The sequence below is a fragment of the Triticum urartu genome, chromosome 2A (genome assembly GCF_056163025.1).
Source record: "Triticum urartu cultivar PI428250 chromosome 2A, HENAU_Tu73, whole genome shotgun sequence".
Lineage (NCBI taxonomy): Eukaryota > Viridiplantae > Streptophyta > Magnoliopsida > Poales > Poaceae > Triticum > Triticum urartu.
The window spans coordinates 638,175,297-638,247,385 of NC_141874.1; positions in this window are offsets into that span (position 1 = coordinate 638,175,297).

Sequence of the window (72,089 nt, forward strand, 5' to 3'; positions counted from 1 at the left end):
CCTTGGTCGAAGTTACCATGACATTTATACATAAGTTATCGGGTTCCGGTGCACAAATTACCATGACATTTGCACAGAAGTTACCGTGGTATGTTTCAACCCAAAAAGTCCCTCATGTAAAGTTGCCATGATAATTACAACGAGGCTACATGGCAAAGTATACAACCCCTTGGTATATGGAAGACTACACCTTACTATATGGAAGACTACAAGACAACTTGAGGAATCCAAAAAAACACAAGACCAAAAATATTTTTTTGGCTCGTATAAAAGTGAAGAAAAGATTAACTGTCATATTTCTACTTATCGGACAACAATCAAGACAGGGTGAGTTGGCCAGTACACCCTTGCTACATCGTAGGGGTTGTTGGTTCGAGTCCCCCTTTAGACGATTACTTTTTCTTGAAAATTTCACATAAAAGGATGATATGCATAACATCGAATATGTGATGTGCATGGTCATAGACACCACAAGCAAAGGTTTTCGAACTCATTTATTCCATACCATAGCTCTTCTTCACTGCCACTAAATTGCTCAGAGAAAAATAAGTACTATCATTGGCACTCAATGAGTGAATCAAAAGGATGCGCAGACAATTGAATGGTAGAAGATAATGCCTTGAAATTAGTTTCATGGACAAAGCACGAAAACTGCCAAAAAATAAGTGTTTTAATTGTGGTGACGTCACTCTATAGGTCAAGTATGATGATTATCATTTGCTCTACTAAAAGACTTGTAGTGGTGTGGTGGTTGCTTGTGATAGGTATTTGCCAGGAGACTCGAGTTCGAACCCTGGCTGTGGTAATTTATTTTTTCGCCTACGATGAAGACTTGAGTTTGAACCCTGGCTATGGTAATTTATTTTTTCGCCTACGATGGCAGTTAACGAAAAAAATGGGAATCAGGAACGATCAGGACTAGGAGCGATCCGGTCGTTCGGATCATTCGCAATCTTCCGAACATTCGGAAGATACATTTACCGTTTTTTATAGATGAAAACTCCGTGAGCACCAAACGCTCAAGCCGAGATTTAAACCCTGGTGGGCTGGCTGCGAACTCCCTCGCCTTACCAACTAAGCTACGCCCAGTTCTCGAAGAAAGCCCTTTTTGTATGGGCATTCTTTGTAATCAAATTTCGTAGGAATGTATCCCATGTAAAATCATATAGTATATCTCGACATGGCTGTTTCACACTATTGAAGTTGTTGTTTTACTAGTTTGGTTCATTAATATCTATCCGGTCTAGTAAGTACGAGGATTCTCTACCATGAACATGCATTTATTACATTTTAAATGGGTTTTAAATCACATTGTATTTAATTGTGATATGCACAACTTTTCAAGTTAAGTTTTATTTTTTGCTTATGATGAAATTTATCACATGGTTTAAATCGTAAGGACTGTATTGGTATTATGTTGGAATATTAGGCAAATTCATGATTAATTTCAGTAAATAATTCATAACTAGAACAGAAAATAGAATGTAATAGTCTAGCATACTAGATGAACAGAAGAACATGCATAGCAGCATCACACATGTAGCTGTTCGGGAACGTAGTAATTTCAAAATTTTCCTACGCACATGCAAGATCATGGTGATGCATAGCAATGAGAGGGGAGAGTGTTGTCTACGTACCCTCGTAGACCGGCAATGGAAGCATTGACACAACGTAGAGGAAGTAGTCGTACGTTTTTCCGGTCCGATCGATCCAAGTACTGAACGTACGGCACCTCCGAGTTCTGCACACGTTCAACTCGGTGACGTCCCTCGAGCTCCGATCCAGCCGAGTGTTGAGGGAGAGTTTCGTCAGCATGACGGCGTGATAACGGTGATGATGTTCTACCGACGCAGGGCTTCGCCTAAACACCGCTACGATATGACCGAGGTGGAATATGGTGGAAGGGGGCACCGCATACCGATTTCACCCGAAGCGATTCCGATATCCAAATATAGGCTTCCAATATATCAATCTTTATGTCTCGACCATTTTGAGACACCTCGTCATGTACATGATCACATTCGGGACTCCGAACAACCTTTGGTACATCAAAACACAAAAACCCTAATTACGATTGTCACCGAACTTTAAGCGTGCGGACCCTACGGGTTCGAGAACTATGTAGACATGACCGAGACACGTCTCTGGTCAATAACCAATAGCGGAACCTGGATGCTCATATTGGCTCCTACATATTCTGCGAAGATCTTTATCGGTCAAACCGCATAACAACATACGTTGTTCCCTTTGTCATCGGTATGTTACTTGCCCGAGATTCGATCGTCGGTATTCCAATACCTAGTTCAATCTCGTTATCGGCAAGTCTCTTTACTCGTTCCGTAATACATCATCCCGCAACTAACTTATTAGTTGCAATGCTTGCAAGGCTTGAGTGATGTGTATTACCGAGAGGCCCAGAGATACCTCTCCGACAATCGGAGTGACAAATCCTAATCTCGAAATACGCCAACCCAACATCTACCTTTGGAGACACCTGTAGAGCTCCTTTATAATCACCCATTTACGTTGTGACGTTTGGTAGCACACAAAGTGTTTCTCCGGCAAACGGGAGTTGCATAATCTCATATTCATAGGAACATGTATAAGTCATGAAGAAAGCAATAGCAACATACTAAACGATCGGGTGCTAAGCTAATGGAATGGGTCATGTCAATCAGATCATTCAACTAATGATGTGATCTCGTTAATCAAATAACAACTCATGTCTATGGTTAGGAAACATAACCATCTTTGATCAACGAGCTAGTCAAGTAGAGGCATACTAGTGACACTCTGTTTGTCTACGTATTCACACATGTATTATGTTTCCGGTTAATACAATTCTAGCATGAATAATAAACATTTATCATGATATAAGGAAATAAATAATAACTTTATTATTGTCTCTAGGGCATATTTCCTTCAGTCTCCCACTTGCACTAGAGTCAATAATCTAGATTACACAGTAATGATTCTAACACCCATGGAGCCTTGGTGCTGGCCATGTTTTGCTCGTGGAAGAGGCTTAGTCAGCGGGTCTGCAACATTCAGATCCGTATGTATCTTGCAAGTTTCTATGTCTCCCACTTGGACTAAATCCCGAATGGAATTGAAGCGTCTCTTGATGTGCTTGGTTCTCTTGTGAAATCTGGATTCCTTCGCCAAGGCAATTGCACCAGTGTTGTCACAAAAGATTTTCATTGGACCCGATGCACCAGGTATGTCACCTAGATCGGATATGAACTCCTTCATCCAGACTCCTTCATTTGTTGCTTCCGAAGCAGCTATGTACTCCACTTCACATGTAGATCCCGCCACGATGCTTTGTTTAGAACTGCACCAACTGACAACTCCACCGTTCAGTACAAACACGTATCCGGTTTGCGATTTAGAATCATCCGGATCAGTGTCAAAGCTTGCATCAACGTAACCATTTACGATGAGCTCTTTGTCACCTCCATATACAAGAAACATATCCTTAGTCCTTTTCTGGTACTTCAGGATGTTCTTGACCGCTGTCCAGTGATCCAATCATGGATTACTTTGGTACCTCCCTGCTAGACTTATAGCAAGGCACACATCAGGTCTGGTACACAGCATTGCATACATGATAGAGCCTATGGCTGCAGCATAGGGAACATATTTCATATTCTCTCTATCTTCTGCGGTGGTCGGACATTGAGTCTTACTCAACTTCACACCTTGTAACACAGGCAAGAACCCTTTCTTTGCTTGATCCATTTTGAACTTCTTCAAAACTTTGTCAAGGTATGTGCTTTGTGAAAGTCCAATTAAGCGTCTTCATCTATCTCTATAAATCTTAATGCCCAATATGTAAGCAGCTTCACCGAGGTCTTTCATTGAAAAACTCTTATTCAAGTATCCCTTTATGCTATCCAGAAATTCTATATCATTTCCAATTAGTAATATGTCATCCACATATAATATCAGAAATGCTACAGAGCTCCCACTCACTTTCTTGTAAATACAGACTTCTCCAAAAGTCTGTACAAAACCAAATGCTTTGATCACACTATCAAAGCATTTATTCCAACTCCGAGAGGCTTGCACCAGTTCATAAATGGATCGCTGGAGCTTGCACACTTTGTTAGCTCCCTTTGGATCGACAAAACCTTCTGGTTGCATCATATACAACTCTTCATCTAGAAATCCATTCAGGAATGCAGTTTTGACATCCATCTACCAAATTTCTGTTGGGTTTCGTAGTAATTTCAAAAAATTTCCTACGCACACTCAAGATCATGGTGATGCACAGCAACGAGAGGGGAGAGTGTTGTCTACGTACCCACGCAGACCGACTGCGGAAGCATTGACGCAACGTAGAGGAAGTAGTCATACGTCTTCCCGATCCGACCGATCCAAGCACCGTTACTCCGGCACCTCCGAGTTCTTAGCACACGTACAACTCGATGACGATCCCCTGGCTCCGATCCAGCAAAGCTTCGGGGATGAGTTCCGTCAGCACGACGGGCGTGGTGACGATGATGATGTTCTACTGACGCAGGGCTTCGCCTAAGCACTATAACGGTATGACCGAGGTGGAATATGGTGGTAGGGGGCACCGCACACGGCTAAGGAACGATCACGTGGATCAACTTCTGTGTCTAGAGGTGCCCCACTGTCCCCGTATATAAAGGATCCAAGGGGGGGTGCGGCCGGCCCTATGGTGGCGCGCAGGAGGAGTCCTACTCCGACCGAGAGTAGGACTCCCCCCCCCAATCCTTGTCCAACTAGGAGAGGTGGAGGGAGAATAGGAAAGAGGGGGCGCCGCCCCTCCCTCCTTGTCCAATTCGGACTAGGGGGAGAGGGGGCACGCGGCCTGCCCTGGCAGCCCCTTCCTCTTCTCCACATTAGGCCCATGAGGCCCATTAACCCCCCGGGGGGTTCCGATAACCCCCGGGTGCTCCGGTTTTATCCGATACTTCTCCGGAACCCTTCCGGTGTCCGAATATAGTCATCCAATATATCAATCTTTATGTCTCGACCATTTCGAGACTCCTCGTCATGTCCATGATCACATCCGGGACTCCGAACTAACTTCGGTACATCAAAATGCATAAACTCATAATAAATGTCATCGTAACGTTAAGCGTGCGGACCCTACGGTTCGAGAATAATGTAGACATGACTGAGACACATATCCGGTCAATAACCAATAGCGGGACCTGGATGCCCATATTGGCTCCTACATATTCTACGAAGATCTTTATCGGTCAGACCGCATAACAACATACGTTGTTCCCTTTGTCATCGGTATGTTACTTGCCCGAGATTCGATCGTCGGTATCCAATACCTAGTTCAATCTCGTTACCGGCAAGTCTGTTTACTCGTTCCGTAATACATCATCTCGCAACTATCTCATTAGTTGCAATGCTTGCAAGGCTTATGTGATGTGCATTACCGAGAGGGCCCAGAGATACCTCTCCGACAATCGGAGTGACAAATCCTAATCTCGAAATACGCCAACCCAACATCTACCTTTGGAGACACCTGTAGAGCTCCTTTATAATCACCCATTTACGTTGTGACGTTTGGTAGCACACAAAGTGTTTCTCCGGCAAACGGGAGTTGCATAATCTCATATTCATAGGAACATGTATAAGTCATGAAGAAAGCAATAGCAACATACTAAACGATCGGGTGCTAAGCTAATGGAATGGGTCATGTCAATCAGATCATTCAACTAATGATGTGATCTCGTTAATCAAATAACAACTCTTTTGTTCATGGTTAGGAAACATAACCATCTTTGATTAACGAGCTAGTCAAGTAGAGGCATACTAGTGACACTCTGTTTGTCTATGTATTCACACATGTATTATGTTTCCGGTTAATACAATTCTAGCATGAATAATAAAAATTTATCATGATATAAGGAAATAAATAATAACTTTATTATTGCCTCTAGGGCATATTTCCTTCAGTCTCCCACTTGCACTAGAGTCAATAATCTAGATTACATAGTAATGATTCTAACACCCATGGAGCCTTGGTGCTGATCATGTTTTGCTCGTGGAAGAGGCTTAGTCAACGGGTCTGCAACATTCAGATCCGTATGTATCTTGCAAATCTCTATGTCTTCCACCTGGACTAGATCCCGGATGGAATTGAAGCGTCTCTTGATGTGCTTGGTTCTCTTGTGAAATCTGGATTCCTTTGCCAAGGCAATTGCACCAGTATTGTCACAAAAGATTTTCATTGGACCCGATGCACTAGGTATGACACCTAGATCGGATATGAACTCCTTCATCCAGACTCCTTCATTTGCTGCTTCCGAAGCAGCTATGTACTCCGCTTCACATGTAGATCCCGCTACGACGCTTTGTTTAGAACTGCACCAACTGACAGCTCCACCGTTTAATGTAAACACGTATCCGGTTTGTGATTTAAAATCGTCCGGATCAGTGTCAAAGCTTGCATCAACGTAACCGTTTACGATGAGCTCTTTGTCACCTCCATATACGAGAAACATATCCTTCGTCCTTTTCAGGTACTTCAGGATGTTCTTGACCGCTGTCCAGTGATCCACTCCTGGATTACTTTGGTACCTCCCTGCTAAACTTATAGCAAGGCACACATCAGGTCTGGTACACAACATCGCATACATGATAGAGCCTATGGCTGAAGCATAGGGAACATCTTTCATTTTCTCTCTATCTTCTGCAGTGGTCGGGCATTGAGTCTGACTCAACTTCACACCTTGTAACACAGGCAAGAACCCTTTCTTTGCTTGATCCATTTTGAACTTCTTCAAAATCTTGTCAAGGTATGTGCTTTGTGAAAGTCCAATTAAGCGTCTTGATCTATCTCTATAGATCTTTATGCCTAATATGTAAGCAGCTTCACCGAGGTCTTTCATTGAAAAACTCTTATTCAAGTATCCCTTTATGCTATCCAGAAATTCTATATCATTTCCAATTAGTAATATGTCATCCACATATAATATCAGAAATGCTACAGAGCTCCCACTCACTTTCTTGTAAATACAGGCTTCTCCGAAAGTCTGTATAAAACCAAATGCTTTGATCACACTATCAAAGCGTTTATTCCAACTCCGAGAGGCTTGCACCAGTCCATAAATGGATCGCTGCAGCTTGCACACTTTGTTAGCTCCCTTCGGATCGACAAAACCTTCCGGTTGCATCATATACAACTCTTCTTCCAGAAATACATTCAGGAATGCAGTTTTGACATCCATCTGCCAAATTTCATAATCATAAAATGCGGCAATTGCTAACATGATTCGGACAGACTTAAGCATCGCTACGGGTGAGAAGGTCTCATCGTAGTCAACCCCTTGAACTTGTCGAAAACCTTTTGCGACAAGTCGAGCTTTGTAGACAGTAACATTACCATCAGCGTCAGTCTTCTTCTTGAAGATCCATTTATTCTCAATTGCTTGCCGATCAACGGGCAAGTCAACCAAAGTCCATAGTTTGTTTTCATACATGGATCCCATCTCAGATTTCATGGCTTCAAGCCATTTTGCGGAATCTGGGCTCACCATCGCTTCTTCATAGTTCGTAGGTTCATCATGATCTAGTAGCATGACTTCCAGAACAGGATTACCGTACCACTCTGGCGTGGATCTCACTCTGGTTGATCTACGAGGTTCAGTAGTATCTTGATCTGAAGTTTCATGATCATCATCATTAGCTTCCTCACTAACTGGTGTAGGTGTCACTGAAACAGTTTTCTGTGGTGCACTACTTTCCAATAAGGGAGCAGGTACAGTTACCTCGTCAAGTTCTACTTTCCTCCCACTCACTTCTTTCGAGAGAAACTCCTTCTCTAGAAAGTTTCCGAATTTAGCAACAAAAGTCTTGCCTTCGGATCTGTGATAGAAGGTGTATCCAATAGTTTCCTTTGGATATCCTATGAAGACACATTTCTCCGATTTGGGTTCGAGCTTATCAGGTTGAAGCTTTTTCACATAAGCATCGCAGCCCCAAACTTTCAGAAACGACAACTTTGGTTTCTTGCCAAACCACAGTTCATAAGGCGTCGTCTCAACGGATTTTGATGGTGCCCTATTTAACGTGAATGCGGCTGTCTCTAGAGCGTATCCCCAAAACGATAGCGGTAAATCAGTAAGAGACATCATAGATCGCACCATATCTAGTAAAGTACGATTACGACGTTCGGACACACCATTACGCTGTGGTGTTCTGGGTGGCGTGAGTTGCGAAACTATTCCACCATTTTTCAAATGTACACCAAACTCGTAACTCAAATATTCTCCTCCACGATCAGATCGTAGAAACTTTATTTTCTTGTTACGATGATTTTCAACTTCACTCTGAAATTCTTTGAACTTTTCAAATGTTTCAGACTTATGTTTCATTAAGTAGATATACCCATATCTGCTTAAGTCATCTGTGAAGGTGAGAAAATAACGATATCCGCCACGAGCCTCAACATTCATCGGACCACATACATCTATATGTATGATTTCCAATAAATCTGTTGCTCTCTTCATAGTACCGGAGAACGGTGTTTTAGTCATCTTGCCCATGAGGCACGGTTCGCAAGTACTAAGTGATTCATAATCAAGTGGTTCCAAAAGTCCATCAGTATGGAGTTTCTTCATGCGCTTTACACCGATATGACCTAAACGGCAGTGCCACAAATAAGTTGCACTATCATTATCAACTCTGCATCTTTTGGCTTCTACATTATGAATATGTGTATCACTACTATCGAGATTCAACAAGAATAGACCACTCTTCAAGGGTGCATGACCATAAAAGATATTACTCATATAAATAGAACAACCATTATTCTCCGATTTAAATGAATAACCATCTCGCATTAAACAAGATCCAGATATAATGTTCATGCTCAACGCCGGCACCAAATAACAATTATTTAGGTCTAATATTAATCCCGAAGGTAGATGTAGAGGTAGCGTGCCGATCGCGATCACATCGACTTTGGAACCGTTTCCCACGCGCATCGTCACCTCGTCCTTAGCCAATCTTCGCTTAATCTGTAGTCCCTGTTTCGAGTTGCAAATATTAGCAACAGAACCAGTATCAAATACCCAGGTGCTACTGCGAGCATTAGTAAGGTACACATCAATAACATGTATATCACATATACCTTTGTTCACCTTGCCATCCTTCTTATCCGCCAAATACTTGGGGCAGTTCTGCTTCCAGTGACCAGTCTGCTTGCAGTAGAAGCACTCAGTCTCAGGCTTAGGTCCAGACTTGGGTTTCTTCTCCTGAGCAGCAACTTGTTTGCCGTTCTTCTTGAAGTTCCCCTTCTTCTTCCCTTTGCCCTTTTTCTTGAAACTAGTGGTCTTGTTGACCATCAACACTTGATGCTCCTTTTTGATTTCTACCTCCGCAGCTTTCAGCATTGCGAAGAGCTCAGGAATAGTCTTATTCATCCCTTGCATATTATAGTTCATCACAAAGCTCTTGTAGCTTGGTGGCAGTGATTGGAGAATTCTGTCAATGATGCAATCATCTGGAAGATTAACTCCCAATTGAATCAAGTGATTATTATACCCAGACATTTTGAGTATATGCTCACTGATAGAACTGTTCTCCTCCATCTTGCAGCTATAGAACTTATTGGAGACTTCATATCTCTCAATCCGGGCATTTGCTTGAAATATTAACTTCAACTCCTGGAACATCTCATATGATCCATGACGTTCAAAACATCGATGAAGTCCCGATTCTAAGCCGTAAAGCATGGCACACTGAACTATTGAGTAGTCATCAGCTTTGCTCTGCCAGACGTTCATAACATCTGGTGTTGCTCCAGCAGCGGGCCTGGCACCCAGCGGTGCTTCCAGGACATAATTCTTCTGTGCAGCAATGAGGATAATCCTCAAGTTACGGACCCAGTCCGTGTAATTGCTACCATCATCTTTCAACTTTGCTTTCTCAAGGAACACATTAAAATTCAACGGAACAATAGCACGAGCCATCTATCTACAATCAACATAAACAAGCAAGATACTATTAGGGACTAAGTTCATGATAAATTTAAGTTCAATTAATCATATTACTTAAGAACTCCCACTTAGATAGACATCCCTCTAATCTTCTAAGCGATCACGTGATCCAAATCAACTAAACCATGTCCGATCATCACGTGAGATGGAGTAGTTTCATTGGTGAACATCATTATGTTGATCATATCTACTATATGATTCACGCTCGACCTTTCGGTCTCCGTGTTCCGAGGCCATATCTGTATATGCTTGGCTCGTCAAGTATAACCTGAGTATTCCGCGTGTGCAACTGTTTTGCACCCGTTGTATTTGAATGTAGAACCTATCACACCCGATCATCACATGGTGTCTCAGCACGAAGAACTTTTGTAACGGTGCATACTCAGGGAGAACACTTCTTGATAATTTAGTGAGAGATCATCTTATAATGCTACCGTCAATCAAAGCAAGATAAGATGCATAAAAGATAAGCATCACATGCAATCAATATAAGTGATATGATATGGCCATCATCATCTTGTGCCTGTGATCTCCATCTCCGAAGCACTGTCATGATCACCATCGTCACCGGCGCGACACCTTGATCTCCATCGTAGCATCGTTGTCGTCTCGCCAATCTTATGCTTCTACGACTATCGCTACCGCTTAGTGATAAAGTAAAGCATTACATCGCGATTGCATTGCATACAATAAAGAGACAACCATATGGCTCCTGCCAGTTGCCGATAACTCGGTTACAAAACATGATCATCTCATACAATAAAATTTAGCATCATGTCTTGACCATATCACATCACAACATGCCCTGCAAAAACAAGTTAGACGTCCTCTACTTTGTTGTTGCAAGTTTTACGTGGCTGCTACGGGCTTAAGCAAGAACCAATCTCACCTACGCATCAAAACCACAACGATAGTTTGTCAAGTAGACTCCGTTTTAACCTTCGCAAGGACCGGGCATAGCCACACTCGGTTCAACTAAAGTTGGAGAGACTGTCGCCCGCAAGCCACCTATGTGCAAAGCACGTCGGGAGAATCGGTCTCGCGTAAGCGTACGCGTAATGTCGGTCCGGGTCGCCTCGTCCAACAATACCGCCGAACCAAAGTATGACATGCTGGTAGGCAGTATGACTTATATCGCCCACAACTCACTTGTGTTCTACTCGTGCATATAACATCAACATAAAAACCTAGGCTCGGATGCCACTGTTGGGTTTCGTAGTAATTTCAAAAAAATTCCTACGCACACTCAAGATCATGGTGATGCACAGCAACGAGAGGGAAGAGTGTTATCTACGTACCCACGCAGACCAACCGCGAAAGCGTTGACGCAACGTAGAGGAAGTAGTCGTACGTCTTCCCGATCCGACCGATCCAAGCACCGTTACTCCGGCACCTCCGAGTTCTTAGCACACGTACAGCTCGATGACGATCCCCTGGCTCCGATCCAGCAAAGCTTCGGGGATGACTTCCGTCAGCACGACGGCATGGTGACGATGATGATGTTCTACTGACGCAGGGCTTCGCCTAAGCACTGCAACGGTATGACCGAGGTGGAATATGGTGGCAGGGGGCACCGCACACGGCTAAGGAACGATCACGTGGATCAACTTCTGTGTCTAGAGGTGCCCCCCTGTCCTCGTATATAAAGGATCCAAGGGGGGGTGTGGTCGGCCCTATGGTGGCGCGTAGGAGGAGTCCTACTCCTACCGGGAGTAGGACTCCCCCCCCCAATCCTTTTCCAACTAGGAGAGGTGGAGGGAGAATAGGAAGGGGGGGCGCCGCCCCTCCCTCCTTGTCCAATTCGGACTAGGGGGAGAGGGGGCGCGCGGCCTGCCCTGGCAGCCCCTTCCTCTTCTCCACATTAGGCCCATGAGGCCCATTAACCCCCCGGGGGGTTCCGGTAACCCCTCGGTGCTCCGGTTTTATCCGATACTTCTCCGGAACCCTTCCGGTGTCCAAATATAGTCATCCAATATATCAATCTTTATGTCTCGACCATTTCGAGACTCCTCGTCATGTCCATGATCACATCCGGGACTCCGAACTAACTTCGGTACATCAAAATGCATAAACTCATAATAATTGTCATCGTAACGTTAAGCGTGCGGACCCTACGGTTCGAGAACAATGTAGACATGACTGAGACACATCTCCGGTCAATAACCAATAGCGGGACCTGGATGCCCATATTGGCTCCTACATATTCTACGAAGATCTTTATCGGTCAGACCGCATATCAACATACGTTGTTCCCTTTGTCATCGGTATGTTACTTGCCCGAGATTCGATCGTCGGTATCCGATACCTAGTTCAGTCTCGTTACCGGCAAGTCTGTTTACTCGTTCCGTAATACATCATCTCACAACTATCTCATTAGTTGCAATGCTTGCAAGGCTTATGTGATGTGCATTACCGAGAGGGCCCAGAGATACCTCTCCGACAATCGGAGTGACAAATCCTAATCTCGAAATACGCCAACCCAACATCTACCTTTGGAGACACCTGTAGAGCTCCTTTATAATCACCCATTTATGTTGTGACGTTTGGTAGCACACAAAGTGTTCCTCCGGCAAACGGGAGTTGCATAATCTCATAGTCATAGGAACATGTATAAGTCATGAAGAAAGCAATAGCAACATACTAAACGATCGGGTGCTAAGCTAATGGAATGGGTCATGTCAATCAGATCATTCAACTAATGATGTGATCTCGTTAATCAAATAACAACTCTTTTGTCATGGTTAGGAAACATAACCATCTTTGATTAACGAGCTAGTCAAGTAGAGGCATACTAGTGACACTCTGTTTGTCTATGTATTCACACATGTATTATGTTTCCGGTTAATACAATTCTAGCATGAATAATAAACATTTATCATGATATAAGGAAATAAATAATAACTTTATTATTGCCTCTAGGGCATATTTCCTTCAATTTCATAATCACAAAATGCGGCAATCACTAACATGATTCAAACAGACTTAAGCATCGCTACGGGTGAGAAGGTCTCATCGTAGTCAATCCCTTGAACTTGTCGAAAACCTTTCGCAACAAGTCGAGCTTTGTAGACAGTAACATTACCGTCAGCGTCAGTCTTCTTCTTGAAGATCCATTTATTCTCAATTGCTTGCCGATCAACGGGCAAGTCAACCAAAGTCCACACTTTGTTCTCATACACGGATCCCATCTCAGATTTCATGGCTTCTAGCCATTTTGCGGAATCTGGGCTCACCATCGCATCTTCATAGTTCGTAGGTTCATCATGATCTAGTAGCATGACTTCCAGAATAGGATTACCGTACCACTCTGGTGCGGATCCTACTCTGGTTGGTCTACGAGGTTCGGTAGTAACTTGATCTGAAGTTTCATGATCATTATCATTAGCTTCCTCACTAATTGGTATAGGTGTCACAGAAATCGGTTTATGTGATGTGCTACTTTCCTATAAGGGAGCAGGTACAGTTACCTCATCAAGTTCTACTTTCCTCCCACTCACTTCTTTCGAGAGAAACTCCTTCTCTAGAAAGGATCCATTCTTAGCAACGAATGTCTTGCCTTCGGATCTGTGATAGAAGGTGTACCCAACAGTCTCCTTTGGGTATCCTATGAAGACAAATTTCTCCGATTTGGGTTCGAGCTTATCAGGTTGAATATTTTTCACATAAGCATCGCAGCCCCAAACTTTTAGAAACGACAACTTTGGTTTCTTGCCAAACCACAGTTCATAAGGCGTCGTTTCAACGGATTTCGATGGTGTCCTATTTAACGTGAATGCAGCCGTCTCTAAAGCATAACGCCAAAACGATAGCGGTAAATCAGTAAGAGACATCATAGATCGCACCATATCTAATAAAGTACGATTACGACGTTTGGACACACCATTACGCTGTGGTGTTCCGGGTGGCGTGAGTTGCGAAACTATTCCGCATTGTTTCAAATGTACACCAAACTCGTAACTCAAATATTCTCCTCCACGATCAGATCGTACAAACTTTATTTTCTTGTTACGATGATTTCAACTTCACTTTGAAATTCTTTGAACTTTTCAAATATTTCAGACTTATGCTTCATTATGTAGATATACCCATATCTGCTTAAATCATCTGTGAAGGTGAAAAAATAACGATATCCGCCACGAGCCTCAACATTCATCGGACCACATACATCTGTATGTATGATTTCCAATAAATCTGTTGCTCTCTCCATAGTACTGGAGAACGGCGTTTTAGTCATCTTGCCCATGAGGCACGGTTCGCAAGTACCAAGTGATTCATAATCAAGTGATTCCAAAAGTCCATCAGTATGGAGTTTCTTCATGCGCTTTACACCGATATGACCTAAACGGCAGTGCCACAAATAAGTTGCAATATCATTATCAACTCTGCATCTTTTGGCTTCAACATTATGAATATGTGTATCACTACTATCGAGATTCATCAAAAATAGACCACTCTTCACGGGTGCATGACCATAAAAGATATTACTCATATAAATAGAACAACCATTATTCTCTGATTTAAATGAATAACCGTCTCGCATCAAACAAGATCCAGATATAATGTTCATGCTCAACGCTGGCACCAAATAACAATTATTTAGGTCTAATACTAATCTCGAAGGTAGATGTAGAGGTAGCGTGCCGACCGCGATCACATCGACTTTGGAACCATTTCCCACGTGCATCGTCACCTCGTCCTTCGCCAGTGTTCGCTTAATCCGTAGTCCCTGTTTCGAGTTGCAAATATTAGCAACAGAACCAGTATCAAATACCCAGGTGCTACTGCGAGCTCTAGTAAGGTACACATCAATAACATGTATATCACATATACCTTTGTTCACCTTGCCATCCTTCTTATCCGCCAAATACTTGGGCAGTTCCGCTTCCAGCGTCCAGTCTGCTTGCAGTAGAAGCACTCAGTTTTAGGCTTAGGTCCAGATTTGGGTTTCTTCTCCTGAGCAGCAACTTGCTTGTTGTTCTTCTTGAAGTTCCCCTTCTTCTTCCCTTTGCCCTTTTTCTTGAAACTGGCGGTCTTGTTAACCATCAACACTTGATGCTCCTTCTTGATTTCTACCTCCGCAGCCTTTAGCATTGCGAAGAGCTCAGGAATCGTCTTATCCATCCCTTGCATGTTATAGTTCATCACGAAGCTCCTGTAGCTTGGTGGCAGTGATTGAAGAACTCTGTCAATGACACTATCAACAGGAAGATTAACTCCCAGTTGACTCAAGTGATTATGATACCCAGACATTTTGAGTATATGTTCACTAACAGAACTATTCTCCTCCATCTTGCAGCTATGGAACTTATTGGAGACTTCATATCTCTCAATCCGGGCATTTGCTTGAAATATTAACTTCAACTCCTGTAACATCTCATATGCTCCATGACGTTCAAAACATCATTGAAGTCCCGATTCTAAGCCGTAAAGCATGGCACACTGAACTATCGAGTAGTCATCAGCTTTTCTCTGCCAGACGTTCATAACATCTGGTGTTGCTCCAGCAGCAGGCCTGGCACCTAGCGGTGCTTCCAGAACGTAATTCTTCTGTGCAGCAATGAGGATAATCCTCAAGTTACAGACCCAGTCCGTGTAATTGCTACCATCATCTTTCAACTTTGCTTTCTCAAGGAACGCATTAAAATTCAACGGAACAACGCCATGAGCCATCTATCAACAATCAAACATAGAAAAGCAAGATACTATCAGGTACTAAGTTCATGATAAATTTAAGTTTAATTAATCATATTACTTAAGAACTCCCACTTAGAAAGACATCCCTCTAATCTTCTAAGTGATCACGTGATCCAAATCTACTAAACCATAATCGATCATCACGTGAAATGGAGTAGCTTTCAATGGTGAACATCAATATGTTGATCATATCTACTATATGATTCACGCTCGACCTTTCGGTCTCAGTGTTCCGAGGCCATATCTGCATATGCTAGGCTCGTCAAGTTTAACCTGAGTATTTTGCGTGTGCAAAACTGGCTTGCACGCGTTGTAGATGGATGTAGAGCTTATCACACCCGATCATCACGTGGTGTCTGGGCACGACAAACTTTGGCAACGGTGCATACTCAGGGAGAACACTTTTATCTTGAAATTTAGTGAGAGATCATCTTATAATGCTACCGTCAATCAAAGCAAGATAAGATGCATAAAAGATAAACATCACATGCAATCAATATAAGTGATATGATATGGCCATCATCATCTTGTACTTGTGATCTCCATCTCCGAAATACCGTCATGTTCACCATCGTCACCAGCGCGACACCTTGATCTCCATCGTAGCATCGTTGTCGTCTCGCCAATCTTATGCTTCCACGACTATCGCTACCGCTTAGTGATAATTAAAGCATTACAGCGCGATTGCATTGCATACAATAAAGCGATAACCATATGGCTCCTGCCAGTTGCCGATAACTCGGTTACAAAACATGATCATCTCATACAATAAAATTTAGCATCATGTCTTGACCATATCACATCAAAACATGCCCTGCAAAAACAAGTTAGACATCATCTACTTTGTTGTTGCAAGTTTTACGTGGCTGCTACGGGCTTTAGCAAGAACCGTTCTTACCTACGCATCAAAACCACAACTATAGTTTGTCAAGTTGGTGCTGTTTTAACCTTCGCAAGGACCGGGCGTAACCACACTCGATTCAACTAAAGTTGGAGAAACTGACACCCGCCAGTCACCTGTGTGCAAAGCACGTTGGTAGAACCAGTCTCGCGTAAGCGTACGCGTAATGTCGGTCCGGGCCGCTTCATCCAACAATACCGCCGAACCAAAGTATGACATGCTGGTAAGCAGTATGAATTATATCGCCCACAACTCACTTGTGTTCTACTCGTGCATATAACATCAACGCATAAAACCTGGCTCGGATGCCACTGTTGGGGAACGTAGTAATTTCAAAATTTTCCTACGCACACGCAAGATCATGGTGATGCATAGCAACGAGAGGGCAAAGTGTTGTCTACGTACCCTCGTAGACCGGCAACGGAAGCGTTGACACAACGTAGAGGAAGTAGCCGTACGTCTTCCCGATCCGACCGATCCAAGTACTGAACGTACGGCACCTCCGAGTTCTGCACACGTTCAACTCAGTGACATCCCTCGAGCTCCGATCCAGCCAAGTGTTGAGGGAGAGTTTCGTCAGCACGACGGCGTGATGACGGTGATGATGTTCTATCGACGCAGGGCTTCGCCTAAGCACCGCTACGATTTGACCGAGGTGGAATATGGTGGAAGGGGGCACCGCACACGGCTAAGGAACGATCATGAAGATCAACTTGTGTGTCATGGGGTGCCCCCTTGCCCCCGTATATAAAGGAGGGAGGGGGAGGTGCGGCCGGCCCCTAGGGGTGCGCCTGGAGGAGTCCTACTCTGTAACACCCTCGATGCGACTATAGATCCCACGTGTCGAGGCACGACTTAGAGACATAATCGCATTGAAAGCATATGTCGCAAGTGAGGTAATCTTCACACAACCCATGTAATACATAAGGGAAAGAGATACATAGTTGGCTTACAATCGCCACTTCACACAATTACATGAATAAAACATTGTTGGGGAACGTAGTAATTTCAAAATTTTCCTACGCACACGCAAGATCATGATGATGCATAGCAACGAGAGGGGAGAGTGTTGTCTATGTACCCTCGTAGACCGTTCGCAGAAGCGTTATATCAACGCAGTTGATGTAGTCGTACGTCTTCACGTTCGACCGATCCAAGTACCGAAAGCACGGCACCTCCGAGTTCTGCACACGTTCGGCTCGGTGACGTCCTCGCCTTCTCGATCCAGCAAGAGGGGCGAAGTAGTAGATGAGTTCCGGTAGCACGACGGCGTGGTGACGGTGTTGGTGAAGAACAATCTCCGTAGGGCTTCGCCTAAGCACTACAAAAATATGACGGAGGATAAACTAGAGGGAACGGGGTTGCCGGCACACCGCTTGGTGTTTCTTGATGTGTCTTTGGTGCTAGCCCTTCCCCTCTATTTATATGTTGAGCCCTGGGGTTGAAACTTGGAGTAAAAGCCTCCACAAAGTCGGTTTCACCCGAAAGGCAAGAGTCCTTCTCGGACTCCAGGGCCAGACGCCAGGGTTCCCGGCGTCTGGACCCAGACGCCAGGGACCCTGGCGTCTGGCCCCTGGACTCCGCAAAACTTCCTTTTGCGCTTTCCAAAAACCTTGTGGGCTTTCCCCTTTGGCCCAAATAAAGTGTTCTCGTACCCAAACATTTCGGGAAACATCCGGAACCCCTTCCGGTGATTTCCGGAACCCTTCCGGTGACCAAACACTATTATCCCATATATCAAACATTACCTCCGGACCATTCCGGAGTTCCTCGTCATGTCCGTGATCTCATCCCGGACTCCGAACAACATTCGGTCACCAACATACATAACTCACATAGTACTATATCGTCAACGAACGTTTAAGCGTGCGGACCCTACGGGTTCGAGAACTATGTAGACATGACCGAGACACCTCTCTGGTCAATAACCAATAGCGAGACCTGGATGCCCATATTGGCTCCTACATATTCTATGAAGATCTTTATCGGTCAGACCGCATAACAACATACGTTGTTCCCTTTGTCATCGGTATGTTACTTGCCCGAGATTCGATCGTCAGTATCTCAATACCTAGTTCAATCTCGTTACCGGCAAGTCTCTTTACTCATTCCGTAATACATCATCTCACAACTAACTCATTAGTTGCAATGCTTGCAAGGCTTATGTGATGTGCATTACCGAGAGGGCCCAGAGATACCTCTCCGACAATCGGAGTGACAAATCCTAATCTCGAAATACGCCAACCCAACATGTACCTTTGGAGACACCTGTAGAGCTCCTTTATAATCTCCCAGTTACGTTGTGACGTTTGGTAGCACACAAAGTTTTTCCTCCGACAAACGGGAGTTGCATAATCTCATAGTCATAGGAACATGTATAAGTCATGAAGAAAGCAATAGCAACATACTAAACGATCGAGTGCTAAGCTAACGGAATGGATCAAGTCAATCACATCATTCTCCTAATGATGTGATCCCGTTAATCAAATAACAACTCTTTGTCTATGGTTAGGAAACATAACCATCCTTGATTAACGAGCTAGTCAAGTAGAGGCATACTAGTGACACTCTGTTTGTCTATGTATTCACACATGTATTATGTTTCCGGTTAATACAATTCTAGCATGAATAATAAACATTTATCATGAAATAAGGAAATAAATAATAACTTTATTATTGCCTCTAGGGCATATTTCCTTCTGTCTCCCACTTGCACTAGAGTCAATAATCTAGTTCACATCGCCATGTGATCTAACATCAATAGTTCACATCTTTATGTGGTTAACACCCATAGTTCACATCGATATGTGACCAACACCCAAAGGTAGAGTCAGTAATCTAGTTCACATTGCTATGTGATTAACACCCAAAGAGTACTAAGGTGTGATCATGTTTTGCCTGTGAGAGAAGTTTAGTCAACGGGTCTACCATATTCAGATCCGTAAGTATTTTGCAATTTTCTATGCTCTGCACGGAGCTATTTTAGCTAATTGCTCCCACTTTCAATATGTATCCAGATGAAGACTAAGAGTCATCCAGATCAGTGCCAAAACTTGTATCGATGTAACCCTTTTACAACGAACCTTTTGTCACCTCCATAATCGAGAAACATATCCTTATTCCACTAGGATAATTTTGACCACTGTCCAGTGATCTACTCCTAGATCACTATTGTACTCCCTTGCCAAAATTAGTGTAGGGTATACAATAGGTCTGGTACACAGCATGGCATACTTTATAGAACCTATGGCCAAGGCATAGGGAATGACTTTTATTCTCATTCTATTTTCTGCCGTGGTCGCGCTTTGAGTCTTACTTAATTTCACACCTTGTAACACAAGCAAGAATTCTTTCTTTGACTGTTCCATTTTGAACTACTTCAAAATCTTGTCAAGGTATGTACTCATTGAAAAAAAACTTATCAAGCGTCTTGATCTATCTCTATAGATCTTGATGCTCAATATGTAAGCAGTTTCACCGAGGTTTTCTTTGAAAAAATCCTTTCAAACACTCCTTTATGCTTTGCAGAATAATTCTACATTATTTCCGATCAACAATATGCCATACACATATACTTATCAGAAATGCTGTAGTGCTCCCACTCACTTTCTTGTAAATACAGGCTTCACCGCAAGTCTGTATAAAACTATATGCTTTGATCAACTTATCAAAGCGTATATTCCAACTCCGAGATGCTTGCACCAGTCCATAGATGGATCGCTGGAGCTTGCATATTTTGTTAGCACCTTTAGGATTGAAAAAACCTTCTGGTTGCATCATATACAACTCTTCTTTAAATCCATTAAGGAATGTAGTTTTATTTATCCATTTGCCAGATTTCATAAAAATGCGGCAATTGCTAACATGATTTGGACAGACTTAAGCATTGCTACGAGTGAGAAAAATTTCATCGTAGTCAACACCTTGAACTTTGTCAAAAACCTTTTTCAACAAGTCTAGCTTTGTAGATAGTAACACTACTATCAGCGTCCGTCTTCCTCTTGAAGATCCAGTTATTTTCTATGGCTTGCCGATCATCAGGCAAGTCAACCAAAGTCTACACTTTGTTCTCATACATGGATCCCATCTCAGATTTCATGGCCTCAAACCATTTTGCGGAATCTGGGCTCATCATCGCTTCCTCATAGTTTGCAAGTTCGTCATGGTCTAGTAACATGACTTCCAGAACAGGATTACCGTACCACTCTGGTGCGGATCTCACCCTGGTTTACCTACGAGATTCGGTAGTAACTTGATCTGAAGTTACATGATCATCATCATTAGCTTCCTCACTAATTGGTATAGTAGTCACAAGAACAAATTTCTGTGATGAACTACTTTCCAATAAGGGAGAAGGTACAATTACCTTATCAAGTTTTCTACTTTCCTCCCACTCACTTCTTTCGAGAGAAACTCCTTCTCTAGAAAGGATCCATTCTTAGCAACGAATGTCTTGCCTTCGGATCTGTGATAGAAGGTGTACCCAACAATCTCCTTTGGGTATCCTATGAAGACATATTTCTCCGATTTGGGTTTGAGCTTATCAGGATGAAACTTTTTCACATAAGCATCACAACCCAAAACTTTAAGAAACGACAACTTTGGTTTCTTGCCAAACCATAATTCAGATTGTGTCGTCTCAACGGATTTAGATGGTGCCCTTTTTAACGTGAATGCAGCTGTCTCTAATGCATAACCCTAAAATGATAGTGGTAGATCGGTAAGAGACATCATAGATTGCACTATATCCAATAAAGTACGGTTATGACGATCGGACACACCATTATGCTGTGGGGTGCCAGGTGGCATGAGTTTGTGAAACTATTCCACAATGTTTTAATTGAAGACCAAACTCGTAACTCAAATATTTGTCTCCGCGATCAGATCGTAGAAACCTTATTTTCTTGTCACGATGATTTTCCACTACACCCTGAAATTATTTGAACTTTTCAAATGTTTCAGACTTATGTTTCATCAAGTAGATATACTCATATCTGCTCAAATCATCTGTGAAGGTCAGAAAATAACGATACCCGCCGTGAGCCTCAACACTCATTGGACTGTATACATCAGTATGTATTATTTCCAATCAAGTTTGTTGCTCGCTCCATTGTTTCGGAGAACGGAGTCTTAGTCATCTTGCCCATGAGGCATGGTTCGCAAGCATCAAGTGATTCATAATCAAGTGATTCCAAAATCCCATCAGCATGGAGTTTCTTCATGCGCTTTACACCAATATGACCTAAACGGCAGTGCCACAGATAAGTTGCACTATCATTATTAACTTTGCATCTTTTGGTTTCAATATTATGAATATGTGTGTCACTACGATCAAGATCCAACGAACCATTTTCATTGGGTGTGTAACCATATAAGGTTTTATTCATGTAAACAGAACAACAATTTATTCTCTTACTTAAATGAATAATCGTATTGCAATAAACATGATCAAATCATATTCATGCTCAACGCAAACACCAAATAACACTTATTTAGGTTCAACACTAATCCCGAAAGTATAGGGAGTGTGCGATGATGATCATATCAATCTTGGAACTACTTCCAACACACATCGTCACCTCACCCTTTACTAGTTTCTGTTTATTCTGCAACTCCCGTTTTGAGTTACTACTCTTAGCAACTGAACCAGTATCAAATGCCGAGGGGTTGCTATAAACACTAGTAAAGTACACATCAATAACACGTATATCCAATATACCTTTGTTTACCTTGCCATCCTTCTTATCCGCCAAATACTTGGGGCAGTTCCACTTCCAGTGACCAGTCCCTTTGCAGTAGAAGCACTTAGTCTCAGGCTTAGGATCAGACTTGGGCTTCTTCACTTGAGCAGCAACTTGCTTGCCATTCTTCTTGAAGTTCCCCTTCTTCCCTTTGCCCTTTTCTTGAAACTAGTGGTCTTGTCAACCATCAACACTTGATGTTTTTCTTGATTTCTACCTTCGTTGATTTCAGCATCACGAAGAGCTTGGGAGTTGTTTCCGTTATCCCTTGCATATTATAGTTCATCACGAAGTTCTACTAATTTGGTGATGGTGACTAGAGAATTCTGTTAATCGCTATCTGATCTCGAAGATTAACTCCCACTTGATTCAAGCGATTGTAGTACCCAGACAATCTGAGCACATGCTCACTAGTTGAGTGATTCTCCTCCATCTTTTAGCTATAGAACTTGTTGGAGACTTCATATCTCTCAATTCGGGTATTTGCTTGAAATATTAACTTCAACTCCTGGAACATCTCATATGTTCCATGACGTTCAAAACATCTTTGAAGTCCTGATTCTAAGCCATTAAGCATGGTGCACTAAACTATCAAGTAGTCATCATATTGAGCTAGCCAAACGTTCATAACGTCTGCACCTGCTCCTGCAATAGGTCTGTCACCTAGCGGTGCATCAAGGACATAATTCTTCTGTGCAGCAATGAGGATAAACCTCAGATCACAGATCCAATCCGCATCATTGCTACTAACATCTTTCAACACAATTTTCTCTAGGAACATATCAAAATAAACACAGGGAAGCAACAACGCAAGCTATTGATCTACAACATAATTTGCAAAATACTACCAGGACTAAGTTCATGATAAATTTAAGTTCAATTAATCATATTACTTAAGAACTCCCACATATATAGACATCCCTCTACTCCTCTAAATGATCACGTGATCCAAATCAACTAAACCATGTCCGATCATCACGTGAGATGGAGTAGTTTTCAATGGTGAACATCGCTATGTTGATCATATCTACTATATGATTCACGCTCGACCTTTCGGTCTCAGTGTTCCGAGGCCATATCTGCATATGCTAGGCTCGTCAAGTTTAACCTGAGTATTCTGCGTGTGCAAAACTGGCTTGCACCCGTTGTAGATGGACGTAGAGCTTATCACACCCAATCATCACGTGGTGTCTGGGCACGACGAACTTTGGCAACGGTGCATACTCAGGGAGAACACTTTTATCTTGAAATTTAGTGAGAGATCATCTTATAATGCTACCGTCAATCAAAGCAAGATAAGATGCATAAAAGATAAACATCACATGCAATCAATATAAGTGATATGATATGGCCATCATCATCTTGTGCTTGTGATCTCCATCTCCGAAGCACCGTCATGATCACCATCGTCACCGGCGCGACACCTTGATCTCCATCGTAGCATCGTTGTCGTCTCACCAATCTTATGCTTCTACGACTATCGCTACCGCTTAGTGATAAAGTAAAGCACTACAGGGCGATTGCATTGCATACAATAAAGCGACAACCATATGGCTCCTGCCAGTTGCCGATAACTTGGTTACAAAACATGATCATCTCATACAATAAAATTTAGCATCATGCCTTGACCATATCACATCACAACATGCCCTGCAAAAACAAGTTAGACGTCCTCTACTTTGTTTGTTGCAAGTTTTACGTGGCTGCTATGGGCTTAAGCAAGAACTAATCTTACCTACGCATCAAAACCACAACGATAGTTTGTCAAGTTGGTGCTGTTTTAACCTTCGCAAGGACCGGGCGTAGCCACACTCGGTTCAACTAAAGTTGGAGAAACTGACACCCACCAGCCACCTGCGTGCAAAGCACGGCGGTAGAACCAGTCTCGCGTAAGCGTACGCGTAATGTTGGTCCGGGCCGCTTCATCCAACAATACCGCCGAACCAAAGTATGACATGCTGGTAAGCAGTATGACTTATATCGCCCACAACTCACTTGTGTTCTACTCGTGCATATAAAATCAACATATAAAACCTAGGCTCGGATGCCACTATTGGGGAACGTAGTAATTTCAAAAATTTCCTATGCACACGCAAGATCATGATGATGCATAGCAACAAGAGGGGAGAGTGTTGTCTGCGTACCCTCGTAGACCGTTCGCGGAAGCGTTATATCAACGCAGTTGATGTAGTCGTACGTCTTCACGTCCGACCGATCCAAGTACCGAAAGTACGGCACCTCCGAGTTCTGCACACATTCGGCTCGGTGACGTCCTCGCCTTCTCGATCCAGCAAGAGGGGCGAAGTAGTAGATGAGTTCCGGCAGCACGACGGCGTGGTGACGGTGTTGGTGAAGAACAATCTCCGCAGGGCTTCGCCTAAGCACTACGAAAATATGACGGAGGATAAACTAGAGGGAACGGGGTTCCCGGCACACGGCTTGGTGTTTCTTGATGTGTCTTTGGTGCTAGCCCTTCCCCTCTATTTATATGTTGAGCCCTGGGGTTGAAACTTGGAGTAAAAGCCTCCACAAAGTCGGTTTCACCCGAAAGGCAAGAGTCCTTCTCGGACTCCAGGGCCAGACGCCAGGGTTCCCGGTGTCTGGACCCAGACGCCAGGGACCCTGGCGTCTAGCCCCTGGACTCCGCAAAACTTCCGTTTGCGCTTTCCAAAAACCTTGTGGGCTTTCCCCTTTGGCCCAAATAAAGTGGTCTCATACCCAAACATTTCGGGAAACATCCGGAACCCCTTCCGGTGATTTCCGGAACCCTTCCGGTGACCAAACACTATTATCCCATATATCAAACTTTACCTCCGGACCATTCCGGAGTTCCTCGTCATGTCTGTGATCTCATCCTGGACTCCGAACAACATTCGGTCACCAACATACATAACTCACATAGTACTATATCGTCAACGAACGTTTAAGCGTGAGGACCCTACGGGTTCGAGAACTATGTAGACATGACCGAGACATCTCTCTGGTCAATAACCAATAGAGGGACCTGGATGCCCATATTGGCTCCTACATATTCTACGAAGATCTTTATCGGTCAGACCGCATAACAACATATGTTGTTCCCTTTGTCATCGGTATGTTACTTGGCCGAGATTCGATCGTCGGTATCTCAATACCTAGTTCAATCTCGTTACTGGCAAGTCTCTTTACTCGTTCCGTAATACATCATCTCGCAACTAACTCATTAGTTGCAATGCTTGCAAGGCTTATGTGATGTGCATTACCGAGAGGGCCCAGAGATACCTCTGCGACAATCGGAGTGACAAATCCTAATCTCGAAATACGCCAACCCAACATGTACCTTTGGAGACACCTGTAGAGCTCCTTTATAATCACCCAGTTATGTTGTGACGTTTGGTAGCACACAAAGTGTTCCTCCGGCAAACGGGAGTTGCATAATCTCATAGTCATAGGAACATGTATAAGTCATGAAGAAAGAAATAGCAACATACTAAATGATCGAGTGCTAAGCTAACGGAATGGGTCAAGTCAATCACATCATTCTCCTAATGATGTGATCCCGTTAATCAAATAACAACTCTTTGTCCATGGTTAGGAAACATAACCATCCTTGATTAACGAGCTAGTCAAGTAGAGGCATACTAGTGACACTCTATTTGTCTATGTATTCACACATGTATTATGTTTCCGGTTAATACAATTCTAGCATGAATAATAAACATTTATCATGAAATAAGGAAATAAATAATAACTTTATTACTGCCTCTAGGGAATATTTCCTTCAGTCTCCCACTTGCACTAGAGTCAATAATCTAGTTCACATCGCCATGTGATCTAACATCAATAGTTCACATCTTTATGTGGTTAACACCCATAGTTCACATCGATATGTGACCAACACCCAAAGGTAGAGTCAGTAATCTAGTTCACATTGCTATGTGATTAACACCCAAAGAGTACTAAGGTGTGATCATGTTTTGCCTGTGAGAGAAGTTTAGTCAACGGGTCTACCATATTCAGTGTGAGAGGAGCACTGGCCCGGGGGTTTAAAATAATGATGACCCTTGGGCGCGCGACCCCCAAGGGAAAAGAAAAGGCTGGGTGGCGAATGGTAAAACCAATGTTGGGCATTGCTGGAGAAGTTTTACTCAAGGCGAACTGTCAAGGGGTTCCCATAATAGCCCAACCGCGTAAGGAACGCAAAATCCGGGAACATAACACCGATATGACGGAAACTAGGGCGGCAAGAGTGGAACAAAACACCAGGCATAAGGCCGAGCCTTCCACCCTTTACCAAGTATATAGATGCATTAATTAAATAAGAGATATTGTGATATCCCAGCATATCCATGTTCCAACATGGAACAAACTTCAACTTCACCTGCAACTAACAACGCTATAAGAGGGGCTCAGCAAAAGCGGTAACTTAGCCAAACAATGGTTTGCTAGGAAGGAGGGTTAGAGGCTTGGCATGGCAATATGGGAGGCATGATATAACAAGTGGTAGGTAGCGTGACATAGCGATAGAACGAACAACTAGCAAGCAAAGATAGAAGTGATTTCGAGGGTATGGTCATCTTTCCTGAGATCCCGCAAGGAAGAAGAACGAGTCCATGAAGAAGACAAGCGGACGTAGTCGAACAAATCCTCACAACTCCGGAACGAAACTGAAGCTAACGAGAAAAGCAACCCGGAAAGAAGCAAGCAACATAGTAAACAACCATCACATAAACATGGCATGATGCACAACCAAGTATGATGCATGTCCGATTTAAAGAGGCATGACATGGCAATATGCACAAACAATACTACAAATCAAGTGGAGCTCAATATACAACGAGTTGCATATTGACGAAACACCACATTCAAACATTTGGTTCACTCTCGTTTATGTACCCAACAATATTAAATGTTGTTAAACATGGCAAGAGGTGAAGCATAATAAAACTCCCTATCTAGGCAAGTTTAAATGAGGCCGGAACAACAAGCAACAAGTCCGGAAAATCCTCATGTGCATATTTTAGATTTGGTACTGTTATGCCCTAAACATAATTTTAGAGTTTTTAAACATGCAAAGTAAGTACATCATGTTAATCTATGCATTTTTCTACCCCATTTACATATAAAGTTTATTAAATTCGGAGCTACGGTTATTTAGTTATGAATTAAATCATTTTTGCATGTCATTTTAGCAAATTAAACAAACAACAAGTTTAAACATTTTAAACATGCATGAAAGTTTGAAATTAATAATCTACACAAAATTCTAAGCAATTCACATCTAAAGTTTAATTAAATCCGATGCATAGGTGAGAAGTTGTTAGATGCATGATTCTAGGGACTAATCTGCAAAACTGGTTTTTCTGTGGATAAAAGAGAAATCCACTAGACAGGAAAAAACACCACGCTGGCCAAAAGTCTATGGATCTGGGCGGCGCACAGCTCACCTTGTGGGTTGTAGGCCCAGGAAGCAGAGTCGGGGCGGGCCAGCGTGGAGCGGGTTGTGGCCCACGCAGGCAGCCACCATGGTCAACGCGGGGGCTATGCATGTGCTCGCACGCATGCATGAACAACGAAGGGCGCGCCGCCGGCGGTTGTCCGGCGAGGATGACGACGGGGCAAGGCGGGGAAGGCTAGGAACGAGCGGATCCAGGCGTCCTGCACCGGATTTGGGCAACGGCGGCAGCTGGTTGGAGCTCCGGCGACAGATGTGTAGGACCCGAGGTCGCGGCAGTCATGGCAGGCTCCTCTGCGAGGCACGGGGAGAGAAAACGTGAGGAAGAGACAGAGGAAAGGAGAGAGGAGGTAGGAGACGGGGCGGCGGGATCTTGGTGGGGCGGTGGCGAAGCTCGCCGGCGGCGGGGTCACCGCGCGGTGTGGGTCGGCGATGCAGGTGCAGGCGAGGAGAAGCGCTCGGGAAGAGCGGGTTCCCATGGCTGCGGCGGTGCTGCTTGGGCTTTGCGGGCCCGGCGAAGTGGGGAGGAGAGAGAGGGTGAGGTGGCAGCGCGTGAGTGGATGAGGGCGGTGGCAGCGGTGACGTGGCACGCTGGTATTGGTCGGAGTGAGGTGGCCGGCTGGGGTGGACGCGTCCGGCGCGGGGTCGGACATGTCCGGCGCGGCGCGGAGGGAAAATTAGGGTTTCGTCTGCGCGAATTTTGGAGGGGATCACATATATATAGGTCGAGGGAGCTAGGAGAGTCCAAATGAGGTGTGGTTTTCGGCCACGCGATCGTGATCGAACGACCGAGACGATGGAGAGGGTTTAGGTGGGTTTTGGGCCACTTTGGAGGGGTGTTGGGCTGCAACACACACGAGGCCTTTTCGGTCCCTCGGTTAACCGTTGGAGTATCAAACGAAGTCCAAATGGTACGAAACTTGACAGGCGGTCTACCGGTAGTAAACCAAGGCCGCTTGGCAAGTCTCGGTCCAATCCGGAAATGTTTAATCCCCACACATGAAAGTAAGGTAGAATTGACCACCGGAGGAGAACGAAGCGCCGGAATGCAAAACGGACAACGGGGAAAATGCTCGGATGCATGAGATGAACACGTATGCAAATGAAATGCACATGATGACATGATATGCAATGCATGACACGCAAGTAATGACAAGGCAACAACAGCGAATAACTGCATGACACCTGGCACATCGGTCTCGGGGTGTTACAACACTCCACCACTACGAGAGGATCTCGTCCCGAGATCTAGAATGGCACCGGAGGGAAAAACGGAAGAGAAAGAGAAGAGGTAACGCTAAGTTGCTTCTTTGACCAACGAGTGAAACCACGAACCTTGAAGAGGTTAAGCTATTTCGAGAAAAAGAATATGACGGAGATGAACGAAGTTGAAAACACTCCGTTAGAAAAGAGGGACAAAGAACATTGCGAAAGCCTTGAGGTTGAAGGGAAGATATATATTGAAAACACTCCGATTAAGATTAAGATGGAGAATGAATAACACTGATATAATTTGGATAGCACTTCGACTGTAATTGGAAGAAATTGAACATGATCTTGACAAAACAAGAAGATGGTTGAAGAGAAACAACAACACAACGCCTCCGGAACGAAAAAAATAGACTATAGATAATTGAAATAAAAGAATGGAGAAGAAAAAGGCAACTTCTGCCACGAAAGAGCTTGAAAAGGAATCTATAGGAGGAAGGTCGAACGGAGTTGTTGGAAACCCAACAATGAAAAGATAGGCTTGAAGTGGGCTTATGTTAAACATCTCAAAGCCAAGAGGTGAAAATCTGCCACTAACCGAAAATGATAGATTGGATTGATAACAACAAGGAGATGAGAAACTTGTTCATCGGAAGGATAAAGAAGAACTTGGGTCCTTTAAAAACACCATAGATAGCAACAGACCTTAGGGAAGGCTTTAGGTGAAATATAACCCAAGGTAACTCCAATGACGAGATTGATGGAATTAAAATATCTCATACTTGATAACTTGTGAAACATGAAAACATGAACTCAAATTATCAAGAATGACATAATACCACCTCCAATTATACTGAAAAAAATTGCACTCCGGATTACAATATGAAGAAAAGCTTGAGCTTCTTAGGAAAGAATCTCGATGAAAAAGTTGGAGAAGGAATTAAATCATAGATGAACCATCATGTAGAACCTCCATGAAGACTTCGATGACAAAAGAATGATCAAACGAAAGGAAAAAGACGTTGAAAACATAAGGTGAATCCTTGTAATGATTAGATGGATCTTCGCGACGATATAATTGAGAGAGCCTGGAACTCCGGGAAACAAAAGATGAAGCAAATGAAACCGAGAATTTGATGAGCCTCTGGAATAAAGAATTAATCATTTGGGTGAATCAAGAATAAGAATTATGTTATGCTTATCCTTCACCAATTAAATTGATGACAAACAATGGATTTGGCACACTACTTATTCTCGTAGAAAGGATTAAGAGAGATATAGCGCAACTTGAGAAGGTATTGAGCGAACCACTGGTAGGATTGGAAAGAACGAGTGCATAGATATGATACACAAAGGAAGAAAACTCTTGCACAAACCATCGTAAGAAATGAAAATGAACGAAGTAGGGGTGAATCACCGGTAAGAATTAACAAATGAATGAAGGTGCTTGAGACAAACTAGATGTATGAGAACGAAGAGATCATGAACTAATTAGAGAATATTGAATGATGCACCGGTAAGATTAGAGAACGATAACTGAAGGATGGGAATGAATAATCCCGAAATGATGGACTTCGGAGAATCGAACTGAAAAGACTCCTGAATTACTCCGGATGGGTGAAAATAATATCTCACAATCGCAAATAATTATGAGAGGATGGCAACAAGATAGAATTGCGAATCTTGAAGAGAATGGAGCAAGATTGAGAGAAAAATCTTCTTCGGTCTACAAAATCCGAGAATGACGATGAGAAACACCACCATGAATTGCTGAGGCACTTCGGAATGACAATTAGAAAGGTTGAAACAACGATGAAAAGAATTTGAAGATCTTGGAGAAATACATTTGACTGATGATAATTCATCCTTATGTCAAACTTCGAAAGGAATTTGAGAATACCTCCGGGAAAATAAGAAAAGTCAGGTAAGATCCTGGGAAAAGACCTGTGGGTTAGGGCCCACTCAAAAGAAACACCGTTGAAATGATTACTTGAAAAGAGATATTGCACCGGTAGAATTAATGACTTGAATGAGATAACAACCTGGAAAGATGTTGAACGAATGCAGAGAGGAAAACACGAATCTTCGAGATATCTTGAGCACTCCGGAAAAAATGAATAGCGAGAGGTGAATGATTACGAGGTGCACCGGCATGAGAAAACATTGAAAACGAGAAAAGGGATATTATGAACACCAAAAGCTTGATTTGAATCCACCGGAGAAGAAAAGAATGACGAATGACAAACTTGAAGCTCCGTTAGAATCTTCATGAGAATTACCGGATAAGAACATTGACGGAGAAAAATAATGGAGAGACTTCACATCAGTAAAAGGATACTTGAAAAAGAAATCCGAGTCCTTGAGGAAAAAGGGTGGGTGGGCGGGAAAAACAAAGGCAACTAGGAGACAGATGAAACAAACACCGTTGAGAAGAACTGATACTTGATCTTGCGGATGTTGAAATGATCGGATCCACTAGAAGAGAAGCACACTGGTTGAAAAGGATTGACATGACACTCTCGATTATCACGAAGGATTGGTATCCACATCGGAGTATGAGAACACCATTTGGGGAAGGTATGGAATCAACACTTGACTTCGAAGTAACTCGAATACCACAATGCAAAACAAAACAAAGGATTGGCTTGCAGAATAAGCCAGAACAAACATATGATAGAGATTTCGTCCGAAGTTTTTGTGGTGGGGCCTACACGGGCTCGATCGTATAGCACCATCCTATACAAGGCAGTGCACATGACATACGAAGTGTCCCCGAGTCGGCATAGCCAAGGACTCTTTAAGACACAACGAGACCACTGTAAAACCGACCGTGAATAGGCAGACCACTAGACGTCAAACCCCAATTTCGTATCATACATCTGTCGGAAAGATATCCTAAGAGCTACTTGAATTCCCACTTATAAACTCCCGAAATTTTCCGGTTATGCAATCAGGTGTTGGGGATATAGGGGAAGCATAATATCTCACCCAAACTAGTAAATCCTACATCCAGCTGTATCCATCCTTCAACACATAACCAAGAAAAACTTCGGAAACCATCTACCTCAACCTTCGAAAAGCATCCGTTATACAAGTTATGGCGATACTCCCGAACTCCCGCCCCAGTACTGGGTGGCGTCGAGGTTATCTCACCAACGAACTGCATAAAAGAGATTTTCAATGTCGGCGTACTAAACTCAGGTATTCCAGAACTGCAACGATAAAATTATGATGACAACACCTCAGAGCTCAACTCCCCGGGACACTTCCACTAAACCCCTGACAGGAGGCACCAAGACAATGTTCTCGTCACAAAACCATCGGAACGATTCCAAGATACCCGCGTGATCCTAAAATTTTTTTTAGTGAAATTTGAGAAGAGAAGAGTCAAAACTCTATGTCAGGATGCCTTGCCAGAGCGATGAAGGGACTGGGGAGTAAAAAGAATTCCTAAACTCTCTGATATATAATTCCTAAATGACTCAAAACATTTTTCTAGACACAACTCGGCTGCTAAAAACGATCAATCAGTGGGGGCTCCTAAGGTCGGGGAAGGCTCTGATTACCAACTTGTAACACCCTCGATGCGACTATAGCTCCCATGTGTCGAGGCATGACTTAGAGACATAATTGCATTGAAGGCATATGTCGCAAGTGAGGTAATCTTCACACAACCCATGTAATACATAAGGGAAAGAGATACATAGTTGGCTTACAATCGCCACTTCACACAATTACATGAATAAAACATTACATCAACCAGATACACACAAGGTCCGACTACAGAACCAAAATAAAAGAAGAACCCCAAATGCGACAAAGGTCCCCGATCGACCCCAACTGGGCTCCACTACTGAACAACTAGAACGAAACAACACGAAGGACAAGATCTTCATCGAGCTCCTCCTTGAGCTTGGTTGCGTCACCTGCTCGGTTTCATCGGCACTTGCAAACTGGTTTTGGAAGTATCTGTGAGTCACGGGGACTCAGCAATCTCGCACCCTCGCGATCAAGACTATTTAAGCTTATGGGTAAGGTAAAAGTTATGAGGTGGAGCTGCAGCAAGCGACTAGCATATATGGTGGCTAACATACGCAAATGAGAGCGAGAAGAGAAGGCAAGGCACGGTCGATAAAAGTATGATCAAGAAGTGATCCTAAAACAACCTACGTCAAGCATAACTCCAACACCGTGTTCACTTCCTAGACTCCGACGGAAAGAGACCATCACGGTAACACACGCTATTGATGTATTTTAATTAAGGTCAACTTCAGGTTTTCTATAACCGGACGTTAACAAATTCCCATCTGCCCATAACCGCAGGCACGGCTTTCAAAATTTCAAATCCCTACAGGGGTGTCCCAACTTAGCCCATCACAAGCTCTCACGGTCAACGAAGGAATAGACCTCCTCCCGAGACATTCCGATCAGACTCGGTATCCCGGTTCTACAAGACATTTCGACAGGGTAAAGCTAAACTAGCAACACCGCCCGAATGTGCCGACAAATCCCGATAGGAGCTGCACATATCTCTTTCTCAGGGCACACCGGATTGTCCAAACTTCCGGTAGGCCAGCCCAGAGTTGCCCCTGGTGGCCACCGGCGGCTGACAAGTTGGACCAACACTCAGAGGAGCACTGGCCCGGGGGTTTAAAATAATGATGACCCTTGGGCGCGCGACCCCCAAGGGAAAAGAAAAGGCTGGGTGGCGAATGGTAAAACCAATGTTGGGCATTGCTGGAGAAGTTTTACTCAAGGCGAACTGTCAAGGGGTTCCCATAATAGCCCAACCGCGTAAGGAACACAAAATCCGGGAACATAACACCGATATGACGGAAACTAGGGCGGCAAGAGTGGAACAAAACACCAGGCATAAGGCCGAGCCTTCCACCCTTTACCAAGTATATAGATGCATTAATTAAAATAAGAGATATTGTGATATCCCAACAAGTAAACATGTTCCAACAAGGAACAACATCTCCATGTTCCAATAAGGAACAAACTTCAATCTTCACCTGCAACTAACAACGCTATAAGAGGGGGCTGAGCAAAGCGGTAACATAGCCAAACAACGGTTTGCTAGGACAAGGTGGGTTAGAGGCTTGGTTCAACAATATGGGAGGCATGACAAGCAAGTGGTAGGTATCTGAAAGTGTGTTATATCGACTAGAGGGGGGGTGAATAGGCGATTTTTATGAAAGTCTTCAAAACGTGGAAGTTATGAAGACAAACAGTAGAGATATGCCTATTACTATGCAGCGGAAGGTAGACTACACTAGGCAAGCCATGGTCAAGTATTCAATAGAGTGAAAGCACAATGACAAATAGCTGCAGTGTAATATGGATCAGGTAGGAAGATATTATGAAGCCAAACAGAACACACAGTCACTCAGTGAAGACAAAAGATACAGCAAACATGCAATGACTTCACAACGAGTGACAGTATGTAGAGGGAAGTGAAGATGAAACCAGTGACTCGTTGAAGACAATGATTTGTTGGACCAGTTCCAGTTGCTGTGACAACTGTACGTCTGGTTGGAGCGGCTAGGTATTTAAACTTTAGGACACACAGTCCCGGACACCCAGTCCTGAACCGCAGCTCAGGACACCCAGTCCTCACCGTATTCTCCTTGAGCTAAGGTCACACAGACCTCGCCCAATCACTCTGGTAAGTCTTCAAGGTAGACTCCCAAACCTTCACAGACTTCGTTCACCGGCAATCCACAATGACTCTTGGATGCTCAGAACGCGACGCCTAACCGGCTGGAGGATGCACAGTCCTCAAGTGTAATAAGTCTTCAGATCACTCAGACAAGAAGACTTAAGTGATGCCCAATTTGCTCTGGCTCTGGGTGGTTAGGGCTTTTTCCTCGCTAGGTATTCTCTCTCAAAGGCTTCGAGGTGGGTTGCTCTCAAACGACAAAAGTCGTGCACTGAAATCTAAGCAACCAACCGTTTATGGTTGTAGGGGGTGGGCTATTTATAGCCACTAGGCAACCCGACCTGATTTGTCCGAAATGACCCTGGGTCACTAAGGAACTGACACGTGTTCCAACGGTCAGATTTCAAACTCACACGACAACTTTACTTGGGCTACAAGCAAAGCTGACTTGTCCGACTCTGGACAAGATTTGCTCTCATAGTCTTCACTCGAAGACATAGGTTTTTTGTTTAGGCATCACTTAAGTCGTTCTGACTGGTTCTCTTGGACCCCACTTAGCAGTACGGTGGTTCCTATGACTCAACACAAATAAAAGAGAACTACGAAAGATCTAAGTCTTCGAGCTCCATAGGCTTCATGTGGTGTCTTCTCTTGTCATAGTCTTCAAAGTGAATATCTTCATATACCATCATTGACTTCAATGTCTTCGTACATTTTTAGGGGTCATCTCTGGTAGTAAAACCGAATCAATGAGGGACTTCTACCTGTGTTATCCTGCAATTCTCACAAACACATTAGTCCCTCAACTAGGTTTATCGTCAATACCCCAAAACCAACTAGGGGTGGCACTAGATGCACTTACAGTATCGCAGCATAGGCATAGCAAAAGAGCGAGCAACTAGCAAGCAAAGATAGAAGTGATTTCGAGGGTATGGTCATCTTGCCTGAGATCTCGCAAGGAAGAAGAACGAGTCCATGAAGAAGACAAACGGAACGTAGACGAATGGGTCCTCACAAACGCGATGTAATCGGAACCAACCCGAAGAAGCAAACACCGGAAAAGAAGCACACAACATAGTAAACAACCAACACATGAACATGGTATGATATGCGGGATGCGGTATGCGATGCATATGCATGATTTGACAAGGAATGAATGATCCTGGCCTCAACTTGGAAATCCAAGTGTGCCACTAGAAATATGAGATGAAATCGCTTGAAAACGATATAAAGAACGCCGGAATTGGAGTTACGGTTTGGAAATGGCAAGCGATTCAAATATGACACCGGTCTACGATTTACAGCAAGTAGCCATCTAAAAGCAATGAGATGAACATGAAACAGCACTCAAACATGACAACAAAATACATGGCAGGGATGCATTCAAGATGTTTAACAAAAGTCTAGCACTGAGCTACGGCCAATTCATCCATTAACAGGTTCAAACAAGCATGGCAAAACTGCATATGGTAAACAGGTCTCAGACTTCGTGAAATTAACACTTGTCTGAAATTTCAGATCAGATAGCACTCTTCGGTGCAACGAAACTACATGCTACAGGACCTGAACATGGCAAAGTAAAACATGGCATGGAGCTACTCAAATAGCTTAACAAAAGTCCCTTAGTGACCTTGAGCCAAAAGGGATCAGAAAATATACTAACAAGCATGGCAACATAGCAAAAGCATAATCAGTTTTCAGACTTAGTGAAAACTAGCACATGCTGAAACATAACTCAAGTGGGCATGTTTACGAGCTCGATGCACTCACTACGGTGCAAGTCATGACAAGATAAGCATACATCTATCAAGAACACACAAAAAGCAAGCTAGACATGGCAAGAACAATGGCATAGCATGCACGGATCAACTACAACATCATTGGCAAAATTGCAAACAAGTTGACAATCTGCCCAGATTCACAAAGTAGCAAAAGTAGAGCTCGATTGACTCAAGTTAGGGTGCTCCATAATTGCAAATAAAGACATGAATGGATAGAGCACTACAAAATTAATAAAACATCCTTATTGATCATCCTCAAAAGAGGCACAGATCACTAGGAAACAACATGAACATATGGCATCATGAGATAAACAGGTCAAGGACTTAGTGGAATTGCTAAGTCCCTGAAAACAGAATTACCAAGTGCACCACTTTGCAAGCTTGCACTAGTCACCACACACATCACAAAAATACATGTGTTGCACCTCTGGAAAGATGGCAAAACCCTTAACAAAACATATCTAGAGCATCAGGGCATAACATGCACACAATAAACATGGCAAAAATGACAAATGTCTAAATGGAGTAGCACATCTGACAATTAACTCAAGTAGCCCTCTTCTAACAGCATTTCGGGCATCAAGATGAACTCAAATGAACATGATGCAATGAGATGAAATGATGTACTCTCTGAGACGAACATTTTGATATGCTAAATGCATAAATCGGAGCTACGGATGCAAAGTTACGAGGCCATGAACATGGGCACATGGATCTGGGAATTTCGGGGACTTGGAGAAATTATACCTCCGCGAAAGTCAACGCGGGATGGAGCGGTTCCGGGACGGGGTGGATCTGGGACGAGGGGCGGCGTTTGGATGGCGGGGTTGGTGGATCTGGTCCAGATCTGGCCGGACCGAAACTCCGGCGAGGTGGCGCGAACTCCGGCGAGGGAGGCTTTCTCCAGCGAGGGAGCCTGTGGAGGAGGTCGGCGAGGGCAGACTCGGCCCGGACCTCGCCGGATCCGGGCGCGGCGGCGACGGGGAGGGGCGCTCCGGCCGGTGGCGCAAGTGGCGCGGGCTGCGGGGCAAGGTGGCCCGTGGCCCGCTCGGGAGGTGAGGCGGTGCCCATGGCGTCTGGCGGCGGCGACGAGCAGCGAAGAAGCTTGGCTGCGGGGCTCGACCGGAGTGGGAGGCGAGGCGCGGGAGGACGCCGCGGTCCACGCGGTGAGGCGGCGAGGAAGCTTGGCGGCGGCGGGGAGCTTGCGCGGTTCCGGCGAAGGGTCGCCGGAGATGGTGGCCGGCGGCGAGGGCCCGGATCGGGCGGCGGCGGATGAGGGCAAGGGCGGCGAACGGCTCGGCCCGGGTCGGCCCACGGCGGGCCGCGGATGGGCTCCGGCGGGCCCGGCGAAGTGGGGAGGAGAGAGAGGGTGAGGTGGCAGCACGTGAGTGGATGAGGGCGGTGGCGGCGGTGACGTGGCACGTTGGTATTGGTTGGAGTGAGGTGGCCGGCTGGGATGGACGCGTCCGGCGCGGGGTCGGACATGTCCGGCGCGGCGCGGAGGGAAAATTAGGGTTTCGTGTGCGCGAATTTCGGAGGGGATCACATATATATGGGTAGAGGGAGCTAGGAGAGTCCAAATGAGGTGCGGTTTTCGGCCACGCGATCATGATCGAACGACCGAGATGATGGAGAGGGTTTAGGTGGGTTTTGGGCCACTTTGGAGGGGTGTTGGGCTGCAACACACACGAGGCCTTTTTGGTCCCTCGGTTAACCGTTGGAGTATCAAACGAAGTCCAAATGGTACGAAACTTGACAGGCGGTCTACCGGTAGTAAACCAAGGCCGCTTGGCAAGTCTCGATCCAATCCGGAAATGTTTAATCCCCACACATGAAAGAAAGGTAGAATTGACCACCGGAGGAGAACGAAGCGCCGGAATGCAAAATGAATAAAGGGGAAAATGCTCGGATGCATGAGATGAACACGTATGCAAATGAAATGCACATGATGACATGATATGCAATGCATGACACGCAAGCAATGACAAGGCAACAACAGCGAATAACTGCACGACACCTGGCACATCGGTCTCGGGGCGTTACATACTCCCCCCTTCTTGCCTTTTTGGAGAAGGAAAGGGGAAGGGAGAAAGAGGAAAGGGGGGCGCCCCCCCCTTCCTTATCCTATTCGGACTAGGGGGGAGGGGGCGCGCGGCCTGCCCTGGCCGGCCCTCCTCTTCTCCCTTAGGGCCCATATAGGCCCATTAACCCCCGGGGGGTTCCGGTAACCCCCCGGTACTCCGGTAAAATCCCGATTTCACCCGAAACGATTCCGATATCCAAATATAGGCTTCCAATATATCAATATTTATGTCTCGGCCATTTCGAGACTCCTCGTCATGTCCGTGATCACATTCGGAACTCTGAACAACCTTCGGTACATCAAAACACAAAAACCCTAATTACGATCGTCACCGAACTTTACGCGTGCGGACCCTACGGGTTCGAGAACTATGTAGACATGACCGAGACACGTCTCCGGTCAATAACCAATACCGGAACCTGGATACTCATATTGGCTCCTACATATTCTACGAAGATCTTTATCGGTCAAACCGCATAACAACATACGTTGTTCCCTTTGTCATCGGTATGTTACTTGCCCGAGATTCGATCGTCGGTATCCAATACCTAGTTCAATCTCGTTACCAGCAAGTCTCTTTACTCGTTCCGTAATACATCATCCCGCAACTAACTTATTAGTTGCAATGCTTGCAAGGCTTGAGTGATGTGTATTACCGAGAGGGCCCAGAGATACCTCTCCGACAATCGGAGTGACAAATCCTAATCTCGAAATACGCCAACCCAACAAGTACCTTTGGAGACACCTGTAGAGCACCTTTATAATCACCCAATTACGTTGTGACGTTTGGTTGCACACAAAGTGTTCCTCTGGTAAACGGGAGTTGCATAATCTCATAGTCATAGGAACATGTATAAGTTATGAAGAAAGCAATAGCAACAAACTAAATGATCAAGTGCTAAGCTAGCAGAATGGGTCAAGTCAATCACATCATTCTCCTAATGATGTGATCCCGTTAATCAAATGACAACTCATGTCTATGGTTAGGAAACATAACCATCTTTGATCAACGAGCTAGTCAAGTAGAGGCATACTAGTGACACTTTGTTTGTCTATGTATTCACACATGTATTATGTTTCCGGTTAATACAATTCTAGCATGAATAATAAACATTTATCATGATATAAGGAAATAAATAATAACTTTATTATTGCCTCTAGGGCATATTTCCTTCAGTAGCAGAAACTACAAATACAAATATGAACATAACATATGATGGATGTACTGTTCATTAGCTGCTGTAGGAGCAACGTTGTTAATGATGATGGTGGCAACGATCTGTTGCTAATGGCGGTGTAGAGACGATGAGTAGACCTATCTGACTTGGACGAAAGACGACCCATGATGACAAACTTGAGCAGTCGCACAGAGCACTTCCCAAAAACCTAATTTGTTCTCTCCCAATGCAAAATCACAAGAACGAATAGTTCCAGAGACCTACTCTCCTACACCCAATGCACGCCTATGTTCAGGATGAATCAGACTACGATGGCGACGCAAGTTGGGGATGAGGCAAAACCCTAGATGTTTTTGTTGTGTCTTTGGCCATGGCCGGTAGCAGTATGTATAATAGGACCAGAGTCGGTATAGTATCATGATCACGATCTCAAGTCGACTTGGTTTGTAATATGTACACTTACCAGACAAGAAATAATTAACTTATCTGCCAAGACATCAAAAACTAAAACGAGAAAAGAAAGTTGTGCCCCTGCAAGGCAATGGACCGGATTTCGACAGACCATTCACACGCATGGCCTGGCCCTGAGCTTGGCCAAGAGAGGCAAACGAGCACGTGTAGTCTTCTATTTCTCCACTCAACACATCACTCAGGGTGGTGGAGAAAATCCACTATATAAAGAGGTTAAGGCCTCCTTTGGTTTAGAGGAATCTTGTAGGAATTTCATAGGATAGGATTTCTATAAGAAAAATTCCTTTAGAGCCCTTTGGTTTGTAGGAATGGAATCCTATTCCTGTGGAGGAATTCTTCCTATCCTCCACATTTCATAGGAAAATAAATATTAGCCTAGACTCAATGGAAAAAAACTGTATGATGTGAATCAAAGAGTATCTCCTTTCCTATTCCTACTCACAGGATTTGAGATACATGTCATCTTATTTTCTATGACTTTCCTATTCCTATGATTTTCCTACCTTATGAACCAAAAGTGACCTAAACACTTCCTCCACTAGCGGTATGGTACTAAACTTTAGCACCACCAATTTTCATTTTTACATGGGCCTCTTTGAGATTCCAAAAATTGTAGACGGGCTAGGCCCATTATATCTAACAAGCCCCCATCAGATGTCCAATACCCATTTCAAGGTTTACCTTTTCTCGCCACTTGTTTAATATAGTAGTATATCGACAGAGGCTGTTAAGTTGAACTTTTGCATAGAGCTTTAAGCTACATACATTCACAACTTGACAATGAACTATGCTCTCCATGATACACCTATTTATTTATTTTCTTATATACGGAAACATGTCCTTTAGCATCTTTATTCTTGAAAGGCAATGCTTAATTATTTATATGCTCATCTATTGTTTGTTCATTGTCAAATTGATAGACTATTGCTTTGAATCACTTTTATCCCGAGTTCAAATAGCTTACACCATTTGATTAAGATTATGCTAGGTAGCATTCCATATCAAAAATTATCTATGTTTTATCATCTACCTACTCGAGGGTGAGCAGAGATTAATCTTGGGATATGTTGATGCATCTCAAACGTATATACATTTTTTTATTGTTTCATGCTATTATAATATCAACATGTTTATATCATTTTTTCTAGACTAACCTACTAATTTAATGCCGAGAGCCATTTGCGGTTTTCTGCATGTTTTTGAATTTTCAGAAAATCCATATCCATGGAAGTCAAAAAAACTGAGGATTTAATATGATCTTTTTGCATCACGAAGATTCTAGAAATTGTGGGGACCTTGCAGGAGGCTAGACAGGGGCCCCACGTGGCCAGGACGTGTGGCCCCCCTGCACCGCCTTTCGTCCATGCTTAATAGTTGGGAACGAAATATTTCATGATCTGTTCAAGAAATCGCAACGGATCTGAGTTTGGAATACCAAGTGTGGTGTGCTTAACCTTTCAAGATGCAAGAGAGGAGTTGGGGATTAAGGAGAGAGAGAAACATAGGGTGGTTCAGCGAAGAGTTCATGTCTCATACGCTACACTATGATGTGCATGTCACGCAATTTGTGTGTGTGAGAGAGAGAGAGATAGAGAGAGAGAGAGAGAAAGAGTACACACTAGGCAGGCAGTGCGGTGCTCTATAAAGCATCACCCACACTCGACGAAACCTACTAACCACCCATGAGCGTCAAACTAACGCGGCTTCACTGAAGCAAAGTGACCGACCGACGCTACACGGGTCGACCCACTTCGAGCGAACAACTGGTTTTGGGACAACGGACCGGCCCACTTTGAGCGACCAATCGTTTTTTTCTAATTTGTTTTCTTTTACTGATTTCCTTTGTTTCTTCATTTTTTTGTTTTTCCTTTTTCCTTTTATTTTTTATTTTTTTTATTTTTTCTGCTTATTTTCCATTCTCTATTTTATTTTCCATTTTCATGTTTCCTTTTTATTTTCCCATAATTTTTAAAATGTTCAAAATTTGAAAGATTGTTTCAATTTTCAAAAAAAATGAAATCCCATGTTTTTTCCATGTTTTCAAAAAAATAATGTTTCCAAAAAATTCAAAAATCAAAATTCCAAAAAAAATTCAAAATACCAATTTTTTCCATGTTTTCAGAAATTGTGCACATTTAAAATAAGGTTCATAGTATTGAATAAAAATGTTCACTGTGCATCAGAAAACTGTTCGCTGTGCATAAAAATTGTTCATTGTGTAAAGGAATTTGTTCAACGTGCATTTGAAAAAAACTTCACCATATATTTTGAAAAATGTTTGGTGCATATTTTAATAATGTTCACCGTATACTAAGAAAATGCATTGATTGTATTTTGAATTCAGCTTTTTTAATGTTTACAGTTCAAAAAATTGTTCAGATATCATATTTTGTTTAAAGTTTTAAAAAGTATTCGTGTTTTCAAATTTTGGTCATTTTTTCAAAAATGAACATGTTTCAAAAAATTGATCAAATTTCGAAAATTGTTCATATTTGAAAACATTTTTCGAATTTTCTAAGAAATTTGTTCACATTTTTTCCAAGAAACGTTGAAAAAGTTATGAAAAACGGAACTGCCGCTTAAGTTAGTACTTACAATTTAACGCTGCAGCTGGCTACCATCGCATGCAGTGAGGTCGGGAGTTTGACTTCCCGTGCGTTCGCTTTTATGTTTTATGAAATTCCCGCATTCACTCGACGCCTGCGAATTGGGCCGGCCCGTTTGTTCCTCCCTTTAACCAAAACTTGCCTATTGGATGCACACTGGCGTCCAATACCACACTCACACGCAACGATCCCGACCACCCGAAGCTTAGGCCTGGCCCATTGCCTGTGAGCTTTCAGCAATAATGGACTAGCAGTTCTTCAAAAAAAATCTTAAGAAAAAGCAATTCTTTAAAATGAAAAACATAAGCTAAAAAAGTCGATACCAAAATTCGAGAGCAACTAGTTGACGAGCGCTCCTTCGGAACCTCACAACGATCAACGCCACTTGGCGCGCTCTCAGCCGTTCGCCACGTGTCGCGCTCTGGGTGCTCCATTTTTTTATTTTTCCGCACGCGTTTTCGGCTTTTTAAATGGTTTTTTCGGCTTTTTCGACGTTTCGGTTTTCCACCGGTCTGCCTTAGCTTTTGGATAAAAAATATCAATTTTTTTCTTTTTGCGTGAAGAACACATTTTCTTTTTTTTCTTTCGCGAGCGTCACGGTTTTACTTCCGTGAGGGGCATGGTTTTGCTTTCGTGAGAGTCACGGCCTTGCCTCTCGGAAAGGAAAAAAAACGCATTTTCTGCTCTTTTTTTCTTTCGCAAGAGTCACGGTTTTGCTTCCAATAAAGAGACGGTTGTGCTTTGGTGAGAGCCATGACCGTGCCTCTCGGAAATGAAAAAAAAATGTATTTCCTAAAAAATAATTCCTTGAGCGAGAGTCACGGTTTTGCTTCCGCGAGAGGTACGATTGTGTTTTCACGAGAGTCACGGCCGTGCCTTTCGAAAACGAAAAAAAACGCGTTTTCTCTTTTTTTTCCTTCCGTGAGAGTCATGGTTTTTCTTCCGCAAGAGGCACGGGTATGATTTGGTGAGAGGCACGGGCGTGCCTCTTTCATAAAGGGAGAAAACCCGTGCTCTCGGTTCAGTTTTTTTGTCCGGTTTTTTCGTGCAAAAAAAGTTTTTCAAAACTTATCAACATGGGATCTAGTTTTGAAGATCTCGACACGAGGAATCCAACAGTGAAAACGGTTTGAGATTCGGACACACGGTTTGAAAGATAGAACGTTTTGAATAAACGGATCTGCGAAAAAAGGATAACTCTCGGGTTGCGACAAGTGACGGATATGCAGCGCGTCATTTGTCGCAACCTGAGAAGGTTGGAGTGATCTTTTCAACGAGTACTCCTCAATTAGTGATTTCGCCAAAATCCGTTCGCCTTAATTTTCATACAAACTAGTGAGTGCGGGTCTGGTATCCAAGCTCATTATTTTAAGCTTACTTTTTTTAGCCAGTGATAAGCGTCGGTGTATCTGTCTAAATTTCGGCCGGTCGCACCGCGCACGTATGATTTTTCTAAGGTAAATGTTTAGAACCGGCGCACCAGCTGAGTCTTCGGCCGATGGCCTCGTGCACGTTGGCCCACGTGACCAAGCAATCACCAGAAACTCGACACGCGGCTCCCTTATCCCTTTGCTCTGAACACCCACATGCACTTCTTCTCTTTCCACGCAAAGGAACTGCTTTCTCTCTCTTTCGTTTTCTCTCACATATAAGCGGCCACCGCAGCCGTCGAAGGCGACGAGGGATGTCGCCGGCGCTGGAGATGACACGCTCGACCGCTGCGACGAGGGGCGACATTTTTTTGCTGGAACGGACCATCAATGGAGCTACAACCATGCGTTAGAAATGTTGTAACCAGCCGTCGCCCGTTGGTAGAGCTACAAGCCTAGAACCAGGGGCAGCGGCGATGTTGGAACCGGCCATCGCCGCAGCTGCAACCGGCCGTGGCAGAGATGCAAACGGCTGTCGGCAATGCTGGAACCAGCCTCTAGAATTGTTGGAACCGGCATCAACATAGCTGCAAACCGGCGTCGGCAGACTCGAACCTGTCATCGTCGGAGTTGTAACCGAAGCTCAGAATGCTACAGCCACCTCCCAGGAAGCTGCAACCAGCGTCGAGCGAAGCAACAGCGTGCGGTGACTTGATTTTTGCTACAACCGACTTTCCTTTTTGCTACGACCAGCTCCAGTTTTTGCTACAACCAAGTCTGGTGAGCATGGTGACCGTGAGGGGCGACGACGCCGCTGCTCCAAGCAACTTTTTGGTGTCGCGACTTTTTTGCTAGATGCTACAACCACGTTGCAAAATTGCTACTACCGATGCCCCATCGAGCTATAATCGCCGTCACGATTTGCTGCATCCCACGACGACATGTATGTTTTGTTGAAACCGACACTTGATTTTGCTGGAAGGGTGCGAGCGAGATGTTGCAACAGTGAGGTGCTACGAGCGGCGGCGAGCGCGCCGGCGAGATACGATCGTCGCCACCGGACCTACAACCATCGTCGGCAGAGCTACAACCCGCGGGACGCATATGTTTGCATGTGTGGAGTCGGCGACGAGGACGGCCGGCGAGGATAGCGACCGGCGACGAGGACGGCGGGCAAGGGCACCGACCGGCGACGAGGACGGCCGGCGAGAGCAGCGACCGGTGTCGAGGACAGCCGGCGAGGGCGGCCCTTGGATAGCACATGCAGTGGCCTTTTTCTTTTCTTCGTACCTGCTCGTGAGGAAGAAGTGGATCGAATGGTTACCCGCACCGAGTCCGATGGCTGCGGGCCGACCGGCACCTATCGTTGCCCTTTTTCTAATCCCATTTGGTTAAACTGGTGGGATAAAAAGCTGCGCAAGTTATTTCTTTCTTTGCCCCGGTACACTCGTCCACCTGCACGCTGGGAAGTCACATCGCCTGCCCCACACGCATCAGCGCCATGCCGTGGATGCTGCATGTTGCCACGTGTGTGAAGCCCAGCCAAATGGAGCTACAACTTCTCACTGCTATCTACACTGGAAGTCTGTACCATTGCAGCAATACTTCATAACAAAACCGAACAATACTAAATCAAAGCAAAAATAGTTTTATGTAGCATTGTAGCATAAATTTCAATACTTTTACATTGAAAAGGCGAATATGTAGGATTGCAGCAAAACAGCACACAAAAACCAAAAAGAATAGGACATGACTCGATGGCGCCCATGCGCTCGTACGCAGGAGCGAGCACTCTCCCATATAAGAGCATCTCCAGCGGTTGGCCTCCCAGGAGGTGCTAAAAATCGCCCCCTCGGGCGCACCGGCGATAATCGCGTGCTGGGGGTATGATGCCCCCCAGTCGCGGCGCCCACGAGGTATTTGAAAAACACAAACTAGGCGCAAATTCATCCAAACTTCGGCGAGTTCATATATATTTAAAATATTTTACAAAAAAAGAAAAAAAAAACGCTACTCGCCGCCCGCCGCCGGCCGCCCTCGAAGCTCTACATGCCGAGGAGCCTGTAGAAGATCGTGTAGTCGCCACCGCCGCCGCCGCCGCCGCCGTCGTCGTCGTCGCCTCCTCTGCGGCCGCCGTCCCTGCTGCACCCCTCCCCAGGTTGGCGCGGCGGGTTGGACGGTCCGGGAGCGTCCTCGTCCTCCTCTCCGTCGAGGATCACCACGCCGTGCTCGTCCTCGCGGCCACGCTTGCGGGCGGCTATCTCCTCCAGGGCTTGGCGCTGCCGGACCATCTCGTCACGGAGGTAGTCGTCCCGCGCCCACTTTAGGGTCTCCTCGTTGGAGAAGCCACGCCGGACTATGGCCTCGTACTCCGCGGGGAGGCCGGGCTCCGCCTTCGGCTTGACGAGAACGAGGCGGCCAGAGGTGGGGGAGGAGTCGGCGATGCGGACGCCGGAGCTGCGGGTGCGATGGCTGACCGGCGTGTCCTGGGGCTCCGGTTTGACGGGGCGGAGCTCCGGCTTGACGGTGCGGAGGCAGGGAGAGGTCGAGTGGCCGGACAAGGAGGAGGACACCCCCGGGTCCTGTTGGGGAACGTAGTAATTTCAAAAAAATTCCTACGCACACGCAAGATCATGGTGATGCATAGCAACGAGAGGGGAGAGTGTTGTCTACGTACCCTCGTAGACCGAAAGCGGAAGCGTTAGCACAACGCGGTTGATGTAGTCGTACGTCTTCACGATCCGACCGATCCAAGTACCGAACGCACGGCACCTCTGAGTTCAGCACACGTTCAGCTCGATGACGTCCCGCGAACTCCAATCCAGTAGAGCTTCACGGGAGAGTTCCGTCAGCACGACGGCGTGGTGATGATGATGATGTTCTACCGTCGCAGGGCTTCGCCTAAGCACCGCTACGATATGATCGAGGTGGATTATGGTGGACGGGGGCACCGCACACGACTAAGAGATCTAGAGATCAATTGTTGTGTCTATGGGGTGCCCCCTGGCCACGTATATAAAGGAGTGGAGGAGGAGGGGGCCGGCCTAGAGGAGGAGGCGCGCCCAAGGGGGGCAATCCTACTCCAAGTAGGTTTTGCCCCCCCCCCTTTCCTATTCCAACTAGGAGAAGGGGGAAGGTGGAGGTGGAGAGAAGGAAGGAGAAGGGGGGCCGCGCCCCCTTCCCTTTCCCAATTCGGATTGGGGCAAGGGGGCTGCGCGCCACCTCCTGCTGCCTCTCCTCTTCCACTACTTTGGGCCCTCGTGGCCCAATAACCCCCGAGGGGGGTTTCGGTAACCCCTGAGTACTCTGGTATATATCCGATAACCCCTGGAACCATTCCGGTGTCCGAATATAGTCGTCCAATATATCAATCTTCATGTCTCGACCATTTCGAGACTCCTCGTCATGTCCGTGATCACATCCAGGACTCCGAAAAACCTTCGGTACATCAAAACTCATAAACTCATAATATAACCGGCATCGAAACGTTAAGCGTGCGGACCCTACGGGTTCGAGAACTATGTAGACATGACCGAGACATGTCTTCGGTCAATAACCAATAGCGGAACCTGGATGCTCATATTGGCTCCCACATATTCTACGAAGATCTTTATCGGTCAGACCTCATAACAACATACGTTGTTCCCTTTGTCATCGGTATGTTACTTTCCCGAGATTCGATCGTCGGTATCTCAATACCTAGTTCAATCTCGTTACCGGCAAGTCTCTTTACTCATTCCTTAATACATCATTCTGCAACTAACTCATTTAGTAGCAATGCTTGCAAGCCTTAAGTGATGTGTATTATTGAGAGGGCCCAGAGATACCTCTCCGACAATCGGAGTGACAAATCCTAATCTCGAAATACGCCAACCCAACAAGTACCGTTGGAGACACCTGTAGAGCACACTTATAATCACCCAGTTACATTGTGACGTTTGGTAGCACACAAAGTGTTCCTCCGGTAAACAGGAGTTGCATAATCTCATAGTCATAGGAACATGTATAAGTTATGAAGAAAGCAATAGCAACAAACTAAACGATCAAGTGCTAAGCTACCGGAATGGGTCAAGTCAATCATATCATTCTCCTAATGATGTGATCCCGTTAATCAAATGACAACTCATGTCTACGGTTAGGAAACATAACCATCTTTGATTAACGAGCTAGTCAAGTAGAGGCATACTAGTGACACTCTGTTTGTCTATGTATTCACACATGTATTATGTTTCCGGTTAATACAATTCTAGCATGAATAATAAACATTTATCATGATATAAGGAAATAAATAATAACTTTATTATTGCCTCTAGGGCATATTTCCTTCAGTCTCCCACTTGCACTAGAGTCAATAATCTAGGTTACACTGTTATGATCCTAACACCCATGGAGCCTTGGTGCTTATCATGTTTTGCTCGTGGAATAGGCTTAGTCAACGGGTCTACAACATTTAGATCCGTATGTATCTTGCAAATTTCTATGTCTCCCACCTGGACTAAATCCCGGATGGAATTGAAGCATCTCTTGATGTGTGGTTCTCTTGTGAAATCTGGATTCCTTCGCTAAGGCAATTGCTCCAGTATTGTCACAAAAGATTTTCATTGGACCCGATGCACTAGGTATGACACCCAGATCGGATATGAACTCCTTCATCCAGACTCCTTCATTTGCTGCTTCTGAAGCAGCTATGTACTTCGCTTCACATGTAGATCCCGCCACGACGCTTTGTTTAGAACTGCACCAACTGACAGCTCCACCGTTCAATAAAAACACGTATCCGGTTTGCGATTTAAAATCGTCCGGATTAGTGTCAAAGCTTGCATCAACGTAACCATTTACGATGAGCTCTTTGTCACCTCCATATACGAGAAACATATCCTTAGTCCTTTTCAGATACTTCAGGATGTTCTCGACCGCTGTCCAGTGATCCACTCCTGGATTACTTTGGTACCTCCCTGCTAGACTTATAGCAAGGCACACGTCAGGTATGGTACACAACATTGCATACATGATAGAGCCTATGGCTGAAGCATAGGGAACACCTTTCATTTTCTCTCTATCTTCTATAGTGGTCGGACATTGAGTCTTACTCAACTTCACACCTTGTAACACAGGCAAGAACCCTTTCTTTGCTTGATCCATTTTGAACTTCTTCAAAACTTTGTCAAGGTATGTGCTTTGTGAAAGTCCAATTAAGCGTCTTGATCTATCTCTATAGATCTTAATGCCCAATATGTAAGCACCTTCACCGAGGTCTTTCATTGAAAAACTCTTATTCAAGTATCCCTTTTGCTATCCAGAAATTCAATATCATTTCCAATCAATAATATGTCATCCACATATAATATCAGAAATGCTACCAAGCTCCCACTCACTTTCTTGTAAACACAGGCTTCTCCAAAAGTCGGAATAAAACCAAATGCTTTGATCACACTATCAAAGCGTTTATTCCAACTCCGAGAGGCTTGCACCAGTCCATAAATGGATCGCTGGAGCTTGCACACTTTGTTAGCTCCCTTTGGATCGACAAAACCTTCCGGTTGCATCGTATACAACTCTTCTTCCAGAAATCCATTCAGGAATGCAGTTTTGACATCCATCTGCCAAATTTCATAATCATAAAATGCGGCAATTGTTAACATGATTCAGACAGACTTAAGCATCGCTACGGGTGAGAAAGTCTCATCGTAGTCAATCCCTTGAACTTGTCGAAACCCTTTCGCAACAAGTCAAGCTTTGTAGACAGTAACATTACCGTCAGCGTCAGTCTTCTTCTTGAAGATCCATTTATTCTCAATTGCTTGCCGATCAATGGGCAAGTCAACCAAAGTCCACACTTTGTTCTCATACATGGATCCCATCTGAGATTTAATGGCTTCAAGCCATTTTGCGGAATCTGGGCTCATCATCGCTTCTTCATAGTTCGTAGGTTCATCATGATCCAGTGGCATGACTTCCAGAATAGGATTACCGTACCACTCTGGCGCGGATCTTACTCCGGTTGATCTACGAGGTTCAGTAATAACTTGATCTGAAGTTTCATGATCATCATCATTAACTTCCTCACTAATTGGTATAGTTGTCACAGGAACCGGTTTCTGTGATGAGCTACTTTCCAATAAGGGAGCAGGTACGGTTACCTCATCAAGTTGTACTTTCCTCCCACTCACTTCTTTCGAGAGAAACTCCTTCTCTAGAAAGGATCCATTCTTAGTAACGAATGTCTTGCCTTTGGATCTGTGATAGAAGGTGTACCCAACAGTCTCCTTTGGATATCCTATGAAGACACATTTCTCCGATTTGGGTTCGAGCTTATCAGGTTGAAGTTTTTTTCACATAAGCATCGCAGCCCCAAACTTTAAGAAACGACAACTTTGGTTTCTTGCCAAACCACAGTTCATAAGGCGTCGTTTCAACGGATTTCGATGGTGCCCTATTCAACGTGAATGCGGCCGTCTCTAAAGCATAACCCCAAAATGATAGCGGTAAATCAGTAAGAGACATCATAGATCGCACCATATCTAGTAAAGTACGATTACGACGTTCGGACACACCATTACGTTGTGGTGTTCCGGGTGGCGTGAGTTGCGAAAGTATTCCGCTTTGTTTCAAATGTAGACCAAACTCGTAACTCAAATATTCTCCTCCACGATCAGATCGTAGAAATTTTATTTTCTTATTACGATGATTTTCAACTTCACTCTGAAATTCTTTGAACTTTTCAAATGTTTCAGATTTATGTTTCATCAAGAAGATATACCCATATCTGCTTAAATCATCTGTGAAGGTGAGAATATAATGATATCCGCCATGAGCCTCAACATTCATCGGACCACATACATCTGTATGTATGATTTCCAACAAATCTGTTGCTCTCTCCATAGTACCGGAGAACGGCGTTTTAGTCATCTTGCCCATGAGGCACGGCTCACAAGTACCAAGTGATTCATAATCAAGTGGTTCCAAAAGTCCATCAGTATGGAGTTTCTTCATGCGCTTTACACCGATATGACCTAAACGGTAGTGCCACAAATAAGTTGCACTATCATTATCAACTCTACATCTTTTGGCTTCAACATTATGAATATGTGTATCACTACTATAGAGATTCATCAAAAATAGACCACTCTTCAAGGGTGCATGACAATAAAAGATATTATTCATATAAATAGAACAACCATTATTCTCTGATTTAAATGAATAACCATCTCGCATCAAACAAGATCCAGATATAATGTTCATGCTCAACGCTGGCACCAAATAACAATTATTTAGGTCTGGCACCAAATAACAACTATTTAGGTCTAAAACTAATCCCGAAGGTAGATGTAGAGGTAGCGTGCCGACCGCGATCACATCGACTTTGGAACCATTTCCCACGCGCATTGTCACCTCGTCCTTGGCCAGTGTTCGCTTAATCTGTAGTCCCTGTTTCAAGTTGCAAATATTAGCAACAGAACCAGTATCAAATACCCAGGTGCTACTTCGAGCTCTAGTAAGGTACACATCAATAACATGTATATCACATATACCTTTGTTCACCTTGCCATCCTTCTTATCCGCCAAATACTTGGGGCAGTTCCGCTTCCAGTGACCAGTCTGCTTGCAGTAGAAGCACTCAGTTTCAAGCTTAGGTCCAGACTTGGGTTTCTTCTCCTGAGCAGCAACTTGTTTGTTGTTCTTCTTGAAGTTCCCCTTCTTCTTCCCTTTGCCCTTTTTCTTGAAACTAGCGGTCTTATTGACCATCAACACTTGATGCTCCTTCTTGATTTCTACCTCCGCAGCCTTTAGCATTGCGAAGAGCTCGGGAATCGTCTTATCCATCCCTTGCATGTTATAGTTCATCACGAAGCTCTTGTAGCTTGGTGGCAGTGATTGAAAAACTCTGTCAATGACACTATCAACAGGAAGATTAACTCCCAGTTGAGTCAAGTGATTATGATACCCAGACATTTTGAGTATATGTTCACTGACAGAACTATTCTCCTCCATCTTGCAGCTATAGAACTTATTGGAGACTTCATATCTCTCAATCCGGGCATTTGCTTGAAATATTAACTTCAACTCCTGTAACATCTCATATGCTCCATGACATTCAAAACGTCATTGAAGTCCCGATTCTAAGCCGTAAATCATGGCACACTGAACTATTGAGTAGTCATCAGCTTTGCTCTGCCAGATGTTCATAACATCTGGTGTTGCTTGTGCAGCAGGCCTGGCACCCAGCGGTGCTTCCAGGACGTAATTCTTTTGTGCAGCAATGAGGATAATCCTCAAGTTACGGACCCAGTCCGTGTAATTGCTACCATCATCTTTCAACTTTGCTTTCTCGAGGAATGCATTAAAATTCAACAGAACAACACCACGGGCCATCTATCTACAATCAAACATAGACAAGCAAAATACTATCAGGTACTAAGTTCATGATAAATTTAAGTTCAATTAATCATATTACTTAAGAACTCCCACTTAGAAAGACATCCCTCTAATCTTCTAAGTGATCACGTGATCCAAATCAACTAAACCATAACCGATCATCACGTGAAATGGAGTAGCTTTCAATGGTGAACGTCAATATGTTGATCATATCTACTATATGATTCACGCTCGACCTTTCGATCTCAGTGTTCCGAGGCCATATCTGCATATGCTAGGCTCGTCAAGTTTAACCTGAGTATTCTGCGTGTGCAAAAACTGGCTTGCACGCGTTGTAGATGGATGTAGAGCTTATCACACCCAATCATCACGTGGTGTCTGGGCACGACGAACTTTGGCAACGGTGCATACTCAGGGAGAACACCTTTTCTTGAAATTTAGTGAGAGGTCATCTTATAATGCTACCGTCAATCAAAGCAAGATAAGATGCATAAAAGATAAACATCACATGCAATCAATAATAGTGGTATGATATGGCCATCATCATCTTGTGCTTGTTATCTCCATCTCCGAAGCACCTTCATGATCACCATCGTCACCGACGCGACACCTTGATCTCCATCGTAGCATCGTTGTCGTCTCGCCAATCTTATGCTTCCACGACTATCGGTACCGCTTAGTGATAAAGTAAAGCATTACAGGGCGATTGCATTGCATACAATAAAGCGACAACCATATGGCTCCTGCCAGTTGCCGATAACTCGGTTACAAAACATGATCATCTCATACAATAAAATTTAGCATCATGTCTTGATCATATCACATCACAACATGCCCTGCAAAAACAAGTTAGACGTCCTCTACTTTGTTGTTGCAAGTTTTACGTGGTTGCTACGGGCTTAGCAAGAACCGTTCTTACCTACGCATCAAAACCACAACGATGGTTTGTCAAGTTGATGTTGTTTTAACCTTCGCAAGGACCGGGCGTAGCCATACTTGGTTCAACTAAAGTTAGAGAAACTGACACCCGCCAGCCACCTCTGTGCAAAGCACGTCGGTAGAACCAGTCTCGCATAAGCGTACGCGTAATGTAGGTCCGGGCCGCTTCATCCAACAATATCATCGAACCAAAGTATGACATGCTGGTAAGCAGTATGACTTATATCGCCCACAACTCACTTGTGTTCTACTCGTGCATATAACATCAACGCATAAAACATGGCTCGGATGCCACTGTTGGGGAACGTAGTAATTGCAAAAAAATTCCTACGCACATGCAAGATCATGGTGATGCATAGCAACGAGAGGGGTGAGTGTTGTCTACGTACCCTCGTAGACCGAAAGCGGAAGCGTTAGCACAACGCGGTTGATGTAGTCGTACGTCTTCACGGTCCGACCGATCCAAGTACCGTCGAGGATCACCACGCCGTGCTCGTCCTCGCGGCCACGCTTGCGGGCGGCTATCTCCTCCAGGGCTTGGCGCTGCCGGACCATCTCGTCACGGAGGTAGTCGTCCCGCGCCCACTTTAGGGTCTCCTCGTTGGAGAAGCCACGCCGGACTATGGCCTCGTACTCCGCGGGAAGGCCGGGCTCCGCCTTCGGCTTGACGAGGACGAGGCGGCCAGAGGTGGGGGAGGAGTCGGCGATGCGGACGCCGGAGCTGCCGGTGCGATGGCTGACCGGCGTGTCCTGGGGCTCTGGTTTGACGGGGCGGAGCTCCGGCTTGACGGTGCGGAGGCAGGGAGAGGTCGAGCGGCCGGACGAGGAGGAGGACACCCCCGGGTCCTGTTGGGGAACGTAGTAGTTTCAAAAAAATTCCTACGCACACGCAAGATCATGGTGATGCATAGCAACGAGAGGGGAGAGTGTTGTCTACGTATCCTCGTAGACCGAAAGTGGAAGCGTTAGCACAACGCGGTTGATGTAGTCGTACGTCTTCACGATCCGACCGATCCAAGTACCGAACGCACGGCACCTCCGAGTTCAGCACACGTTTAGCTCGATGACGTCCCGCGAACTCCAATCTAGTAGAGCTTCACAGGAGAGTTCCGTCAGCACGACGGCGTGGTGAGGATGATGATGTTCTACCGTCGCAGGGCTTCGCCTAAGCATTGCTATGATATGATTGAGGTGGATTATGGTGGAAGGGGGCACCGCACACGGTTAAGAGATCTAGAGATCAATTGTTGTGTCTATGGGGTCCCCCCAGGCCACGTATATAAAGGAGTGGAGGAGGAGGGGGCCGGCCTAGAGGAGGAGGCGCGCCCAAGGGGGGCAATCCTACTCCAAGTAGGTTTTGCCCCCCCTTTCCTATTCCAACTAGGAGAAGGGGGAAGGAGGAGGTGGAGAGAAGGAAGGAGAAGGGGGGCCGCGCCCCCTTCCCTTTCCCAATTCGGATTGGGGCAAGGGGGGCTACGCGCCACCTCCTGCTGCCTCTTCTCTTCCACTACTTAATTTGGGCCCTCGTGGCCCAATAACCCCCGAGGGGGGTTTCGGTAACCCCTGAGTACTCTGGTATATATCCGATAACCCCCGGAACCATTCCGGTGTCCGAATATAGTCGTCTAATATATCAATCTTCATGTATCGACCATTTCGAGACTGCTCGTCATGTCCGTGATCACATCCAGGACTCCGAACAACCTTCGGTACATCAAAACTCATAAACTCATAATATAACCGGCATTGAAACGTTAAGCGTGCGGACCCTACGGGTTCAAGAACTATGTAGACATGACTGAGACATGTCTCCGGTCAATAACCAATAGCGGAACCTGGATGCTCATATTGGCTCCCACATATTCTATGAAGATCTTTATCGGTCAGACCGCCAACATACGTTGTTCCCTTTGTCATCGGTATGTTACTTGCCCGAGATTCGATCGTCGGTATCTCAATACCTAGTTCAATCTCGTTACCGGCAAGTCTCTTTACTCGTTCCGTAATACATCATTCCGCAACTAACTCATTTAGTTGCAATGCTTGCAAGGCTTAAGTGATGTGTATTACCGAGAGGGCCCAGAGATACCTCTGCGACAATCGGAGTGACAAATCCTAATCTCGAAATACGCCAACCCAACAAGTACCTTTGGAGACACCTGTAGAACACCTTTATAATCACCCAGTTACGTTGTGACGTTCGGTAGCACACAAAGTGTTCCTCCGGTAAATGGGAGTTGCATAATCTCATAGTCATAGGAACATGTATAAGTTATGAAAAAAGTAATAACAACAAACTAAACGATCAAGTGCTAAGCTAACGGAATGGGTCAAGTCAATCATATCATTCTCCTAATGATGTGATCCCGTTAATCAAATGACAACTCATGTCTATGGTTAGGAAACATAACCATCTTTGATTAACGAGCTAGTCAAGTAGAGGCATAATAGTGACACTCTGTTTGTCTATGTATTCACACATGTATTATGTTTCCGGTTAATACAATTCTAGCATGAATAATAAACATTTATCATGATATAAGGAAATAAATAATAACTTTATTATTGCCTCTAGGGCATATTTCCTTCAGGTCCATGCACCTCGGCGGCCACGAGCTCCCACGCCGGCGGGAGAAGGACGGGGGAGCGGGGTACTCCAGCCTGGGCGTGTTGCCGCCCTCAATGTACTCGAGGACGGCCTCCGGCGTGCGGCCAGGCACACCCCACCATCGGCGGCGGCCTTTGGAGTTGACCCTCCCGGAGGGCACGACGTCATTGGTGGCCTCGAGCTGCTCGGCATGGTGGCGGCGGAAGTAGGGCTCCCACAGCGGGCTGTCCGGGGCGTACCGTGGGCCTTCCTTCGCCGCTTGTGGCAGAGAGGCGCGCATACGCGCGATCTCTGCATGCCGCGCCACCCCGGTGGGCGGTGGGGCACCGGGACCCCGCCGACGCTGATCCTCCACGCCCCGGGCACCCGCATGTTCGGTGGGACCGGGTACTCGGCTTCGTAGGGGAGCCGAGCTTCGTCCTCGTGGAGGTGGCGGCAGCCGAATTCGTTCACCACCACGCCATCGCCTGGGAACCTTCGGCCATCTTTCTTTTGTCGGCGGGAAGAGGGAAGAGTGCTGCTTTCTGCGCCGGAGAGGGGGGATGAGAGCTGTGGCGTACATCGGCCGGGAGGCCGCCTTTTATAACCATGCCTGGGCGGCGTCGGGCTGCATGCCGGGCGACGCGTGGCTGGACACGTGTTGCGGCGCGTTCACTGCGCCGCCCGTGAGGCATCAATGGAGGCTGACCGGCGCGGCAGCCATCGCATTGATTCCCGCGGGAACCGAGACGATGAGGGCGATGAAGCGGCGTGTCGCTAACTCGACGGGCCCATCCGTTTTCGCGCCAAAACGTCTCGCCCCGGTGCCCCCCGGCGCCCCCCAGCGCGCCGGGTTCGGCCTGGGTCTGCCGGCGTCAATTTCGGCCCAAGCCGGCGAAAAAGGGCTCTTGGGGGCGCGACTGGGCCGATTTTTCGGCGCCAGCGCGAGGAAAACGCCTGGGGAGGGCCTGTTGGGGGCGGGGCTGGAGATGCTCTAAGGAAAGACCTTCTCGTGCGTCAGCAAGGACAGCCAAAAAGGATCCCAAATGCACGCACATAACTATTCCACCTTCATTTATTAGGGGGCCAAAAACTTTAAAAACTTGTAACTTTTGATTAGAATGTCAAAATACAAATCCGTTTTCGCCGCTGGGTTTCTCGCGACGAGTTCTTCAAAACTAGATCCCATATGAGTAGATTTCGACGAACTTTTTTTCCCGAGCAACTTTAGTGCTATAGGAAAGCAACTCAATTTCCCCCTTGTATGACCTTCTATCAACAGAGGAACCTTCTAACTTGGTTACCATGACTACCAATTGACTAACTTCACCTCTAAATTGCCTACCATAAGGACAACTCCACAGTGGATCACCAAATCACCCTAAAAATTGTCGAAATTAGCCTCTCTAGACACTTTTAACCATCCAAAGACGGTCATCTAATTTTTTGAACAAGTTCGTATTTCTGAAATCCTCCAAACTAAATGATGACGGGGCGTTCTCAGGGCCCCTCGGCCTCCATTGCTCCCTCCGACATCAAGCCTGATCCCATCTTCTCAGATGACAAGAGGAGCAGAATTCGCACCTCCTAGGCGAGCCCCCATGATGGACAAAGAGCCTACACTACAAATGGAGATGCTAACCCAACGGCCAACCTCCCACCGTTGTCTGACAAAGCCCTCTCCGCCGCTCCTGAGGAAACACGACATCCAAAACTAGATGCATCATCAAGGAGGAGACGTGAAACGTCGTCCCCACAGCGCCAACCATTTCTGTTGTAACAAGGAGATTGCAACAACAACTTCAAGTGTTGATAAACGCAGCCACATATGTAAAAGACTAACTTCACCTAACAGAGCCCGTTGGGGGTAGAAAAGAAAAACAACTATGTGACTTATATGCACTAGAGTTGTACTTAAAAAAGCTAGCAACTTTTGGGGTGTTTTTATGCAACTCCAATGCATTCACCAGACAACTCGTGTGTAGTCCCATCATGTGACGCCCCAAGACCGATGCGCCAGGTGTCTTCCAGTTATTCGCCGTCGTTGCCATGTCTTTTGCATGCGTGTTGCATTTCATCATGTCATCTTGTGCATTGCATCATCATGTTTTTAAAACTTGCATCCGTCCGGGTCCCCCCCTTCTTTCCGTGGTCCGTTCTGAGCCCAGACACACTTGCACGCGCCTGCGGCACGTCCGAAATATTATTTTATAAGTGGCGGGAAAATGTTCTCGGAATGAGATGAGATTTGACGTGTGGTCTTATTATAGTGTAGATAGACCGCCTGTCAAGTTTCATCACATTCGGAGATCGTTTGATGCCCCAACGGATAACTATAGCGGCAGTATAGCCGGTCTAACGTCGGGCGTTTTCGGTCTCCGAAAACAGTTGCCGGGCTGCACTCCTCTCCTCTCGTCTCAGCCCAACCCGCTCTTCACAGTCCACCTAGACCCATGCCTACCCCTCTTTGCACAGTGCATCGGACCTCCTCGCGCGCGCGTCCGAAAGCTGTCCCGGACCCGACCCGGACAGTTGTCACCGTTGGACTCAGATCATCTCCAAACATCTACAAAACGTCTCCGTTTTCGTATTTGGACTCCCTAGCCTATTTTTCCCGACCGTCCGATTACGATCGGAGGGACGGATTAGTCCCTACCAAAAACCCTTTTACTATATATATGTCAGGCCAAGCCCTAAAAACTAGGAGAGATGTCCCATCTTTTCCTCCTTGTCGCCGCCACTCTCTCGCTTTCCCCTCGGGATCTCCCCCTCGATCCAAATCCCCCAATCAGAAACTCCCCTCGATCTCCACCTACACCCCCATCCTTCCCTGCCTCGAGCCAGGAGCTCGTCCTCGACCCGAGCCACTTCTCCCGCCGGCAAACAAAGCCACCAACCAGGACCCCGTCGTCCCCCAGCAGCAACCAGGAGCTCAAGCTCCCTCCTCTCCGTCCATGGCACCCTCGCCCCGAGCTCGCAGGGAACCATGCCAGCCGCCATGGAGCAGCAGCAGCATAGTCGGTCTTCGAGTTTGTTGCCGTCGCCTCACCTCCGGCCGGATCGAGCCATCCTCGGCCTCTCCTCGTTCAACCACGGCCTCGCCTTCGTGCCTCCGGCGACCGGCCTCGTCGTCGCCGGCAACCCCAGGCAGGCTCCGTTGTGCCCCTGCCATCTCCCTGTCGTCTCTCCCTTCTTCCCGTCTGCGTTTCCCCTCTGATTTCTTCTCTGTCTTTTTCTTCAGGCAACAGTTGCAGCCATGGCCTTGTAGCACGCCCCCCCCCCGCTCGGAGATCCGATCCGCACCTCCCTCGCCGGATCTGGCGGATCATGGCCTTCTTCGTCCGTTCCAGGCCCTCCTCCACGCCTCCCCGTCGGCGAGCCGCCGTCGTCCGCCACCGCTCTTGCTGTCCTCCTCCCTGCTCGTGCGGAGGCACGAGGACGACAAGAAGGAGGTGCTCGCTCCGCTGGTAGGCCCCGCCGTGGGCCAGATCTAGCCAAGGCCCAGGAGCCCCTTGCCAGGCCTCTTCCACCAAACGGGCATGGGCCCATGTGAGCAGCGTCCAGCCCGTGTCCCTGTGCACTTTTGGGCCGACCAGTTTCGGCCCGGGACATGTTTTTTCCGCAGATCATTTTTTCTATTAAACCTGAGACTGCAGATTTTGCAGAATGGTCCCTAAGCTCCATGCATATCATATCTCACAAATCGTGCATCGGATTAAAATGTTTTAAATATGTAAAATGCTTAGAATTTCATCTAGTTTCATAATATGATACTTGCATCCATGTTAAAAATGTTTAAACTTGATGTTTGTTTAAATTTGTACAAATAACTTGCCAAAATGTTAATTCATATCTAAACAACCGTAGCTCGGTTTTAAACAAACTTTATATGTAAATGGGGTAGAAAAATGCTTAGTTTAACATGGTGGCCTCACTTTGCATGTTTAATAACTCTAAAATTATGTTTAGGGCAGAACAGTACCAAACCTTATTTATGCATATGAGGATTTTCCGGAGTTGTTGTTCGTTGTTTCCGGCCTCATTTAAACTTGACTAGATAGGTAGTTTTACTTTTGCTTCACCCTCTTGCCATTTTAATCAACATTTAATCATGTTGGATACCTAAACGAGAGAGAACTAAATAAGTCACGTGGTGTTTCGTCAATATGCAACTCGTTGCATATTGAGCTCCACTTAACTTGTAGTTTTGTTTGTTGCACTTTGGCATGCCATGCTTCATTAAACCGGACATGCATCATAATTGTTTGTGCATCATGCCATGCTTATGTGGTGGTTGTTTACTATGTTGTGTGCTTCTTTCTGGTGTTGCTTCTTCGGGTTGGTTCCGATAACGTCGCGTTTGTGAGGACCCGTTCGACTACGTTCTTTTGTCTTCTTCATGGACTCGTTCTTCTTCCTTGCGGGATTTCAGACAAGATGAACATACCCTCGAAATCACTTCTATCTTTGCTTGCTAGTTGCTCACTCTTTTGCTATGCCTATGCTGCGATACCTACCACTTGCTTATCATGCCTCCCATATTGTTGAACCAAGCCTCTAACCCACCTTGTCCTAGCAAACCGTTGTTTGGCTATGTTACCGCTTTGCTCAGCCCCTCTTATAGCGTTGTTAGTTGCAGGTGAGGATTGAAGTTTGTTCCTTGTTGGAACATGGAGATGTTGTTCCTTGTTGGAACATGTTTACTTGTTGGGATATCATAATATCTCTTATTTAATTAATGCATCTATATACTTGGTAAAGGGTGGAAGGCTCGGCCTTATGCCTGGTGTTTTGTTCCACTCTTGCCGCCCTAGTTTCCGTCATATCGGTGTTATGTTCCCGGATTTTGCGTTCCTTACGCGGTTGGGTTATAATGGGAACCCCTTGACAGTTCGCCTTGAATAAAACTCCTCCAGCAAGGCCCAACCTTGGTTTTACCATTTGCACTAACAACCTATAACCTTCCCTTGGGTTTTCGCGAGCCCGAGGGTCATCTTTATTTTAAACCCCCCCGGGCCAGTGCTCCTCTGAGTGTTGGTCCGAAATGGGCAGCCTGCGGGGCCACCTCGGGGCAACTCGAGGGTTGGTTTTCTCGTAGCTTGACCTACCCGGTGTGCCCTGAGAACGAGATATGTGCAGCTCCTATCGGGATTTGTCGGCGCATCGGGTGGCTTTGCTGGTCTTGTTTTACCTGTCGAAATGTCTTGTAACCGGGATTCCGAGTCTGATCGGGTCTTCCCGCTAGAAGGAATATCCTTCGTTGACCGTGAGAGCTTGTGATGGGCTAAGTTGGGACACCCCTGCAGGGATTTGAACTTTCGAAAGCCGTGCCCGCGGTTATGGGCAGATGGGAATTTGTTAATGTCCGGTTGTAGAAAACCTGAAGTTGACCTTAATTAAAATACATCAACCGCGTGTGTAACCGTGATGGTCTCTTCTCGGCGGAGTCCGGGAAGTGAACACGGTGTTGGAGTAATGCTTGACGTAGGTTGTTCTAGGATCACTTCTTGATCATAGTTGTTCGACCGTGCTTTTGCCTTCTCTTCTCGCTCTCATTTGCGTATGTTAGCCACCATATATGCTAGTCGCTTGCTGCAGCTCCACCTCATACCTTTTACCCTTCCCATAAGCTTAAATAGTCTTGATCGCGAGGGTGTGAGATTGTTGAGTCCCCGTGACTCACAGTTACTTCTAAAACCAGTTTGCAGGTGCCGATGTTACCGAGTAGGTGACGCAACCAAGCTCAAGGAGGAGCTCGATGAAGATCTTGTCCTTTGTGTTGTTTCGTTCTAGTTGATCAGTAGTGGAGCCCAGTCGGGACGATCGGGGATCTGTGTAGCATTTGGGGTAGTCTTCTTTCATTTTGGTTCCGTAGTCGGACCTTGATTGTATCTGGATGATGTAATGCTTTATTCATGTATTGTGTGAAGTGGCGATTGTAAGCCAACTATGTATCCCTTTCCCTTTATGTATTACGTGGGTTGTTTGCGAAGATTACCTCACTTGCGACATTGCTTTCAATGCAGTTATGCCTCTAAGTCGTGCTTCGACACGTGGGAGATATAGCCGCATCGAGGGTGTTACAAGTTGGTAATCAGAGCCTTCCCCGACCTTAGGAGCCCCCTGCTTGATCGAATCGCTGGCGTTGTTGAGTCTAGAAAAATGTTTTGAGTCATTTAGGTTTATATATGTCGGAGAGTAGGATTCTTTTTACTCCTCAGCCCCTTCGTCGCTCTGGTAAGGCATCCTGACGTAGAGTTTTGACTCTTCTCTTCTCAAATTTCACTAAAAAATTTAGGATCACGCGGGTATCTTGGAATCGTTCCGATGGTTTTGTGACGAGAACATTGTTCTTGGTGCCTCCTGTCATTTAGGGGTTGTGGCAGTGTCCCGGGGAGTTGAGCTCCGAGGTGTGGTCATCACAATTTTATCGTTGCAGTTCTGGAATACCTGAGTTTAGTTTCGCCGACATCGAAAATCTCTTTTATGCAGTTGTTGGTGAGATAACCTCGACGTCACCCAGTACTGGGGTGGGAGATAACTCGTATAACGGATGCTTTTCGAAGGTTGAGGTAGAAGATTTCCGAAGGTTTCTTGGTTATGTGTTGAAGGATGGATACAGCTGGATGTAGGATTTGTTAGTTTGGGTGAGATATTATGCTTCCCCTGTATCCCCAACACCTGATTGCATAACCGGGAAAATTTCGGGAGTTTATAAGTGGGAATTCAAGTAGCTCATAGGATATCTTTCCGACAGATGTATGATATGAAATTGGGGTTCGACGTCTAGTGGCCCGCCTATCCACGGTTGGTTTTACAGTGGTCTCGTTGTGTCTTAAAGAATCCTTGGCTATGCCGACTCGGGGACGCTTCGTATGTCATGTGCACTGCCTTGTACATGATGGTGATGTACGATCGAGCCCGTGTAGGCCCCACCACGAAAACTTCGGACGAAATCTCTATCATATGTTTGTTTCGGCTTCTTCTGCAAGCCAATCTTTTGTTTTGTTTTTGAGTTGTGGTATTCGAGTTGCTTCGAAGTCAAATGTTGATTCCATCCCTTGTCTAAGTGGTGTTCTCATATTCCTATGTGAATACTAATCCTTCTTGACAATCGAGATTGTCATGGCAATCCTTTTCAACCTTTGTGTCTTTCTTCAAGTGGATCTGTTCAATTTCAACATTTGCAAGATTCAATCTCAGCTTTCTCAATGGTGTTCGTTTCATCCATCCCAAATTGTCTTTGTTTTCCCGCCCACCCACCCATTTTTCTTCAAGGATTCAGATTTCTTAATCACTATCCATTTTATTGATGGAAGTCTCTCCATTCTTTTTCCTTCATGTTTTTATCCGGTGATTCTCAGGAAGATACTAACGGTGCTTCAAGTTATCATTATTCGTTCTTTTTCTTCTACGGTGGATCCAATTCAAGCTTTTGGTGTTGATCATATCCCTTTCCTCGTTTTCAATGTTTTCTCATGCCGGTGCAATTCTTAATCTTTCACCTCTCGCTATTCAATTGTTCCGAAGTGCTGAAGATATCTCAGAAGGCTCGTCTTGTCATTCAAGATCCGTTCAACCTATCTCGAGGCTGTTATCTCATTCAAGTCTTTTAATTCAACCGGTGCAATCTCTCTTTTCAAGTAATCGTTCAACGGTGTTTCTTTTGAGTGGGCCCTAACCCACATGTCTTTTTCCAGGATCTTACCTGACTCTTCTATTTTTCCGGAGCTATCCTAAATTCTTTTTAAAGTTTGACGTAAGAATGATTCATCATCAGTCATATGTGTTTTTCCAAGATCTCTCAATTTCTTTTCTCCGCTGGCTCAACTTTTCCATTTTTCATTCCGGAGTGCCTCTACAATTATTGTTGGTGTTTCTCGTCGTCTTTCTCATCATTTGAAGACCGAAGAAGAGATTTTCTCTCAATCTTGTTCCATTCTCTTCAAGATTCGTGATTCTAGCTTGTTGCCATCCTCTCATAATTCTCTTCGGTTGTGAGATTTCTTTTCACCTATCCGGAGCAATTCAGGAGTCTTTTCAGTTTAATCATCCGGAGTCCATCATCTCAGATTTATTCATTCTCAGCTTTCAGCTCTCTTTCTCTAAATCTTATCGGTGCTTCATTCAAGTGTTTTCTAATCATCTCGGAATCTCTTCGTTCACTTGTATCTAAATTCTCTCAAGGATCCTCGTTCATTTCATAATTCTAACCAGTGTTCCTTTATCTTCCTTTCGGTCATTTTAATTCTTACGGTGGTTCGTGCAAGATTCCTCTTCTTTCGTTATCATATCAATTCATTTGTTGTTTTGATTCCACCGGTGTTTCGTTGAAGGCATTCTCAAGTTGGCGCGATATCTATATTTAATCCTTTTTCAACAAGGATAAGTAGTATGCCAAATCTGTTGATTGTCATTAATTTAATTGGTGAAGGATACGCATAACATAATTCTTATTCTTGTTTCATCGAGTAAATTCAATTCTTGCTTTCCGGAGTGGTTCATCATATCACATTCTCGGTTCGAGATGCTTCATCTTTTCTTTTTCGGAAGTTGTTTATGTTGAATAAATTCTTGATTTCATTTGTTCATCTTTCTTTCCCGGAGTCCCAGGCTCGCGCAATTACATCATCACGGAGATCCATCTAAATCATTACAAGGTTTCACCTTGTGTTTTCAATTTCTCTTTCTTTTCATTATCCTTTTGTTTACCGGAGTTCTTCATGTAGGTTCTACATGTTGGTTCATAAAGGATTTAATTCCTTCTTGAAGTTTTTCATTGAAATTCTTTTCAGAGGAGCTCAAGCATTCTTCATCTCGCATTCCGAAGTGCAATTCTTTTTCCGTATCATTGGAGGTGGTATTATGTCATTCTTCATAATTTGAGTTCATGTTTCATGATTCACATGTTGTTAAGAGTGAGGTATTTGAAATCCATCAATCTCGTCATTGGGATTATCTTGGGGTATATTTCACCTAAAGCCTTCCCTAAGGATGTTGCTATCTATGGTGCTTATAAATGATCCAAGTTCTTCATTTTTCCTCCCGGTGAATAAGTTTCTCGTCTCCTTCTCGATATCAAGCCAATCTATTGTTTTCACGTGAGTGGCAGAATCTCACCTCATAGTTTTGAGTTGTTCTCCATAAGCCCACTACAAGATTATTCTTTTCGTTGTTGGTAATCCAACATCTCCATTCCATCTTTTGTTGTAAGCATGATCTCTCAAGATCTTGTTCCCCTCCGTCCATTCCATTCCATTCCATTCCATTCTTTCATTTCTTCCGGAGGCTTTGCGATATTGCTCTTTTCAGTATTCATCTCAAATTGTGAAGATCAGAATCTTTTCATGCTTATCCTTTTAACCGGTGTGTGTGCCCGCTGCTCAAGTGCTTTGATTTTATCAAGACTTTCATCTCTTTTAAACCGGTGTACTACCCGAATTTGTTCTTCTTCGTTCCTCTTTCCTAACGGAGTGTCTCACCTTGTTCATCTTCTTTGTATTCTTTTCTTGAAGTGGCTTAACCTTTTCAAGGTTCTTTGGTTTCACTCGTTTGTCAAAGAAGCAACTTAGTTTTACCTCTTATCTTCCTCTTCCTTTTCCCTCCGGTGCCATCCTAGATCTCGGGACGAGATCCTCTCGTAGTGGTGGAGTGTTGTGACGCCCCGAGACCGATGCGCCAGGTGTCTTCCAGTTATTCGCCGTCGTTGCCATGTCTTTTGCATGCGTGTTGCATTTCATCATGTCATCTTGTGCATTGCATCATCATGTTTTTAAAACTTGCATCCGTCCGGGTCCCCCCTTCTTTCCGTGGTCCGTTCTGAGCCCAAACACACTTGCACGCGCCCGCGGCATGTCCGAAATATTATTTTATAAGTGGCAGGAAAATGTTCTCGGAATGAGATGAGATTTGACGTGTGGTCTTATTATAGTGTAGATAGACCGCCTGTCAAGTTTCATCGCATTCGGAGATCGTTTGATGCCCCAACGGATAACTATAGCAGCAGTATAGCCGGTCTAACGTCGGACGTTTTCGGTCTCCGGAAACAGTTGCCGGGCTGCACTCCTCTCCTCTCGTCTCAGCCCAACCCGCTCTCCACAGTCCACCTAGGCCCATGCCTACCCCTCTTTGCGCAATGCATCAGACCTCCTCGCGCGCGCGTCCGAAAGCTGTCCCGGACCCGACCCGGACAGTTGTCACCGTTGGACTCACATCATCCCCAAACATCTACAAAACGTCTCCGTTTTCTTATATGGCCTCCCTAGCCTATTTTTCCCGACCGTCCGATTACGATCGGAGGGACGGATTAGTCCCTACCAAAAACCCTTTTACTATATATATGTCAGACCAAGCCCTAAAAACTAGGAGAGATGTCCCATCTTTTCCTCCTTGCCGCCGCCACTCTCTCGCTTTCCCCTCGGGATCTCCCCCTCGATCCAAATCCCCCAATCAGAAACTCCCCTCGATCTCCACCTACACCCCCATCCTTCCCTGCCTCGAGCCAGGAGCTCGTCCTCGACCCGAGCCACTTCTCCCACCGGCAAACGAAGCCACCGACCAGGACCCCGTCGTCCCCCAGCAGCAACCAGGAGCTCAAGCTCCCTCCTCTTTGTCCATGGCACCCTCGCCCTGAGCTCGCAGGGAACCGCCATGGAGCAGCAGCAGCATAGTCGGTCTTCGAGTTCGTTGTCGTCGCCTCACCTTCGGCCGGATCGAGCCATCCTCGGCCTCTCCTCGTTCAATCACGGCCTCGCCTTCGTGCCTCTGGCGACCGGCTCGTCGTCGCCGGCAACCCCAGGCAGGCTTCGTTGTGCCCCTGCCATCTCCCTATCGTCTCTCCCTTCTTCCCGTCCGCGTTTCCCCTCTGATTTCTTCTCTGCCTTTTTCTTCAAGCAACAGTTGCAGCCATGGCCTTGTAGCATGCCCCCTGCTCGGAGATCCGATCCGCACCTCCCTCGCCGGATCTGGCGGATCACGGCCTTCTTCGTCCGTTCCAGGCCCTCCTCCGCGCCTCCTCGTCGGCGAGCCGCCGTCGGCCGCCACCGCTCTTGCCGTCCTCCTCCCTACTCGTGCGGAGGCACGAGGACGACGAGAAGGAGCTGCTCGCTCCCCTCATAGGCCCCGCCGTGGGCCAGATCTAGCCAAGGCGTAGGAGCCCCTTGCCAGGCCTCTTCCACCAAACGGGCATGGGCCCATGTGAGCAGCGTCCAGCCCCTGTCCCTGTGCACTTTTGGGCTGGCCAGTTTCGGCCCGGGACATGTTTTTTCCGCAGATCGTTTTTTTCTATTAAACCTGAGACTGCAGATTTTGCAGAATGGTCCCTAAGCTCCATGCATATCATATCTCACAAAACGTGCATCGGATTAAAATGTTTTAAATATGTAAAATGCTTAGAATTTCATCTAGTTTCATAATATGATACTTGCATCCATGTTAAAAATGTTTAAACTTGATGTTTGTTTAAATTTGTACAAATAACTTGCCAAAATGTTAATTCATATCTAAACAACCGTAGCTCGGTTTTAAACAAACTTTATATGTAAATGGGGTAGAAAAATGCTTAGTTTAACATGGTGGCCTCACTTTGCATGTTTAATAACTCTAAAATTATGTTTAGGGCAGAACAGTACCAAACCTTATTTATGCATATGAGGATTTTCCGGAGTTGTTGTTCGTTGTTTCCGGCCTCATTTAAACTTGACTAGATAGGTAGTTTTACTTTTGCTTCACCCTCTTGCCATTTTAATCAACATTTAATCATGTTGGATACCTAAACGAGAGAGAACTAAATAAGTCACGTGGTGTTTCGTCAATATGCAACTCGTTGCATATTGAGCTCCACTTAACTTGTAGTTTTGTTTGTTGCACTTTGGCATGCCATGCTTCATTAAACCGGACATGCATCATAATTGTTTGTGCATCATGCCATGCTTATGTGGTGGTTGTTTACTATGTTGTGTGCTTCTTTCTGGTGTTGCTTCTTCGGGTTGGTTCCGATAACGTCGCGTTTGTGAGGACCCGTTCGACTACGTTCTTTTGTCTTCTTCATGGACTCGTTCTTCTTCCTTGCGGGATTTCAGACAAGATGACCATACCCTCGAAATCACTTCTATCTTTGCTTGCTAGTTGCTCACTCTTTTGCTATGCCTATGCTGCGATACCTACCACTTGCTTATCATGCCTCCCATATTGTTGAACCAAGCCTCTAACCCACCTTGTCCTAGCAAACCGTTGTTTGGCTATGTTACCGCTTTGCTCAGCCCCTCTTATAGCGTTGTTAGTTGCAGGTGAGGATTGAAGTTTGTTCCTTGTTGGAACATGGAGATGTTGTTCCTTGTTGGAACATGTTTACTTGTTGGGATATCACAATATCTCTTATTTAATTAATGCATCTATATACTTGGTAAAGGGTGGAAGGCTCGGCCTTATGCCTGGTGTTTTGTTCCACTCTTGCCGCCCTAGTTTCCGTCATATCGGTGTTATGTTCCCGGATTTTGCGTTCCTTACGCGGTTGGGTTATAATGGGAACCCCTTGACAGTTCGCCTTGAATAAAACTCCTCCAGCAAGGCCCAACCTTGGTTTTACCATTTGCACTAACAACCTATAACCTTCCCTTGGGTTTTCGCGAGCCCGAGGGTCATCTTTATTTTAAACCCCCCCGGGCCAGTGCTCCTCTGAGTGTTGGTCCGAAACGGGCAGCCTGCGGGGCCACCTCGGGGCAACTCGAGGGTCGGTTTTACTCGTAGCTTGACCTATCCGGTGTGCCCTGAGAACGAGATATGTGCAGCTCCTATCGGGATTTGTCGGCGCATCGGGTGGCTTTGCTGGTCTTGTTTTACCTGTCGAAATGTCTTGTAACCGGGATTCCGAGTCTGATCGGGTCTTCCCGCTAGAAGGAATATCCTTCGTTGACCGTGAGAGCTTGTGATGGGCTAAGTTGGGACACCCCTGCAGGGATTTTAACTTCCGAAAGCCGTGCCCGCGGTTATGGGCAGATGGGAATTTGTTAATGTCCGGTTGTAGAAAACCTGAAGTTGACCTTAATTAAAATACATCAACCGCGTGTGTAACCGTGATGGTCTCTTCTCGGCGGAGTCCGGGAAGTGAACACGGTGTTGGAGTAATGCTTGACGTAGGTTGTTCTAGGATCACTTCTTGATCATAGTTGTTCGACCGTGCTTTTGCCTTCTCTTCTCGCTCTCATTTGCGTATGTTAGCCACCATATATGCTAGTCGCTTGCTGCAGCTCCACCTCATACCTTTTACCCTTCCCATAAGCTTAAATAGTCTTGATCGCGAGGGTGTGAGATTGTTGAGTCCCCGTGACTCACAGTTACTTCTAAAACCAGTTTGCAGGTGCCGATGTTACCGAGTAGGTGACGCAACCAAGCTCAAGGAGGAGCTCGATGAAGATCTTGTCCTTTGTGTTGTTTCGTTCTAGTTGATCAGTAGTGGAGCCCAGTCGGGACGATCGGGGATCTGTGTAGCATTTGGGGTAGTCTTCTTTCATTTTGGTTCCATAGTCGGACCTTGATTGTATCTGGATGATGTAATGCTTTATTCATGTATTGTGTGAAGTGGCGATTGTAAGCCAACTATGTATCCCTTTCCCTTTATGTATTACATGGGGTGTTTGCGAAGATTAGCTCACTTGCGACATTGCTTTCAATGCGGTTATGCCTCTAAGTCGTGCTTCGACATGTGGAAGATATAGCCGCATCGAGGGTGTTACACATCATGACTTGGTATCTAGATAAAGCAGCCACATTTAGAAAAGACTAAGTTCATCAGGCAACTCATGTGTACTCCAAGTCTGAACAACTCCACAATTTTCCTTGGGCACCTAGGCAGTAGCAGAGGAGAAAATACGCACACGCACGCTCGCACACGCACACACACAGTCATGTGCCTCATAATCCCAGCGAGGAAACCTGACCAGTTCCACCCGCTCCACTCTACGATCGCACTAAGGAATTTCACCCGAGGATAGAAAAATCTTGACTCCACCTCTATGACACAAACTTAATTAAAGTTATCTAAAACCTTTAAATATTTATCAAATAATGGTATTGGTAAATATTTCTGTTCATGAGGATTGGGCAACTGGATACATGGGTTTAGGCAAACTATTTGTTGATTTTGGGCAATTGGATACTTGGTTTTAGGCAACTATATGGTTGATTGTGGACAACTATGAAATCTGAACAAGGGATAAAGAACGTACACATGTTCATTAGGGTTCAAGGGTAAATTTAATCCCCAAAACCACTTCATGGTTTACTTCACCGTTTTAGTTACGTCCCCATTACCAACTCCACCCTGCTCCATCTCTATGATTATTCACCAAGTATTTATGATCATACCACGGATCCCACCCCCAGGAGATGAAATTCTTGATGCGTCTCTATTACACAAAAGGTATCTAAAACCTTTACATATAATCCAAATTGTGGTCTTGGTAATGTTTCTGTTCATGAGGATTGGGCAACTGGATACATGGTTCTAGGCAACTGTATAGCTGATTGTGGGCAACTATGAGTCTATGACACCTGAAAAGGGATAAAGAACATACACATGTTTGCTTTTTAGGGGTTCAAAGATAAACTTGATCTCATACAAAACATCATGGTTTTATTTATGTCCCCATAACCAGCTCCACCCCGCCACCTTCTATGATCATTCGCCAAGTGTTCACGATCATACCAAGGGATCCCACCCGAAGAGAAGAAATTCTTGACACGCCACTATGACACAAACTTAATTGAAAGGTATATAAAACCTTTAGAAGTTGGCCAAATCGTGGTCTTTTGGTAATGTTTCTGTTCATGTGGATTAGGCAATGGGATACATGATTTTAGGCAACTGTATGGTTAATTATGGGCAATTATATTATCTTTCATGTATTGTGCATAAAAAAGGGATGCAAACTATGTAGGGCAACTCAGAGTATTCAGTCTAGCACAAGTTAACAATGCAGAAGTTAAAAAAACGATGTATCGGCTTTGCATAAGTAAAAAAACTACAACCAACAACTCAATCCACGACTCCGTGCACTATGTCTTCATTTTTGAGCAACTCTTATATCACCATGCAGCAACTACTATACTGATTCCAAGGTATGCAAAACATATGCACACATTTTAACAAACATCACGCCCATGAGACTACCAGCCTTTATTTAGGGCTGATGGAACAGATATCAACATGGCATTGTGTTTGTTCCATCGAGACATCTTAAAAGGTCCTTTGTAATTTCAGTAAGAATTGGTGTGTATTGACTGGTGACCGTGCACAACTTATATCTGAATCTAGTCCAGCACTAATCTCAGCCAAAATAGTTGTGGATTATCTGCTACCTTCGCTGAGAAGAGAAGCTAAAGAAAACTATAGTTGTACATGGAATTTCCTGATTGATTTTGAGCAGCTCTTATGCCGCTGTGCATCAGCTACTAATCCCAGTTGTTGCAACATACATATTTCTTTATAGAAACGAACATCATAGCTGCCCAAGATAGTTAGTTAGTTAGCTACCTCATCCATCCATCGACATCCTACTAATCCTACTACATAGTAGTACCAACCAACAGTCTACAGACTGAAATATTCAGAAATTTAAACTGAATTTTCAATATACACTTTGATCCTTACCAACCACAAAACTTGCATCATGTGAAGAGAAGAAAAAAGATACAGTACGAGAGCAGCACTGAATCTAGTCCATCATGTCATCCGCTTATGTCTGAATCTCTGAAGCTAGTCCATCACCCATCTCACATAAATAATCACCTATCTGCTACCTTGACTGATTTTGAGCAACTCTTTGCTGATGTGTAGCAACTACAACGCCCATGTTCTCTTCCTCCCTCCCCTGAGCCCCAAGAAGCTGAGAGTCGCAACACCGCCATCCAGGAGTTGGGGAAAACCAGCAACGTCTCAACGGACGAGCGCTACCCCACCCACCAACTCCCCGTCCAGCCGCCGTCGACCAGTTTGGTGGCACTTAACCCGTCCGGGACCGCCAATGAGTATGAAGTAGTACTACTACAAGTGAGGTAGGGGGGTGG